This window comes from Lactuca saligna, chromosome 3 (genome assembly GCF_052625555.1).
Source record: "Lactuca saligna cultivar CGN05327 chromosome 3, ASM5262555v1, whole genome shotgun sequence".
In the NCBI taxonomy this organism is placed as follows: Eukaryota; Viridiplantae; Streptophyta; class Magnoliopsida; order Asterales; family Asteraceae; genus Lactuca; species Lactuca saligna.
The window spans coordinates 3,807,364-3,879,452 of NC_136419.1; the positions used below are offsets into that span (position 1 = coordinate 3,807,364).

At 35.8% G+C, this 72,089-nt stretch overlaps 5 protein-coding genes, 1 long non-coding RNA gene and 1 pseudogene across 7 annotated transcripts; 4 read left to right on the forward strand and 3 right to left on the reverse strand.

Moving 5' to 3' along the window:
- Positions 1 to 4,056: 4,056 nt before the first annotated feature.
- On the reverse strand, positions 4,057 to 6,846 carry LOC145034269 (uncharacterized). The gene is made up of 2 exons (XR_013677957.1): positions 6,480 to 6,846; positions 4,057 to 4,219 (listed from the first exon to the last, which is right to left on the reverse strand). It is a non-coding gene; the product is annotated as an uncharacterized LOC145034269 (long non-coding RNA).
- A 12,255-nt stretch (positions 6,847 to 19,101) lies between these two features.
- On the forward strand, positions 19,102 to 21,496 carry LOC145034270 (uncharacterized protein At4g22758-like). The gene is made up of 3 exons (XM_078982644.1): positions 19,102 to 19,590; positions 20,888 to 21,095; positions 21,207 to 21,496. The coding sequence occupies exons 1-3, from the start codon at positions 19,264 to 19,266 to the stop codon at positions 21,452 to 21,454; spliced, it is 783 nt and encodes a 260-aa protein (XP_078838770.1). The 5' UTR covers positions 19,102 to 19,263; the 3' UTR covers positions 21,455 to 21,496.
- Positions 21,497 to 23,299: 1,803 nt separating this feature from the next.
- Positions 23,300 to 25,563, forward strand: LOC145035129 (uncharacterized). The gene is made up of 2 exons (XM_078983721.1): positions 23,300 to 24,056; positions 24,845 to 25,563. The coding sequence occupies exons 1-2, from the start codon at positions 23,300 to 23,302 to the stop codon at positions 25,561 to 25,563; spliced, it is 1,476 nt and encodes a 491-aa protein (XP_078839847.1).
- Positions 25,564 to 25,836: 273 nt separating this feature from the next.
- LOC145035130 (secreted RxLR effector protein 161 pseudogene) lies at positions 25,837 to 26,580 on the forward strand (annotated as a pseudogene).
- A 2,456-nt stretch (positions 26,581 to 29,036) lies between these two features.
- LOC145034274 (Ribosomal L18p/L5e family protein) lies at positions 29,037 to 30,094 on the reverse strand. Of its 2 annotated transcripts, none has more exons than XM_078982647.1 (3): positions 29,997 to 30,094; positions 29,693 to 29,910; positions 29,037 to 29,619 (listed from the first exon to the last, which is right to left on the reverse strand). In XM_078982647.1, exons 2-3 carry the CDS (start codon positions 29,786 to 29,788, stop codon positions 29,167 to 29,169), a joined length of 549 nt encoding a protein of 182 aa, XP_078838773.1. In that variant the 5' UTR covers positions 29,789 to 29,910; positions 29,997 to 30,094; the 3' UTR covers positions 29,037 to 29,166. The 2 variants fall into 2 exon arrangements, with proteins under 2 accessions (XP_078838773.1, XP_078838774.1); XM_078982648.1 differs by having other exon boundaries at positions 29,693 to 29,824; positions 29,997 to 30,076.
- A 98-nt stretch (positions 30,095 to 30,192) lies between these two features.
- On the forward strand, positions 30,193 to 32,063 carry CLP2 (CLP protease proteolytic subunit 2). The gene is made up of 8 exons (XM_078982645.1): positions 30,193 to 30,324; positions 30,411 to 30,454; positions 30,547 to 30,619; positions 30,854 to 30,971; positions 31,062 to 31,199; positions 31,292 to 31,408; positions 31,499 to 31,663; positions 31,747 to 32,063. The coding sequence occupies exons 1-8, from the start codon at positions 30,260 to 30,262 to the stop codon at positions 31,882 to 31,884; spliced, it is 858 nt and encodes a 285-aa protein (XP_078838771.1). The 5' UTR covers positions 30,193 to 30,259; the 3' UTR covers positions 31,885 to 32,063.
- Positions 32,064 to 32,150: 87 nt separating this feature from the next.
- Positions 32,151 to 32,872, reverse strand: LOC145034273 (miraculin-like). Its single transcript, XM_078982646.1, has one exon. The coding sequence runs from the start codon at positions 32,832 to 32,834 to the stop codon at positions 32,238 to 32,240; it is 597 nt and encodes a 198-aa protein (XP_078838772.1). The 5' UTR covers positions 32,835 to 32,872; the 3' UTR covers positions 32,151 to 32,237.
- Positions 32,873 to 72,089: the final 39,217 nt, after the last annotated feature.

Consider the following 72,089-nt stretch of genomic DNA (forward strand, 5'->3'; position numbering starts at 1 on the left):
ATTAATTATACTCCCAACATCATTAGATCAACATCATCGATAATCAACAACAGTTCCACTTCATATCATTCATTCAACATCGATCATCAAACGAAACTTCGAAATTAAGGTTAGAAAAACATCAAATCATTTTTTTTGAAAAATTCCATATCATTCTCTATCAATCTTCTATTTTGTAAGTTTTAAATAGTCAAAGTATCATGTTTTTAGCATTTAAAAAAAACTAACATGTATGCACTCTAACTGTTTGATGAAATGCATAAACTAAATTACCACGTTATATTCACATATGAATATGTTTTCGCATGTGAATCATTATATGATTATTAAGACACAAAACAAATATGCAAGTTTGTATGTTATTCATATGAATAACATATAAAAATTATATATATATATATATATATATATATATATATATATATATATATATATATATATATATATATTTGTCAATACACCTTATAATACTCATAGGTGAATATAATGTGTAATATTCACATATGAGTAAACCATCTAATATTCATAAGTGAATATATCATCTAATATTTACAATTGAATATACTATGTAATATTCACATGTGATATATCATGTAATATTTTGTAATATTCATAAGTGAATATACTGTCTAATATTCACAAGTGAATATATTATGTAATATTCACAAGTGAATGCATCGTCTAATATTTAAATATGAATATACTGTATCATATTCACAAATGTATATACTATATAATATTCATATGTGAATATATTGTGTAAATCGCTATTATTATGAACCAACAATATATGTTTAATATTTTTTATGTGTATTCACATGTTTTTTCAGGTATGGTTATAACTCAATAAATGAATAACATTTCAATCAATGGTTGGTTCATATCTCAGTGGTTGATTATTGGTTGACGTAATTGAGAAGATATCATTGAAGAAGACAATATATTTTTATATTCATGTGTAAATATTATACAATTTAATATATTCTTCATTTTGATAGTGTTAAATTCAAATGCGAATGATATTCATTAACCAATACAATGTTATTTGTCTTAGTATAATATTGAATTTACATGTAAAATAATATTGTTACAATATACAAAAAAAAAAAAAAACTATTCACAAACCAATTGTTATAGAGTATCATTTACTTTTATATATAAAGGTTGAATGTACAAAATAAATAAATCAACATGTATAGTTCATTCACATAAATAAAAATAACATATTATAATTATATTTTTACTTGTGGGATTGAAGTTAGTAATATCATCAGTAAATATGTCGTAATAATTTGTAAACTTTATTCATATATGAATAAATAACATGTCATGATGATGTCATCACTAGTAGGAATGAAAATTTAGTGACATCATCAAAAAAGTTTGCCACAATGAAGTTTAGTCTTAGAATTTGATGTAAAACGGTGTGATTTACAAAACTCACAGCTTCGCAGTGAAGTACGGCGTTTTTCGGCCATTCGGGACTGTTTAGTGCCTCAAAATGATGTTTTTCTATTTTTATAATTTTCTGAAAAAAGTTATCAATTATTCACAAATGAATATAACATTAATAAAAAAAAATATGCTTATATGAATATTTTATTAACCTAAAAGATTAGTTGTATGTGAATAAATATATATTCTTATCAAATACTTTTTATTTTTAATTTTATATATTTTGTAGTTCTCGGTTTTATAGATAGTTTTATTCATTTATGAATAATATATATATATATATATATATATATATATATATATATATATATATATATATTCACACTTGATTATTACATATATAGTCATTTGTGAATATTATATATGTTCACATGTGGATATAATTATTATATGTTATTCACATATGAATTACAAATTTGTTTAGGATCTTAAAATGACGTTTTTTTATTTCTGAAAAAAATACATTATCAATTATGAATATTACATGTATTCATTTGTGAATATTACATGTATTCGTATGTGAATATAATTTTTATATGTTATTTACATATGAATTACATAGTTGCTCAATGTTTTTAAAAGTCATACATTGATTTTCGTGTAAAGACATATTCAATTGTGAATATTACCTGGTATATTTAGTTTATGCATTTTATCAAATAGTTGGTGCACAAATAAATTAACTTCTATAATTATGGTAAAAATTAACAATCGAAGCCAATAATTACAACACAAATCAAATCCTATCAATATTGATCAATAATTAGTAGATTTAGATCAAAAATTTTGAAAAAATGTATAAAAAATGAAGTTTTTCAAGCCTGAAAATCGATTTTTAGAAAATTCTTCAAATATATGGTTATGTTGATGCACTTTCGATTGCTATCAGTTGTTTAATATTAGTGAATGTTCGATTGATGAAGTTTTGATGATTGGTGATCACTAAATGATGTGACATCGATAAATATGGATTATGTTTAACAATTTTGCTTGATATCAACGAAACTAGACAAGATTAAATCACGACTTACATTTAATAGTACAAATAAATGTTTTTGATGATGAATCACAACATTTTGATGAAATAACGAAGATTTTTTTATGAAGAATTGATGTTTTTATGAAGGGTCGATGTTTTTTGTATGATGAACAGGTGACATTGATGTTTTTTATGAAGAACATATGATGTTGATGAAGAACAGATGATTTTGATAGAGAACATATGATGTTGATGAAGAACAGAGGAACGATCCAGATGAATGAATAACAGATGGTGTTGACGAAGAATAGATGAACGATTCAGAAGAATAGCGTATCCTTAATGACTTAATCTAAATGTGCTTTACATATATAAAAATGATTAGCTGAGAATGATTCCCCCATTTTCAAACTTTTATTTTTTCTTAATTGAACTTACCTCTCTCTCTCTCTCTCTCTCTATATATATATATATATATATATATATATATATATATATATATATATACCTTTCTTAATAAAAGAATAGTTTTTTTTGCCATGTGTCGATTTAATAGCCATTTCACCACATGACATCTTTCTACAACATGCTTCTGCCACGTGTCATCACTTAGTTTCATTTTCAATTTAATTCATTAACTACCTCCCTTAAAATCACCTGTTTATTTCAATTTATTTCCATTGATATTGAATAGATGATACCAAAAATAAGGAGTAAATGAAGGAGTGGGGTTTTAAAAGTCAAAATCAGCATCTTTTGATGATTTCAGTTACATTCTCCCTCGATGTTTAGGGCTTCCAGTTCATATATACCTACAACCCTTGTATGAATCGGCAACTAATACATGTTATTCTAAATCGCAATATATCGTAGAACAAGAGTAATGAAGCAACAACAATAATGAAGTAGTAGGTTTTTTTCACGCATCTTCTCTCCATCACTCGCCCGCCTGCTGCCACAGTACCGCCATAATCTTCACATCTGATTCTTGCACCGATCTATGTTTCTCTCTTATCTATCTTTTAATTGTAGTTTACTTCAAGTGAATATTCGTATTCCAATTAGAATTACAAATGATTTCTCAAAATTTCATGTTCAATTGCCCTGCATCAACTGTTCTTAAGTGGTTACAATGGTAAGTTTTGATTAAATTTATTATTTGTACAAAGATCATTTTCTGAATCAATTTTGTTTTTTCCTTTGTGCATCAAAGATATTATCCATATAAAGGCTATAGCCATCCACATAATGCTACTACATGGTAGTGGGTATTAAATTTTAAGAGTTAAATGGAAACTATGGGGAAGCTAGAGTTGCAGAGCAAGTGTTCGATGAAATGTTTGAAACGGATTACTTTAGTTTGACAAACAATGATGATAATGGAATTGGTGAAGAAGAAAGCATCCATCCCATAGTCTAATATATCCTTTCCAGGGACAAGGTCAGGTTCTAGTTTTATTTTCAGTGGCCTTTCCTACAAATACTCAGGTTTACCATTTACCCCTCTGATAGTCTAATGTATGTTTTTCATGGGCGGCAGGCGTATGTGTCTCACCCTTGGTTGCCGGCGGAAACGTCAAGGTTCGTGACGTAAATCAGTAATCACAGTTATTAAACATACATTGAACAGTACAAATATAATATTCTATTATTACCAAAATAGAAATTACATTGACAATGACTATTACTAAATCAAGACATACGCCTAACAATCCGATGTTTACAAAGAAATAATATAACTAACGGAGAGTCTTCTGAGCGAACACTTCCGACCTGCTAAATAACCTGAGAATACATGCATTAAAATACATCAACAAAATTGTTGGTGAGTTCTACAGGTTTTGACACAGAGTATATCTTATATCCAAAAGTGTTTAATAAAATTTAGTTGGTTGACCATCTTTTATAAATGTTTACTTTTCTATTAAAAGTATTAAATAATTGAGTTATAACAATGTGTGATGACTCATTCATAAATACCATTTGTTCAAATCGAAATGTACAAAAGTCGGAAAATACATATAAATAATTCTAACTTATATCAAAATGCATTTTTATATAAAGATTTTCAATATCATGTTATATAAAAATAGGAAACGGTTACCCTTTGTGAGAACATAAAATAACCAACTTTACTCTTGAAACATTATACAAGAATTTTTATTATTTATGTGAAAAATTCATAAGTATTGAATTTATGAACTTTGTAAAATCGTGTCGCGGCAATAATTACGTATTATCTGACTTAATTTGAAAACCGACACTTAGCCGGTGGGGCAAACTCCTCCCACATAAATATTGTGTTTTCTTATAAAAACAAATGATTTATATAAATAACTTATTTTATGTAAGTTAACAAATCTTATCGAGCCGTGTCATGATATTAATTAAGTGTTATCCGACTTAATTTTTGGTACTGACACTTATCACTTTGAGTCACAAGCTATCCCACTAAATACAATTTCTTTCAACTGGAATGAGTGAACATAAACCTCGTATAAATCCGATATCGATTTTATACGGTAACAAAACAAAACTGGGATTTTATAATGAAATCATAACCGAACTTGTGACAATGTACTTTATTAATGCACCGACACCATAATACGACACGTGTGCTAAAGTCATTCACCCAGTTGTAACACGTGGTAATGTTTAAATAATGCTAACGTCAGCGCCAAAATTCATCTCGTCAGATGTAGTTGTAGCTAGCAACTCCAGGCGGACGGGCGTACCGTATAAGATCAATAATATGACACTTACACCCGACGTTAGTCGTTCCCTCGAGGATTAACGGTTATATATTGGAGAGTTTCTACTAAGTATTTAGATCCTAGCTTTCGCGAAACCTGGAATAGTTTATAATGGAAACTCAAACGTATTGGATATGGTATTCAGAATAGGTATGATGAACCTACATAATTGGTATAATGAACCTATATGGAATATATGAAGTAGGTATGATGAACCTACATGGAGTAGACATGATGAACCTATACAGAAGACATGGAGTAGGTATGATGAACCTACATGGAATAGGTATGATGAACTTATACGGAATACATTGGGTAGGTATGATGAATCTATGTAGAATAGGTATGATGAACCTATACTGAATACATAAGGTAGGTATGATGAACCTATGTAGAATAAGTATAATGAACCTATATAATCTATTCTAAATTAACTGGATATGTAACATTATTCACAGTTTAGGAAAACGATAACTGAAATTCTTATAACTTCAAGAATTTATCATACTAGATACAGTGTCGATGTTGTATTAGCATAATAGCTAATTTTTGAATTTATCCAAGTTTGGATCGACCGTAAATCTACATTCCCCATATTTTATATAAATTATGCGAGAATATTTTTAATACATTTAATTTGGGATAAAGATAAAATCTTTAAATACAATACTCGACAATTATTTATTTCGTAAATAACGACTCTTAAGTCCTGCAGTCGATTATTTTATTTATTATAATAAAATCTGTAACTTAGTAAATTGAGTTATATTTTTATAATTATATAAAATATAGTAATACACTTTCCATTCGTTGTAACACAACCTTATATATTAAGTTAAATTTGATAATTTTAACTAATAATCATATAATTTCATAAACTTAGTCTTTCCAAATCTATGGCAATGTACCTTCATTTTATAATCGAATAATGATTTTGGTCATTTGTATATCGTTTCATACTTCTAGTCGATACTTTAACTTATACATATAACATCGTCATGGTTGTGATTTACAACACCAATCCGTGTTATTATAATAGTTTACATATAATCTTGTGGTTTTTATTAATATTAATTAATATATTCCAACAAGGTGTATTTATATATATTATAGCATCCCACTTTAGTTTATGTGATTTATACAATTAAATTACTAATTCATAAGCTTTCGACCAAATATAAAGTACGATGCTATTTTAACGTATAAAAGTTGAAAATCATCAAACTTTAATAGACATGTATTTATTCTCCCCCAAATATTAAAAACGTAAAAGAGGGGCCATAGAAACTCACTTTCGTTGCGTGATCTCGATCCCGGTTCGCTTTTTGGTGAAGCCTTTTCGTAAATAACCGCAAAATAAACATTCTTGAACTTTAAGACACTTTGGGGTTTGTTTTGTAATATTTAAAACTAAATGGATTGTTTTTAGAATGATTTAGGTCAAAAGGTTGATTTTTAAATCTTGTAAAATATGTGTAGGGCTGCTTTTGATTAAATAATCCAAAAGAAGGGCTGCTTTTGACCCATTGACAAAATTTAGGGCTGGGAAGGGAACTGATTTGATTAGTTGATACAAGTGAGGGGCTGTTTTTGGCCATTTGATAAACATGAGGGGCTGATACTGATAAGTAATTCAAAAAAATGGGAAAAGGGATCGGCTTCTTCCTTTTTGCGCCTGATTGGAACGAACGAGAATGAATGCAGCGACGAGGGGTAATCGCCCAATTCCGACGCCCCTCTGCAGTTCTTCTTTTATAGCCGACAGCATACAAACCGACGAAGTGCAGCAACAGTCGACGATCGAGGCAACCACCATCAGTACTCGATGTGACTGAGGAAGCAAGAAGAACGGCATCAAGAGAAGATGTAGGGCTGATGGGCAGTGATGAACCGTGAAAAGCACCACCGGTGCTCAATCCGATCGAAGAAGAAGAAGGGAGGAACGAACAGGGGCCGCAAAAACTGCTCCTTCTTCTGCCGACATCAACCACACAAGGAAGGTGGGTGTTTGGTTGTGTTTGACGGAAACAAGTGGAGAGGAGGAGGAAGAGGGCTGCCATGGCCGACAGCTTCACAGGTTTCTTCTTCCTTTTCTTTTTATTTTGACTATAAATCAATGGAGCTTGATCAACAGGTTTAGATGGGTGATTGGGTTTGATTATTTGACAGGGAAAGAAAGAGAATTCAGTGGGTGTTTGGGACCTGTTTTTCTCATCAAAACAAAAAAAGTAAAGAGAGATGGGGGTCGTTGGAGGCAGGAGCGAGCTGTGAGAGTGGCGATTGGAGGTCTCTTGGCTCCACCAGTTTCCTTTTCTGGTTCGATCATTGAAACTCAAAGAACATGGGACTGATCGATGGTGGTACCTCAGCATTAATACATACACATGGACATGGGTATTTATATAAATTAAATGCATTTAATCATATATGTATTTTAATATTTAAAATACACAACCAAAATAAATTTGGTTTTTATATATAAAAAGTATATATATAACATTCCCGTATTTCTATTTTGGTTTTATAAAAATACAAGGTGTATACATATTAGGTATTTATAAAATTTTGTCACACACAATCGTTCGTACAAACACATGTTCTATAATAATGTTATTATTTTCCCGTCGTCTTTATTAAAATCAACCGAATTCAGTTACTTAAGACGCTTCATACATGTCTGATGATCGTGTCAATTTTTCGGACTTCCAAAAAAAAAAATGTACATAGGTAGAGATTCTGAAACTCGAAATCATGTTTAAACGACAATTAGAGTTTCATGTTCTAATGAGTACAATTTGATAGTTTTCCACGAACCCAGTTTCACTTCGGGATGAAATATTTTGAAATGGAATCGAATGTTGAATATAAATCTTAGCTCAAAATGGATTAGTTCACAATCAATTAAGTACAATTCAACTTCACTTTATTATTTAAAATGTTGGATTATCGTAAAATAGTTCTGATTATCGTAACATCCACGGCGATTGACCGAAAATTGTTAACCTATTTTACCAATTCTTACAGTATGTGATGGAATGTATACTGCTAATACCATGGCTATTGCCATTGAAGCAATGGTAATGTCTCTTCCTTACACATAGGGTCATTTTTGTAATTTCACACTATTTTATTTGCATTTATAGACTCACGATCCATTAAATAATATATTTTTGTATTTCCAAAAGCTCATCAACACCTCCTGAAGATCCATTAAAGTTGGATTCATGAATGTCACTTAGCTGGAAAGTATATTCTTAGAGTTATTAAAACTGAACTTGAAACAAAAAGACATAATTACCCCTAGATTAATGCGTAATGCAATGGTTACTGTGATGGCACTTGGTGAATCTACTAATGTTTCCACTGACTTGACTTTCATTTTGAAGAAATCTACCCCCATTATAGTAATTCAATCCAAATAAGAAAAACAATTGTTACTGTTGTAATTGCAGATTAGTTGGCTTGAGCTTGACCCTTGATGATTTTCATAAGGTTACTGATTAAGTTCTGTTTCTTGCTGGTCTTAAACCAAGTGGAAAATACATTATGGAAGACTTACATAAGGTCAGATTCGTAAAAAAAAAGTTCTCAAAGTTCAACGGAGACAATTTTAGCTTTTTTAGGGTACCCTAAACTTTTTCTATATTCTATATTATGTATTCATTTCTTTATTTCTATTGAGTTGGTTTAAATAGGAGGAACGCCTGCAATCCTTCGTTACCTTTTTGGAGCTTGGGTATCTAGATGGAGATTGCATTATAGGTAGGCATAACAAAAACAAGTGTTTGACTGATTGACTATTGACCCTCCGGACAATTATACTTGACTTTTTATTGCAATATATAATCCTTGTGAAAACACTAAAAAACTCTGAAATTAACAAAAATTAAGAATTTGGGACAAGTTATGGTGATTTAATGGTTAAAAGAACCATCTTTTTGACACCATCCGTCCAAAATTGTGTGTTCTTGTAAAAATTAGTGCTTTTTATTTGTATTTTTTTTTTTTAAATAAAGTGGTTCGATATTTTTTATAGTTTAAGGAATTTAAGTTATTTTTCTGGTATTAGTCACAGTCACAGGGAAGACATTGGTTGAAAATGCAAAACTTTTCCCTTCTTAATCTGAATGGGAGATGATATCATAATCTTTTCGATTTATAGTTGAAATTTTCTTGAAAATTCATTTAATATAGCAAGAATTTGTCATTTTTACAGCAAATTATAAAAACACCAGAAAACTCGATGAAGAAAACATGTCACCTTCAAATATTATATGGAAATCTTGCACCTGAAGGTTCGGTAGCAAAGATCAGAGGAAAAGAAGTGTTATATTTCTATGGTAATTCTTCCGTTTTCACACGTATATACTGTTGGACACATATTCCTTGAAGCATAAGTTTCATCTTTTTTTCTTCTTCTAATCTAACCCCATGAAAAATTGCACCTTAACAACCGCCCAATGGGCAGTTAGGTAATTTTAGCCGCAAAATTTGCCATAAAAGCAAAAGCTGGTGATTTTGATATATAATCGCCAAGTGTCTAATTGAATAAAAAGATTCATTTAAAGGGCAAGAATATACTTTTGTTTACTTGAATGAATATTTTAGTTATTTCTAATATATATAACATTTGTTATCAAGGCATTAATTGTAGTTTGAAAATATAGAGATGTAGGATGGTGGTCCAATCATTGCCTATCTTGCTGAAAATATAACATTTGTTATCGATTCATTCATTTCCAAAATGTTCACCTAACTCTCTCTTTCTTTTTCTCTCTCTCTCTCTCTCTCTCTCTCTCTCTCTATATATATATATATATATATATATATATATATATATATATATATATATATATATATATATATATATATATGGAAAAGTTAATACACATTACAGCTCCACCTAAGCTTAGGTACTAAACCTCTTGAAAATAAATTGTTTTACTATATAAAGATTACGGTTAATGGATTCACGATTAATAGTTAAAGATGTAAATTCAAGATCGACACAGTAAGGTTTAGGGTTTAGGGTTTAGGGTTTAGGATTAGGTTTAGGGTTTAGGTTTAGAGTTTCGGGTTTAGGGTTTAAGGTTTAGGGTTTAGATTTTAGATTTAGGATTTAGGTTTAGGGTTTAGGGTTTAAATTTAGGGTTTAGGGTTTATGTTTAGGCTTTACTAATGTTCACTTGGGTGAATTAATAAACGATAATTGAAGAAAGAAAACAGAGATGGTAAAACAATAATGAAAGAAAGAAATGTTATTGAGGATGATATATTTACCAAGTGAAACCAAACCGGGTATATTTAGTATGATAAAACGACATATTTTAGAGGTTTAGTACCTAAGCTTAGGTGGGGCTGTAATGTATATTCCCTATCCCCATATATATATATATATATATATATATATATATATATATATATATATATATATATATATATATATATATATATATATATATATATAAATGAATGATCATTTGAGAACTTATAGCTTCTCGAGAACCAAACAGGGATCGTTAGATCAAAATAAACAATGGTTAAGATCTTTTCTGGCATTTTTGTAAATACATGGGAAAGAAAAAGCACGATGGCATGTTTTTTAAATTAATCAGGGGCATTTTAGGATAACAAAATTCATACCCTCTTATCAAATGAATCACGCCAACTTCTACGCTCTCTTCATCCCGCCTCGATGACATTCTTCACCGATGATGATATTATCTTCGACGGAATCGGTGGAGTTTTCGATGATGCTCGTCTCCTATACAAAGCATCTGTCACAGCTCTCCAACTATGATCGAAAAATAAATATCGACTTTGGAGCTGTCAATTGATTATCCATGTTTAGTTTTTACAACATTTCTATAGATCCTCTGGTGATTGGTTCTCTAGAGCTTATCCAAATCGATCCAAACTTGGTATGACCTCATTTTAGCTGGTAACTACTCTTTAATTCTCGTTAGTTGTGGTCGGTTGGCTTTTGAGTTGAACTATCTATTTCTATTGTTCATTGAATTTGATGATTAAGTAAGGGAAAACCTAACTTGTTGAAGCAAAAAAGGGTGAAGAACGAGCCATGCACATAAGGTGCTCGACGAAATGCTTGTAAGAAGGACTGACTTGTTGTTGCTGTTTTTCACATCAGTCTCAACCTCTCGTTTTCTTTTCTTCCCGATTCTATCTAATCAGTAATCAATCATAGTTATTGTAACATTTTCAGTCCTTAATTCATCTCCTTGTTCTATCTAATCAATAATCCATGACTGGATGTTTGAGTATCATCTGCTAATTACTAGTTTCATGATTATAAACAAATTAGTTCATATTGTTATGATTTATGATATTCCCATCTTCAGGACTTGAACTCTCTGCTACATAAGGTATGTATTGTTGCATTGATTCTTCCTTTTTTACCTTTATACTTATGCATCAAGCTGATTACTTATGTGTTCTCTACTTAATTATGGCAACTATCTTGTATGTTTTAGGTTTCTCAATATCTCCGTAACAAAAACTAGGAAACAAGAGTTGCAACTGCTCATGCCATTGGAGCAATTGCAGGATGTTTTAAACATTCATCTATGACAGAATTGTATAATCTTGTTGAGGCAAAGATGAAGGAAGGTAGCATAAGTTGTGCCACTGAGGATGAGGTTTTGTGGCCAAAGTCTAATCCCAAAATAAGTGCAAGCACTTCATTTCAGAGGTTGTTATTTCTCACCCACCTACTTCTTTCTTACACTCATTGATATTTACTTGGATGCCTTTTACTTTTGTCAATCAAACAACTTCGAACTCACTAAAGTGTTGGAATTTGGGGCTCTTTTGGCATCTGGGGGACAACTACTACCTTTTCCTTTTTCAAGAATCATTAGCTTAAACTTTCTTGTATCCAATCTTGATGTAGATCTCTTTTAGGAGTTTGAAGTTTCTAATGATTTCACCAATAACCCAAAAGAAAGATTGGCCAAACAAAAGCAAAATCTAAAAAGGTGGTTGGGTATGTCATGAATTTGTTATTATCTTTAGTTGTATTTGCATCTGTACTTACAACTATTTGTTTAAAGGAATGGATATATGTGAGCAGTTCATGGATGTAAATGATGTGATAAGAGATGAAGATTTTGTAATGCACAAACCGGATTCCATTGGAAGTGGCACGAATCCTCAATTTTACCTACAAAGACCTAATCGTAATGTGCAACAGTTTGTTGTAGATATGGTACCTGGTTATAGACCAAGGAGGCCAAGTGCGCGTGAAAGAAACCTCTTAAAATGCAAAGCCAAAATAAGTTCAAAAGATCAAATAAAGGATGTGTCAGGCGCTCAAGAGCTCATTTCACCCAAATCCATTTCTCAAGATTCACCCTCTACCAATTCGGTAATGATTGTCAATCATTTTTTATTAGGGTAAATGTAAAAATCAAATATTTTTTTTATCAATATTGAATTATGGATGCAAATGTTTTCGAATTTTATTCCTGATGAAGAGAGCTCTGAGCATGAAAAAGATGGTACATGAGATTTAATTCACAATATTGAATTGTGAATCTCATGTGATTCACATATGAATCACATATGATTCATATATTAATCATATTTGATTCACATGTAAATCACATGTGATTCACACGTGATTCATATGAAAATCAAATGTAATTCACATATGATGTCATATGTAAATGTTATTCATATGTGAATCGCATGTGATTCATATGTGAATTGCATGTGATTCATATGTTAATCACATATGTATTTTTGTGAGTATTTTTGCATCAATCTATTTTTTTAATTTTCTTGTAGATTTGGAAGAAATTGTGATGAATATTGAAGAGATGAAAAATGATAAATTGAAAAAAATATGGAAATATTGATACGAAAACATGAAACGCTTTGAAATTTGTAGCATTTTTTGTTTTTTATATTTTATTTTGTATCAAATAAAATATTTATTCTATTGTGTTTATAGATTAGTTAATAAAAATGTGTCTTTTGTATGATATACTTACGAATATTATAGTGTAAGAAATATGTATACATTCACTTGAAAAAAATATGCTTATATGCTTCTAAAATGTTGATTTTTTTTTTTTTTGGTTAAAAAAGTTATAGTTATTTTTAATCATTCAAGTTATTTATTTACGAAGTTTATAAAATTTACTGTTTTTTTTAAGTGCAGTTTTTGAAAAAAAAAATGTTTTTTTTCAAAAATTTTAAAAGTTTGATGTTTTCCGCAATTAAAAAAAACAAAAATTGTTATTTTTATAAAAAAAAAATCCAAAATTTTGATTTATAATATTAGTTTGAGAGTTTTTTTTATTAATACTTCTAATTGACAAAACTGCACAAATAATCCCTGTGGTTTACACAAAATTGCCACTTTGGTCCAAAAAAGTTTTGGCTAGCACCACAAGTCCAAAGTTTCCATTTTCTTGCATATTTGGTCCAATGGGTTAACTTCCGTCTATTTCCCTCTGTTAAGTTATGCTTGACTAGTCAAATCAGGGGTATTTTGGTAATTCTCTATTTATGCCCCTTATTTTATATTAATAAAGGAGAGCTATAAGAACGAATCTCAATCCCTCTTCTTTGTCGTCGTTCTCATTTTAGTCTTCTTCAACTTTGCGATCGATTTCTTCAAGAAATCAAAATAAAAAATGGTGCTTTGTTTTTGTGGTAAAATGGCCATAGTTCTCACAGCATGGACTGATAAAAATCCAGGTAGATGCTTTTGAGGATGCCCTACTGAGGTACGCAATTTCTTTTTTTTTTTGGATTTCAGCATAAATCTCCCATTACATGTTACGATCTTCTTTTGTTTCTTAAATTTTGAAGGGATCCAAATGTCGATTTATTGGGTGGTTTGATGGTTCAATTTGTGAACGTTCAAAAGCTATTATACCTGGGCTGCTGAGGTCAATCAACAAATTGAAGTCACAAAACACAAGACTCAAGTGTTACCTGTTATGCAGTTGGGTGTTATTCGTGTTTGTTCTGGTTTATAAGAAGTAGATTGAAGTGTAATGGTTTGGGTGGTTTGTAAGTGTAATGGTTTGGGTCGTTTCTAAACAGTATATTGAAATGTAATGGTTTGGGTAGTGTTTTAATGTTTTTGGTAGTATCTTGTTTAAGCAATGTAATCTTTTGGGCAATACTTTGTGGTAGTCTTTTGTGGTTATAATGTAAGCAATGTAAGACATGTTTTGCAGAAATTTGTCAATGGTGATTATATTTGGTATATACATTTTGACCAATTTATTTTGTTTGTGGTTTTGTTTAAAAGGGCATATTGATTAATTTATATTGGGCAATTTTGTGTAAACCATAGGACCATGTGTGCAGTTTTGTCTTGTGGTTTTGTTTAAAAGGGCATATTGGTCTATTTATTTTGTATATGGTTTACACATTATCAATGACAAATGTATGTTTTGATTAAAAGGGCATATTGGTCTATTTATTTTGTATGTGGTTTACACATTATCAATGACAAATGTATGTTTTGTTTAAAAGGGCATACTGGTCAATTTATTTTGTATGTGGTTTACACATTATCAATGACAAATGTATGTTTTGTTTAAAAGGGCATATTGGTCAACTTCTACAACAAAAAATTATACATGACAATAACATCAAGACATTAAACATAACATAATCCATTACATCAAATCCAGTGTAAATTGTTCCCATACATCATAGGGGTACACTAGCAAGTACCAAAAATAACATCCAAAATGGTTAAACCCCAAAACACAGAAAGTACTAAACATACAATACACATAAACATAACATTATCCCAAAAAGACACTTATACCCCTACAAACATCAAAATCCCTTGAAATCCAATCACTTACCCCCTTGGCCTTTGCAAGTTCTAGCATTGTGCCCTTTAATTTTACACTTGCTACAAGTTACTTGGATAAACTTTCTTGTAAGCTTTCCACTCCCACTAGCAATATTGCTTTGACTCCCACTACCACTAGCATCATTGTCTCCCTTCTTCTGGCTTTTCTCCTTCGCCAATTGCCTCATCTTTTTCTTTGGCCTTCCAGACTGATTTTTATGTAGAGGAGGGGTGATTTTAATTGGGCATTCACTTATAGGCCACATTGCTCGACCTTTAATAGGCTCTACCTTGTACACATAAGCTGTTTTCCATGTTTCTAGCTAGTGCACCCTGTGGGCATAAGTGTGCAGTTCTCCAACTTCCTCACCATTATCTGCTTTGTCATTTAGGACTGCAATGACATGCTTACAAGGGAGTCCTGTTAATTCCCACTTCCTACAACTGCATACTCTTTCAACCATGTCAACAACATGTTGATCCTGCCATGGCCCTTGCACTTGGTATTTATCTGACCCATTCCACCTAACTGTGTACTGAGATGCCCAATTCACATTCTTCTCCATGATCTTTGTTGTAGATGGGGTTAGTGGACCAACACACTTCTTTTGCACCTTTATGGCATTGCATATTCTTTTCATCATATACTCCCTAATGTACTCCAAGCAGGTTATCAGTGGCTTGTCCCTTCCCTCAATCAATTTGCTATTAAAAACTTCACAAAGATTATTCACAAGCATATCTGAAACTGCTCTGCCTGAAAACACCATAATATTGTCAGGACCAAACATATACTAATACAAAAGGATCAAACATATACCAACACAAAAGGGTAAATTTGGAAGCTGAAGTATATACCTGTGAAGTGGCTTCTTGCCCAATGTTGTGGGGGAATCTGCTTCAACCAATTATAAGCTTCTACATCATATGAGCTGAATTGTTGCATCCTATGATTGAACTCTGGTACTGTTGTTGTAGCACAATTCCACAAGTGTTCTTTGTACTCATTAGTTCTCCATGTTTTTCTCATATTGTCATGTATATGCCTGAGACAAAACATGTGCTCAGCACATGGGAACAACTGAGAAATGGCAGTCTGCAATCCCTGTAATGGAATTAAAACATAGTTAATATAGCACATCCAAATATGTCAAATATAAACAACAAATTACAAACCTTTTGTCTGTCACTTATAAATGTGAAGTTTGAGTTTGCATATAGGTCCAGATCATCTGCAATACACTCTAGAAACCACTTCCAACTGTCAGTGTTCTCAGTCTCAACAATGGCATAAGCTAGGGGGTATATTCCATTATTGGAGTCTACCCCAACTGCAGTTAAAATTTGTCCTGGGAAAGGGCCCTTCATAAATGCCCCATCAAAACCTAGAAAATCCCTCAGGCAAGCTCTAAAGCCCTTCTTCATTCCACCGAAACACACGTACATCCTTTTAAACCTTCTTAAGGTAGCACTTAGGTTGGGTTCTGAATCAAACTCTAACTTCACAGTGGTTTCTGGATTAGTAGACTGCAACTCCAGGATGTAATCTCTAAGAACATCATATTGCTTTTTGTAATCACCCTGGACAAGTTTTTTTGCAGTAGATTTGGTCCTGAATACCTTGTAAATAGAGAATCCAACTTGATAATCCTTTTAAAGTTGTTCTTGAAGAGCTCTGACTGGGATTGTTGGGTTGGATTCAATCTGGTCCATTATCTGCTTAAAGATAAACTTTGTTGTTGCAGATCTAACTTTTCTTGTCTGGAGGCATTTATGTTCGTGGTTGTAAGGTTTTATGAACCAATTACTATTTACATCTGGCCTAGAACCTTGTATCACCCAAGGACAAGGGGCAGGTTCACCCACATGACCATCATTAAAGGCTACAGTTCCTTTACAGATTTCCCTTAACCTTATTTTTTCGTTTTTCACAAAGAATATATTCCTTCTTGTTTCCAGTGCATGCAATTGTATCTTTTACTTTACATCCTTCTTATTTTTATATTTTTGTCCTATCCTAAAAGTTACCTTGTGTATCTCACCTTGAGAGCACCTAGTCTCCTTCCCCAATTCCTTTTTTACAACTCTTCTTTTCTTATCTATATCAGAACCCTCATCCAATGAATCCCATTGATCATTATCTATAACATCCAACTCTTCATTGACCTCATCACTGTCATTCTCTCTATGCTTTGATAATCTTTTTTCAAGAAATTCTGCTTCAAGATCTATATTCATGTAAAAATCCCTCATATCTACTTCTACATCAGGGATTATGTTGTCTTCATCCACCCAGAAATCACTATCATCACTGTCCTCACTCTCATCACTTCTTTCAGTATTGTCTTCATCAGTCTCTATGTTATCTTCACTTCCATCATCAACTGCAAAATTTCTCATCTCTACATTCTCATCATTCATTTCATTTCTGTCATGATTCTCTTCTTCAGTGACTTCCTTATTAACTGCATTTTCCTCACCTTCATGAACCTCATCATCTACATTTTGTTCATTAGACTGTAAAATCTGTTGGTACAACCCAATATCAAAGTCATTAGCTGCCTCATGAAATTCATTAAATCCCTGGTTAATATCATTACATGCCTCATGAAATTCATTAAAATCCTAGTTAATATCATTACATTCCTTATCAAATTCATTAAATCCGTGTTCAAGTTCATTATCTGCATCATCCTTATTCCCACCAATCCTATCAACACTAACATCATCCATCACCAATTTCTTAATACATGATGACAATGGTTTGTCCTTGATAAATTCCCTTTTCTTATTATATTCAGGGGATATCAACAAGGCTAAAGCAACTTCATTTGCTATCACAGGTGGTATGCATGTTTGTGGCATGCCACTAGGTTGGTTATAAGTTGGGGGGTTTGATGTTCATCGGTCTCCTCTAATTGCTCAATAATAACTTTTCTTACAGGTTTAGGAGCCATAAAGTAAGTAAGCAAGTTAGTAATACCATGCTCGGTGTAAACCCTTATCAGTTTATGCTCCTTCACATACTGGGAAAGATTGAGGACATCATCATCATTTCCTAGGGCCCGTAGCCCAAAATGCATGTCTCCCTTTGGCACTCGAAAATGATAGTAGATAATTGGAGGAATTGAGTATCCTAACCCTTTCATAATTGCATCCATCTCGTGAATAGAAAACTCTTCTATATCCACCATATCTACGTATGTCACAGTACCCTCAATGTAGTTGACATTTGGAAACTTTGTGAACTCACCTCCATGATGTAGCTTGATGGTAAACAATGTAGGGTGTCCATCTTCAACATAAGAGCAAAAAAAAAAAAAAAAACTTCAGAATGTATGATTTCTTGTAAGAAAATCAACAAAATGATCAAAAAAAAAATTACGTACCATAAACCACCCTTGGGTCGAATGACGTGCTTGACAACCTTAAGTGCCACATTGGTATATGTATTCACTACGAAACTCGCCTGATTGAAGCTATCAACCTTGGTAATCAGTTTAGGGTTCTTGATCCTCAATCAATGAGGAGGGAAATTGTATCGACTCACGATTTTTAAGGACTATAAATGTGAATTAGGCTCGATATTATCCGTATGGCAATGCATACATACGAACTCTCCTTTATTAATATAAAATAAGGGGCATAAATAGGGAATGACCAAAATACCCCTGATTTGACTAGTCAAACATAACTTAACAGAGGGAAATAGACGGAAGTTAACCCACTGGACCAAATATGCAAGAAAATGGAAACTTTGGACTTGTGGTGCTAGCCAAAACTTTTTTGGACCAAAGTGGCAATTTTGTGTAAACCACAGGGACCATTTGTGCAGTTTTGTCCTTCTAATTATACAAAAAGTTACATGAGATTGGTAAGAAGAAGATTATGTCCTTAAGGAGTTAATTTTGATCCGGCGTTCCACCTTTAGTTCTCGGGTTCTCGGAATATATATATATATATATATATATATATATATATATATATATATATATATAGAGAGAGAGAGAGAGAGAGAGAGAGAGAGAGAGATGTAAATGAAGAAAAAGGGGAAATGAATAATTTAAATTTAAATGCAGACATGCTTTACGGAGACCACCAAGGACCATTTACCTCTTCCTTAAGCAAACATATTCCTATCTCCCACTCTTAAAACTATACATTGATACATTCCACTCCACCACCCAATTTACACATCTTTCCACACGCTCGCAACAGCGTTCATTGAATACATGTCACAGATGCCTCTCCGTCGAAGAATTCCGGTCAGCCGGAGAATCAGACCACCTCGTCCGTCACCTTCTACTCACCGGAAAGTAGCAATTCATCGATCGTCAAATTGGAAGAAGCAATATTCGAAATCAATCAACAGATGCAACTCCGAGCCTACTCTGTTGATCGCTGGTATCTCTCTCGCCGATGCTGGTGTTGATGTCGGAGATGATCATCGGTATATGACTCCGCCAGGTGACAGTTGCTCGATTTTTCGAACTCGGATCTCTACAGATGTATTCTCGTCGTCTCCTGAGTTATTACCTAATTCGCCTGAAAAAAGTAAGGTAAACCAAATCAATTTCTTACTTTCTAATTGTTAGATGTCATGCATGTTCGTTTAGATTTATACACGACGCTCGCAATGATTTAATTCAGTATAATTTGATCCGAATTTGTTCTAAGCCTTAGGCTGTTGAATTAGTCGCAGATACTAATTTAACATGATGATCAACAGCGACTACTGTTTTTTATCGAGAAATTTAGACTTGAAATCAGATACTGCCGATCATAATAATAATTATGTCGTTTGTCAAAATTGAAGAGAATTCAAAATATTAGTATATTAATTATCGAATATTTTCCTTAATTATATATCTAAACAAATATTGGACAATGTAACATCACAATAACAATCACTTATTATCTCAAACTACGTGTTTAAACGAATATATATATATATATATATATATATATATATATATATATATATATATATATATATATATATATATATATATATATATATATATATATATATATATATATATATATATATATATATACACTTTGTTAGACCGATTAATACGGGGACATGTTAAACTAGTTACCCTTTTCCATACAAGAAAACATTAAATTCTTATTTTTGGATTTACTTCTTGATCTTAACCTAAATATGATATCAACAAATTCATTAGATGTTTCTGATTCAGCCTTATATACAATAATTTTCCACTAGACTAGTTGTGCTGATGTCGAGTTTTATGGTTGTAATTCTTAATAATAAGAATTATAGTTAGAGGTCTGTTATGATCTTATATTCAGATTTATAAAAATAATTTGATTATTTCTTAAATATTTTGATATAGACATATGCATGATGCCAAGCATCATGATGATGAGCAGTTAATACAAAATTTGTCAATTTCTTTTTACCGTCCAAAAATGCGACTTCATATCAGTCGATTCGGACATTCATGGCCGATTAAATAAATGAGATTTCTAGTCAACGTCCATGAAAATGACATACCAAGAACCAATTAATACTTTATTAAACTTTCTGTTTCTAGCTTTAAATGTGCATTACATATCGCATATATATATATATATATATATATATATATATATATATATATATATATATATATATATATATATATATATATATATATATATATATATATATATATATATATATATATATATATATATATATATATATATATTTTTTTTTTTTTTCTTTTTAAATCAACACTTTTTATAATGTAATGTTGAAAACTAGGAAGACAAAATATTAAATTTAATACTTTTGAACGTTTTAAAATAGTTTCAATTTAGCTAAAAAAAATTCTTAGCGTAACGCAGAGTTACAACAAAGATGCAAAAGTTGTGGTTAAGGTAATGGTTGAGGGAAGCCCGGGACCCATTCGAGCTTTGGTTAAATTGGGTTCGAGTGTTGACGAGACAATAAGACTTGTTATGAACAAATATAATGCCGAAGGAAGGAGTCCTCAAATTCATCAAGATGTCACCTCTTCCTATGAGTTGCATCACTCGTATTTCAGTCTTAAACGTAAGTGTCTTTTTTTTATTTTTTATATATAATGGACTTGATAGGAAGATTACTCTTTTTAAATATAGTATAATAGTTATATTCTAATTGAAACGTATACTGTGAGCATAGGTTTGGATAAATCAAACGTGATAGGAGAAATTGGGAGCAGAAGTTTCTATATGCGTAAGAGTGTGAATGACAAGGAAGATATGTGTTCTAATGGCTCTGTTGATTCGATAATTGTTGAGTCTACTACAAACGATTCTCCAACTTCAAGATTGAATATTTTCTTGAGAGGACTTGTATATCAAGAATTAAAGAAAATAATAACAATGACGAATAAGATTTGGAGATTCTTTGGTTGTTTTGATGGATGATTTTTGATCAAATATATGTACATATTGTTACTAAAATCTTCTTCACTTCTTCTTAACCTTGGGTATGTCATAATCGGAAACTTTGGATTTGATATTACACCAAAAAAAGGTTAGTGTCAGACCTATTATTTTATATACAATACAACAACAATAATATGTATAATACATGGAGCTCCATAAATATAAGGTTATGAGGAGGTTAGATGTAGGAGCCTTGGGGTAAAGAGTTTACTTCCATAAAAGATCTAGAGGATAAAGTAACAAGCAGATTAAAAACTCATTTACACAAAATGGATCAATAGAGTATAAGGTAACAAGGAGGCATATATATATATATATATATATATATATATATATATATATATATATATATATATATATATATATATATATATATATATATATATATATATATATATATATATATATATAGTACTAAGAAGCTCACATAAAACAAAAGGAGTATGAGATTTATGTTACTCTATTAGCCTGATTCTAAACCACCATTCACCTATGTTACTTCACTACCCTAATTTTAACTCTTCAATCCCGCATGTTGATTAACGTTGATTTTAATGTTGATGAGTTATTATGAATGGGTAACAGTCGACAATTATCCATGATACTAGGGTGGTGGACCAATTTTTCAGCATTTTATTTACTCTATTGTAAGAATAAATAGGCCTGTTACATCAGCCTTTCAAGTAGCTCCATTTTAGTTTCTGTTCTGTTTTTTTGTTCAAGTGTTTTTCCCTGTCAAGAAGTATTCAATAAAGCTTTGGTTGTGAAGCATTACAATAGTGACTCATCCTCTTTGTTATCACCATTTTAGTTTTAAGGCTTTGAATCCATCACTTGGTATCAGAGCCCAAGCCTGGTGTTTAATTGTACATGCCAAAAATCATTCGATCCTCAGAAATGTCTCTCGTAACAAACACCTCAAACCTTCCCAAAGAAAACCCAGTTACATTTCAGTGCCCGGTTCTCACTTCTACGAATTATACGACATGGGCCATTAAGATGGAAGCCATAATGGATGCACAAGGGTTATGGGAATCCATCGAGTCGGCAACAAATGTGGTTGTAGATGAGAAGAAAAGCAAATTGGCTCGTGCGTTCATCTTCCAAGCAATACCAGAAGATATTTTGATGTAGGTGGCTAAAAAGAAAACAGCTCGTGAAGTGTGGGAGTCACTAAAAACTTGGTGCGTTGGAGCAGAACGAGTTCAAAAGACTAGGTTACACACGTTAAAGAGTGAGTTTGAGGCACTTCGGATGAAGGACGGTGAGTCTATTGACGAGTATGCGGGGAAGTCATTCGGGATGATCTCAAAGTATAATAGTGTCGTTTCAACACTGGATGATGAAGAATTGGTTCGAAAACTCTTTGATACAGTACCAGAGAAATACATTCATCTTATTGCTTCCATGGAGCAATATTCATATGTAGAAGAAATGCCTTTTGAGGAAGCAATAGGTCGATTGAATGCCTACGAAGACAGGTTGAAGCTTCGACAAGGAGGATCGACAAGTGAAAGTTCATTGTTGCTTACAAAGACAGAGGGTCAAACAGTGAGCAAACAGAAGAACAAGGCACCTAGTGGTCGGGGTAGAGGCTGGAACAATGATAGAGGCAGTAGAGGGAGCACACGAGGGGGTCGTGGGGCAGGTCGTGGTCGGGGTGATCAACATGACAGGAAATCGTCTCAAGAAGCTGGAAGATCTAATCAAAATCCACATGAAAAAAGTCGTATAAGGTATTTTGAGTGTCAACAATACGGACACTACGCATTGGAATGACCGAACAACAAGAAACAAGAATAAGAAGTGAATCTAACGAAGGGAATGGAGGATGAACCAACTCTCTTATTGTATGTTAAAGGGGAGGACATACCATCAATGGTAATGTTGAATGAAGAAAAAGTGTTCCCTAAACTGCATGAAAGTCGAAACGATAACAATCGTGACATGTGGTATTTCGACAACGGAGCAAGTAATCAAATGACTGGGGAAAGAAATTTCTTTGCAAAATTAAACGAAAGCGTCACGGGTTGGTTTCGGTTCGGTGATGGCTCTACGGTTGAAATTAAAGGAAAAGGTACACTATTGTTCCAATGTAAAAATGGTGACCAGTTAGTAATGTCGGATGTGTATTTTATCTCGGCTTTGACTAGCAACATCCTTAGTCTGGTTCAGTTAACTAAAATGGGTTATGATGCCTGGTTACATAATGAACACATGTGGGTCTATAATGAGCAAGGGAAGCTTGTGTTGAAGGTCCAAAGACCGGTGAATAGGTTGTATAAAATCGCACTACAGGTTGTAAAACCAACGTGCTTAGCAGCTTCTTTGGTTGATGATGCATGGATTTGGCATGCCTGCTTGGGACATGCTAACTTCCACACTTTAGAAATAATGGGAAAAAAAGGAATGGTGACTGGAATGCCTTATGTGTCACACCCCAAACAGCTGTGCAGTAGGTGTGTTGTGGCAAAACAAACAAGGCAAAGCTTCCCTAATGAAGCTGGGTGGAGAGCCTCCAAACCGTTGGAACTCGTGCATGCTGATCTCTGTGGGCCAATAACACCACAATTAATGGGAGGTAACAAATATTTTTTATTGATTGTTGATGATTGGTGTAGATATATGTGGGTTTATCTACTCAGATCAAAAGCAGAAGCGTTAGTTCATGATCTTCAAAGCTTAAGTTGAGATGGAAATCGGGCATAAGGTGAAGATACTAAGGACAGATCGGGGAGGCGAGTTCAACTCACAAGCCTTCATCAATTTCTGCCAGGAAGGAGGAATCCAAAGGCAAACCACAACACCGTATACCCCGCAACAGAACGGTGTTGTGTAGCGGAGAAACAGAACAGTAGTCGAGATGACACAGACGTTGTTGAAAAGCATGAACATACCAGATCCAATGTGGGGGGAGGCAGTATGCCATGCAGTTTACTTTCTTATTAGAATTCCCACTAAGGCCATGAGAGACTTTATTCCGTACGAAGGCTTGAAGAAAAGAAAACCAAATATGCAATATTTAAAAATATTTGGCTGTTTGGCTTTTGTAAAAAAGACGGGAGGTCATCTCACTAAACTCGAAGATAGAAGCATACCTATGGTTCATTTAGGTATAGAACCTGGGAGCAAGGCTTACAGACTACACAATCCTAAAGCTAAAAAGATTGTTGTGGTACGTGATGTCTTATTTGATGAAGCAAAATCAGACTACACATGAAAGGTTGTCAGGAAGCACATGCATGGTACAACCCATATTCATGGGTAACATGGAAAATTCAAGGCCCACCAACGAAAATCATGGGGATGGACCACATACCCCATTAACCCCAAATTATAATAATATTTTATCTTCTTTAAATTCACTAGGTAATGTAGATACAGAAGGCTCAAGTAGTGGCTTGATCAATCAAACTATACCATCTGATGCTTTCGATGACACCCCTGTACGGGGTACTCGCTCCATTCATGAAGTAAGCCAACGGGCCCCTGTATTGACAGAAGCAGAGATGCGAGATTTGTATGAACAAGCTGATTTGTTGTTGTTAAATGAAGAACCTGCTTCATTTCTTGAAGCAACAAAGGAGACCCATTGGATGAAAGCTATGCGTGCAGAGATAGATTCGATAGAGAAAAACCAGATGTGGACTTTAACCCGATTACCGCCCAATCGAAAGGTGATAGGGTTAAAGTGGGTGTTTAAGTTGAAGAGAGACGCATCGGGTACAATTACAAAACACAAGGAACGTCTTGTGGCCAAGGGTTATGTACAACAGAAGGGTGTAGACTTCAAAGATGCGTTTGCCCCGGTGGCTCGGTTGGAATCAATACGGTTGCTATTGGCTCTAGCAACAAAAGAAAACTGGCTTGTACATCACTTAGATGTCAAGTCAGCCTTCTTAAATGGGGAACTCAATGAGGAGGTTTATGTAACTCAACCCTTCGATTTCGAAGTGAAAGGAAAAGAGGAAATGGTCTATAGGTTGCACAAAGCTCTTTACGGGTTGCGACAAGCACCTCGGTTATGGAATGTGAAACTCGACAAGGAATTAAAAGAATTGGGGTTCAAGAAATGTGCACAAGAATAAGACGTGTACAAGTTTTAGTGTAAGAACTCAATCTTAATTATTGGTGTGTATGTTGATGATATGATTGTGACGGGGTCGAGTGAGAAACAAATTCAATAATTCAAGGTTAGAATGAACACAATATTTGACATAAGTGACCTGGAGAAGTTGAATTACTATCTAGGGATAGAGGTGAATCAAGAGCAAGATAGTATCTCAAGTAAGCAGGAAACTTATGCTGAAAAGATTTTGGAAGAAGCAGGAATGTCATAGTGCAACCCAGCAAAATGGCGAATGGATCCTAAATTGCAACTGACCAAGGATGAAGGTGGGAAGGCAGTCAACCCAACCAAGTACAAACGTATAATTGGAAGTCTCCGATATTTGATTAATACTCATCTCGATCTCAGTTACTCGGTTGGGGTAGTAAGTAAATTCATGCAGTCACCTAAAGAGAATCACTACGCAGCTGTAAAGCAGATTTTACGTTATCTCATGGGTACAACTAGTTATGGTTTAAAGTATCGAAAGGGTGGAAATGGGATGATTTGGGGATATAGTGACAGCAGCTACAGATTTGATATTGAGGACCGGAGAGGAACGACCGGCATGGTGTTCTACTATTCAGAAACTCCGGTCACATGGGCATCTCAAAAACAGCAAACGATTGCATTAAGCTCATGTAAGGCTGAGTTTATGGTTGCGACAGCGACAACATGTCAAGCGTTGTGGCTAAGAAACATGGTTAGTTTTTTAACAGGAAAATAGGCTCAAAGGGTGCAACTTCTAGTCGACAATCAATCAGCTATAGCATTGATGAAAAATCCTATGTTTCATGGGCGAAGCAAGCACATCGACACTATATTTCACTTCATACGGGAGTGTGTGGAGCGAGATCAAATTCATGTCGAACATGTTAATGGCCATTTGCAGAAGGCGGATATCTTAACCAAAGCTTTACCTCAGATTAAGTTCACTGAGATGAGAAGATTGATTGGGATTGAAGATGTCAACATTAAAGGGGAGAATGTTGATTAATGTTGATGAGTTATTATGAATGGGTAAGAGTGGACAGTTATCCATGATACTAGGGTGACCAATTTTTTCAACATTTTATTCAATAAAGGTTTGGTTGTGAAGCATTACTATAGTGACTCATCCTCTTTGTTATCACCATTTTAGTTTTAAGGCTTTGAATCCATCACCGCATATCTAAGGTTTTTCTGGGAATTGGATGAAACAGGTGTGGTGATGACAAAATGAACGGATTTGAGTGGCTAATTATCATATAGTGATGTCACTTTCCTTGAAGACTATTTGCACTCTACGTATGGGATACTCAAATATTTTTTTAGGATACTCATATAGCAATACGCTTAGTTTGTTAGACACAAGAAAGAAATCACTAACTAAAATAACATTTAAATTGTTATAAAATCTATAAGTGTCAAATCTAGAGTATGAGAAGTATATATATTCATGATCATGAAATCCATAAATTGGACAAGGATGAAGAAGATAAACATTTATAAATGTTTACGATTCACTTAACAAACAAGCATTGGGACTAGAAGTTAAGGACTAAAAACTGTCGATCAGATAGTCAGAAGTAAAAGCTATGAGCCAAACTAAAGCCCCCCTTATAGCACCTTGTAACCAACTTCTTATATAAACATAGACATATTTAAATTAAGTTAAAATGTTAGTTATATTATATAAGTCACATTTTAACTTAATCTAAGTATCTCTAAGTTTATATAAGTTGTTTACAAGGTGCTATAAGGGGCCTCTAGTTTGACCGGTAGCCTTAGTTTCTAATTTTCCATAAGTAACATAATAGTATATAACTTATATACTATTATGTTACTTATGAATGTGTTTTTCCAAACCAAAGGCCACTTTCAACAAGCACACCATAATCATTTTCTGCAATAGGTGCGACACAATTACCACCACCTTTTTCTCATATAAATAACAAAACGAAACCCACCTTATACAAGTGTACATTCTATGACATGATGCCATCGAATCACAAAAAAACATATCTCACATGGTAACCACCTTTCATCAAAATATCAGAATATGACCATGAAGTCGGAAATAAGAATTGTCAAAATAGTCTTAGTTTTTGAAATCTGATTCATGAGGTAAAGGCATTTCGGAAATAAGAATTGTCAAAATAGTCTTAGTTTTTGAATTGTCATTAATTATGCACGCATTTACATTGACATGTTTGCATAGAACTTGTGGTTGGTTTTGGTGTGTTTTTTAAGAGGTATTGAATATTATAATATATCTAAACTTTTCGAAGCAAATTTTGAGTCATCTCATTCGGGATTTTCATCATTTGACCATTAATATAAACATTTGGTATTATTTGTTTCTATATTTACTATGAGTAGATTTTACATTCCAATATTGAGTTGGGTTTTACGCTGAGGGGTGTTTGGTTCGTAATTTTTTTTGAAATGAGTGAAATTTGTCAAAAGAATCAAAATATGTTATCAATTTATCGGCCTTTTATAACTTATTATTATTTAATAAAAATGATAAAACTTTCATTACTTAAACTCTAATCCGCTCAAAGCTATATAGGCTTGTTGGTGTAGACATGGGCGAGTGGGGTGGGGTGGGGTGGGTATCGGCGTGGATGTGTGTATGTGGGTGTGGGTATTTGATTTGGGGGTGTGAATGTGAGTGTGGAGTAAGGTGTGTATGTGTGGATGTGATGTTAAGATGAAGTAAGAGTGGGTTGGGTGGATGTGATGTTAAGATGGAGTGGATCGTGTATTTTTGGATGTGATGTTAAGGTGGGTTGGGTGTTGATAAAGTATGGGGATGATGTGAGTATGATGATATGTGAAAGGGATATAGTGTGTGGGTAGGTGATTAGGTATGAGTAGAGGTGGGTATGGATAGGCTGGGTGAATGTAAGGTAGGAAGTGGAGTGTGTAAGAGATTATGATAATTTGATTTGATACGATTAATCATAACTAAAATAAAAAAGAATGTGTGGGCACTTTTATATTTAAAATAAAACATAATAAATAAAATTTAAAATCTTTGCCTTTACTCTTTAGCAAAACCAAACAATGACCAATTCCTTTAGACACAAATTTAATTGAATTTTAAGAATTTCAATTGCTTTGATTTTATCAATCAAACATAATTTGTACTAGATATTTACATTCCAATTCCTCCAAATTCCTTTGAAATCTATGACAAAACACGCTGAGGATTTGGTTTAGTTTAATATGAGACGTTTGATGAATGTTTTCTACGTATACAATTTGTATAGATGTTGTATTGATTTGTCATGTTTAGAAATATACCTAAATGAGATGAGATTTTATATTAGGGCATGACATGAGATGAGATTGCGTTCTGAGTTACACTAAGCTTTTAATCAAGATCTCAATTACATGATGATTAATAACAAGTTAATGACTGCAACTTTGTAAAACAATGTTTTGTAAACTTTTACACCACATACATGGATGGATGGATGATCATTAAATAATAATAATAATATCTAAATATTTACCAAAGAAACACTATTTTACATTACAGAGCTTAGTTCAGCATAAGCATAATACTAATGGGAAATGAGGTTTGTTTTATTAATCAGTCAAGATAAATTTTAACATCAATACCATTATCAATAAGGGATTGAACAACAGCTCTAATTTTACCTTCAAACTTATCCCTTTCTCTGGGTGTATAAGAAGCTGTGTACACATCAGCTTCTCTAGCCCTTTCAGACAAAATCCTCCCAATCGCCAAACAAGCAGGAATATCCGATCGAGATTGAAGTGCTGCTTTGATGTCCTTTGAGTTTGTCCCTGCAACTGCCACTTGTCTGCTTGTCACCCTGTGTGTCAACGAGGCTGAAACAAATCGCTTTGAGATGAACACATCTAGAGTGAAGGGCTCCATGTAAGCTATTGTACGCTGTTTGAATGATATGTGCTTGTTTGGATTCTTGGATTTCTTTTCCTTCTGGTATGTGTATGGACGACTGTTGTCATCGTCTACAAAGTCCTCTACTCCAAAAAAGCTTCTTGCTGAACAACGAGCCTGCAACATCAAAACCAAATGTTTCAAGATTTCGATAACAGTAACATTTTGATCTTGCAAATTCACCACGTACCTCACCACTGTGAATTTGCCTCGTAATAGCCTGCAACAAGAATTTCGACTTCTCACCTCCATGTGTATATGGCACACAAAATATCCTTTTCAACATGACTCGTAGACAAATATAAGACAATTGATCGAACACCTGGTGTGCAAGAAAACAATCCTCAATCCTTAACAAATTCCAAGCAATGTTACACCATTCACAGATATATGTTTACGATTGGTACTCTGTCAATTAATCATGTAATAAAATAAACTTCAAATCAAGAAATTTTTTTAGTGAAATTGAAATTTCTGAAAACAAATGAACTTACGAAGCGACAGCAATCCAAGAGCAAGCTAGGGTTTTGTTTTTTATGTCCGACAGATATAACGCTTTCGTTGATGAAAAAAAAAAAAATTTGTAACTGGGCCTACATTTTTGTTTTAATGGATTCGGGTACGGCTGTTTAGTTAGTGATCCATTCCTATTCAGTTATAACAAAAAGATCCGACCCGTATTTATCTTCCAAGTTCCTAGCACAAAATGCGCCCCTTTTACATAATCTGGTTGGTTTGCTGTGTGTAACTTGCAACAATGGCGGTCTCTCTCAATTCCATCACCTGTTCCTCGTATTTACACCCGCCTCAGCCTTCTCTCAGGTCAGTTCTCGCATGAACACTCGGTTTCCTTTCGCTAATCGAAACAAAGACTTTCCATTAACCATATCATGCTGTTTATTCGACAGCTTCGGAGACAAGGTTTTCGTGGGATTACGGCTTCAATCTCCTAGTAAGATTTTTTCGTCAATTACCTCCTCTTATCTTTAATTTTCTTATCGACTAATTCGCTAAATTTGTATTTTCCCTTTCTACGCCAAACAGATTCTTATGGAATTTCGAGACCTAATCTGAGTGCCGAATTACACAAGAAAATTCATAAAAGTATTGAACCCAGGTATATACCAAATTCTATACTCTATTTTAAGTTTGAATCAATGTTCTATCTTAATGTGTTCCGATTGAAAGCCACATTCCTAATGAAATTGGTCCCATAAGGTGCGCTTACACTTGGAATTTAACATCAAAATTTGTAGAAAACGGCTAGATCTGCTAACCCTAGTATCAGTATTATGTATGAACAATTTCAAGCAAGTCTTCAATTTCCATAACAGTTTACCTCCATTTTCAGGATTGGCATAAAGCCAGCAAGGGGACGCATCACCATGATGCCAATAGGGACTCCAAGAGTACCCTACAGGGTTCCTGGTGAAGGAACCTGGCAATGGGTTGACTTGTGGAATGCTCTTGTAACTCCTTTAACTTTTCTTTCAAAATTTTATTTTGTAAAAATCCCCAAAAACTTAGCTGATAGATATTTTAATTCAATTTCATTGCAGTATCGTGAACGTGTCATCTTTATAGGTCAAAACATAGATGAAGAATTCAGTAACCAAATTCTTGCAACAATGTTGTACCTTGACAGTGTTGACAATTCCAAAAGAATGTACATGTACATCAATGGCCCTGGTGGAGACGTCAGTTTTTTATTTTCTCATTATAATCGAGTTTCATAAAAAATGTATGCTGTCGATATGCTTTGACCTTGACTTTCCATGTTTTTTTACAGCTTACTCCAAGCATGGCCATTTATGACACAATGCAAAGCTTGCAAAGCCCAATTGGCACCCACTGTGTTGGATATGCTTATAATCTTGCTGGCTTTCTTCTCGCAGCTGGTGAAAAGGTGATTTTACATTTTTTATTTTATTTTTTTGGTAAACAAATGTAAAAATGCAATGAAGTAGTATTGATATTTATTGTGATAACTGTAAAGGGTCAACGGTTTGCAATGCCACTTTCGAGAATCGCTTTAGAGTCGCCAGCTGGCGCTGCTCGTGGTCAGGCTGATGATATTCAAAATGAGGCGAACGAGCTTCTAAGGATCAGAGATTATCTTTTCAAGGAGTTAGCTCAAAAGACAGGCCAACCTGTGGAACAGGTATAGTATTAGTATCACATTACTACAAGGGCAAAATGGTCATTTGACTGATAAACCATAATAATAAGTAATAACATGCACAGGTTCACAAGGACTTAAGTAGGATTAAGAGGTTCAATGCTCAAGAAGCTTTGGATTACGGGCTGATTGACCGAATCGTTAGGCCTCCACGTATAAAAGCAGATGCACCAAGGCAAGAAGCTGGTACAGGTCTCGGTTAATCTTAGTTAGTTGTCATTGAAATGAAAAACTCTATTATAGTCCTTTTTCCTTTTTCCTTTTCCTTTTCCTTGTATTTTATTTATGTTTTATAATTAGGAGTGGATATAAAAGCAAACTGATTGTTTCATACATCTTAGAATATGATGTGATGCGATACCATAAGGCCTGTTTTGTTACATATGATGACAAATGTGTTTGGTGTGGCATTATACTTCACATAACATATGTCAAATGTGTATTTGCTTAATAAGTAGGACAAAAAAACTTTAAAGTGTATAATATATGTTGGGTATACGTATGTCATTAACTTTATTTGAGTAGAGTTAAGTACAACGTAATCATACATAATTTTTTAACGCATGAAAATCACGGAGAAAGGAACATCACTGAGTGCCAATCGTCTCGTTCCATTACCATCTGAAAATATTCCCACATCTTTGCAAATCACCTTACAGAAGTTACACACAGTGGGACAGAAAACAAACTTATAACCATTATCAGTTTTCTCAATCTTAAACCAGTTATCGAGTGTTTCGCGTCCCGGGTTCCCTTCCACGCCTCCCACCATCACAAAATACTGCTTTATGGATTCGTCGTATTTCAGCTTCCATACATTTGACTCGTTGCAACGGGTGGGAGTGGGACCCGTGAACTTGACGTTGACGTCTGTGGAAAGGCGTATTATGCCTTTCTTGGGGTTGACTGGAGAGAAAGTCAATGGCAATCCGTAGTTGTGGGTGAGGAATTGGGTAATGCCGGAAGGGCAGGTGTTGTTGGTAAGTGTGATTCCGCCGCCCTTTCCGTCTCTAGCTGCCGGCATGACATGGTAGTTGATTCCTGGTCGGAGGTTTTTTCCGGTGGTGTCGAGGACGGAATCAGGGGCGGAATTGGCTGAGGAGAGAAACAGGATCAGGATGAATGAAAGTGGAATCAAGATAGTTGACTTCATTTTTAAGTGGATTATGGGAATGGGAATGTGAGTGTTATTATTGGTATTTATAGATGGAAAGTTTGGTCGTATTAGACGTGGGTTTGGACTTTTGGAACCCAATTTGGATTTGGGTTTCTACATATAGCCTATATCCTATAGAAAGAAGAAGATGCATTTATGTAAGGTATATATTAATATGGTCAACGGTCAGCGCCTCTCTTATTCAGATCTGAAGGAGTCGGGTAACAAACGGCTGGCTCTCCTTGAGCCCACATAATATTATTGCTCACAGAACAATTTATTAAAAGATATATAGATTTTTTTAAGATTATCTAAAATGCATTTAACATATATTTTAAGAAAAATGAAATACGCTAATATGTATTTGCTTAACATATACCTTTACTTACTGAAGTTCATTTCTGTAGAATAATATTTTCTCTTTATTTATCAATCTAGCTAGTTTATTCAGTTTCTATTTCATTTTAAAGAACAAAATATGAAATTCTAACCATTTAAAAAGTTTAAATTTATAAGAAAAAATAGAAAAATATTAAATTATTAAAATTAAATTGTTTGTTTTTCTTTTGAATTAAACAAATAATTTCGATAAATAATCAAAGGAAACCAACTTTAATTTATAAAATTTAAAATTAGAAGGAAATTAATTAATTAAATTGATATGACATCAAAGCGCACAATAGCAGTTGTTCTCTGAGAAGCTGAAATCTTGGAAGCACATTAGGTTAATATATGGTTTCATGCTAAAAAGATGATATGTCAACAGAGAATTAGATGCTATACACTGAACTTTAGACATATTGCAAAGCCTTGAAGGATAGAGGAAGCCGGTAATCTTTAGCGACAACGGAACACCTGAAAGTCATTAGCCGGTAGTTGTCTTTCAAAATATCTTGATTAGAGGCGATTTTCTTTCACAGCTTCACCCGATAAAGTAAAATCAACAACAAAATTGCATAATATGTTAACTTTATAAAAGCAATTACTTCTAATTAGGTCAAAACATCCACAAAATGTATGAAAATGCGCCTGATTCTTTGCATCACTCAGCAACTTCAACTGAAGAGTATGAAAATCATCTGAAATTAGAGGAAAAAATTACAGAAAATACAAAGAGAAAACTCCATATGTTTTTGAGCCAATATCCTAACATTCACTCAAAATAACAAAAACCTCTAAGTATCAACAAAGAAATTAAAGATCGGGGTTTCTTTGACACTTGTTGTAGATGCGAGATCCACCAACCTAAAAACTGATTTTTAGAGGAGGGACGATTGTAGAATCAAAGCTGCAAATCCATGATGCTATTGAGCTCGATCCATGTAAGCAGGCTAATGATGAAAAACCCTAAGGTTGGAGCTGAAGGCAGTGACGGCAACAACGTTTTCGAGGGGGGTGATGTGTAGTGACGCATGGGCTGTATAACAGAAAAGTACGAAGAACAATAGAGGAGAATAGATGTGTGGTTATTTGATTATAAGACATATGGAGGAAAGAAGCGGTGGATTACACATGCATACATCCGATTAAGCCAAATGTGAGACATGCGGTGAGCCGGTGGGGGATTATAGAAAACAGATGAACACAGTAGAAAATGATTATAAAAGGAAGAGCAAGAAAATCCTCCGATCACCACGTCTACAAGAGGGTTCCAAACAGAGGACACGAAAGAGGAGCAGGGCAGAGGTGAAATCAAAGAATTGATCTAAAGGACTTCAAAATTAATCTATATACATAATTAGTGTTAGAAATTGCGGAAGAAAAGATTGATTGGATTCTTTCAAAGTCGTGGATTTATAGAACACTCAATTTGATAAAATTCAAAGATTTTAAATTGAGAGAATGCTAATGGAAAATGTTCTTAAAAAATATACCAAAAAATACCAAAAACAAATATATAGTTTTCTGTTTGAAAACTGTCACCAAACCTGTATTTCGTCTCTAAATAATGGTGTATTTTGAATCTTGAAAACATAAACAAGCCTGTATTTCGTACTATCCTAACTTTTTCAATATTCATCAAGATCATTTTTTTGTCAACTTTAATCTCTCTCTCTCTCTCTCACACACACGCGCGCGCACACACACACACACACACACATATATATATATATATATATATATATATATATATATATATATATATATATATATATATATATATATATATATAGACCAGTTCGAATGAGGACTCCAAAAATGTTGAGGACTACGAAAACAATTTCCCACCACTTATTTCATCAATGGTACAAATGTCAAACCCAAATACTTAATCGTGGTGCGTTCGCATGCGATTCACGTTCGTGGTAATTAATACGGACTCAAGAATTTAATCACATGCGGCGAACATCTATGAAACGTCATTTAAAGTAAGTTTTATTATATATATTCATCTATATCTACTTATTATTTTTTTCGTTTAAAAAATTTCAAATATATATATATATATATATATATATATATATATATATATATATATATATATATGTGTGTGTGTGTGTGTGTGTGTGTGTTCGGTTTTAACGTTATTAATTTTTTTCGTTTTTTTTTTCATTTTTTTCGTTTTTTTCTCATTTTTTTATTTATTCTTTTTTCTTTTTTTCATTTCTTTAAAAATAATTTTACTACATATTTGAAGGTACTAGTGTTTTCTTTTTTATTATTTTTTCTTTTATTATTTTTTTCATTTTTAAGCTAAATATCGTTTTAAGTTTACTATTTAATAATTATAAGATTTTAAATAAAAAAAATATTAATGATCATAATATTTTTTGCTTATGCTTTTTTTTAACCATATTATTTTTGATCATAAATTTTTTAATCAAATTATTTTGAATCGTACTATTTTGAATTAAATTATTTTTGAATCATATGATTTTGGATGTATAATATATTCAATTAAATATAATTTTTGTTCAAAAAAATATGGATCGTTAGATATTTTGAATCATTTAATTTTAAATCATAAAATATATAATTATGAGTTATAAAATATTTAAGTCTAAATATTTTTAGATCATAACAAATTAATGATCATAAACAAGTTGAATAAAAAAATCAATCATAAATATTTTAAATCATCACATTTTGGATCATATTATGTTTAATATTTTTTTAAAAAAATTAATATATCTTAAAATTAAAAATAAATATTTTATAAACTTACTTTCGAAAAAATCTTTTTACAAAGTCAATAGTATATTCATTAGAAGTATGAAAGTATCCCTTAAATTTTTATGATTTTTTGAAAAAAAAATTAGGTTTTTCATAAAAAAAAAAAAGAAAAATAAAAATATAATTTTTTATTAAATTTTTATAGTTATATTTATTTTGTAGATAATTAAATTTTAATAACATTGGTTTTTCTAGATTTTTTTTCAAAAAAAAAATTATGAAAAAAAAAGTTTGTTGAAAAATAAAAACTAAAAACGCAGCTTACATGGGGCGACACGTGTCGCTGGAGTGAAAGATAGGTGCGTGCAACGCGTTTTCTCGGTGGAGCTGTTATGTGTTTTGTATTTGCATTTACAAGTCTACCCTTAAATCTTACAAAACTAGGTGTTAAACCCGTGTATTACACGAGTTGATTAAAAAATATTAAATATTAAAGTGTAACATTAAATATTTTTCGAAATAAAATTTCGAAATAATAAATAAGGAAGAAACATATTCATTGTAATTTATTGTCACATTTATTACAATAAATACTTTACATATATAAGTATAAGTATTATATGGTTTTTTAATTTTAAAATTTGAAAAAATCCATAAAATGATATTTGGATATTATTTATTCTAAAAATACTACAAAATAGCAAGTGTCAAAATTAATAAGAGATTAGCAAGTGGTAAAATTGATTTTCATTTATTAGGAATGATGGGCCCTTTCCGTTTTCTAATAATTATACAAATTCGCCATCGTTTTTCTAACTTATTTAATTTTGGACAATTAAATCTCAACCATTAAATTCCAGCAATAAGCGGTTATGATTTGTCCTTACAATCTTCATCGAAATTTAAGTCCTCACCCGATCCAACTTCAATATATATATATATATATATATATATATATATATATATATATATATATATATATATATATATATATATATATATATATATATATATATATATATATAATAGTCCATGTGGTTTGGGGTAATTTACACACTTGATTCGTAATTCTTTTTTTAAACTCGAACGGTCCCTAAGATGTAATTTTGTTGCGCGTTTAGTCCCTTGTAACGTCCTAAAAATTAAGACAAAAAATTTTGATTTTTGTATTAAATAAATCATCAACCCAATCAATATAATAAAACCATAGTGAAAATCAGGGTGTGTCAAATAATATCCAAGTACATCAAGAGTTATTGAAAACGCAGAACAATGTGGTGTGTGCAATTCAGTCATTTCGAGCTCTTAACCAGAAGTACGTGAAACATAAATTGAAAAGCGTAAGAACAAAGCTTAGTGAGTTCCCCAAAATACCACATACCATAAATATCAAACATATGATAGTTCCCGCCTAGCATCGAACCCCGTTCGATGCAGATCTGTCAGTCATCAGGCCTTGCCTGGCATCGGGCCCTGCCCGGTAGACACATAAGCATATAAACATATAATCATATAAACAAATACAATAATCACAAACATAAATAGCATACAGGATAGTCATCAGGCCCCGCCCGGTATACATATCAATATTATACATTCAAGAGTCACGCAAACAACTAGCATCCTAATCATAATAAACCATGCGTTGGCATTGGTGCCTTCGACCCGCTAAACATAATGTGGAAACTCACCTCTAACTGCAGAATCTCTCAATAAATCAAATAATATCCAATTAATAATTGGATCTCAACCCATAATTAAGAATCTAAGCCTCTTGTCTAATATCCAAAGTAAAAGACCATTTTACGCTTTTTCTTACTTGGACCAAAACCAAGGCTCAACCCATTTGCTCAAAAATCCCAAATTCCTAAATGGAATCCCAAGGCCTAATAAATCCCAACTTCCCAAATTGGGCCCAAAAATCATTATGGACCTAATCCCAAAACCCCTAGTATATCCATGGCCCAAAGTCAAAAGTCTAATTATCTAACAAGGCCCAAACCCTTAAAGCCCAAAATATGGCCAAAACCGAGGAAGTCAACCCAAAAGTCAGACAGTTGAGGTATGTTGGGCGTACTCAGAGTTACGCTTGGTGTACTCTTTTCAGGGAAATTACGATCAACATACGAGCTAAGTACACCTTGCGTACTCCGTAGACAACCAACCCAACTCATTATGCACTTATTTAATTAAGCCAACATACCAAACTCTTAAATCTGATTCTAGAAGGTGACTTAACATGTAAAGTTGGCAACTTTACACCAATGCATGACTTAATGGCACCTAACACTCCAAAAGATGCTTAATAAGAATCTTAACACTTGCATGGACCAATAACACTCATAAAGATTTTTTATAGACAAAGGACCTCAATGGAGCTAAGATCTAACATCCCAAGTTGTTGAAGTAGCCTATACTCCCAAAAAAAGCTTAAAGGACCCAAAAGTGCATAAACAAGGACCTAAACTAGATCTATCATAACAAATCATCAAGTAGGGAACTTTATACCTCATATATCTTGCAAAGATGATGATGAATACGAATCTACAAACTCAAGCTACCTCAAAGCAATCTACAAGAGTACTTCCTTCAAAACACCACCAAAACTCACTTCCAGGCTCCAAAAATCACAAAAGGGCACTATGGTTTCGTTCTTAGGGTTTAGGGGAGTGGAGGCTGACCAAAAGATACCACTAATGAAACTTAAGTTGCTTAAATAGGGCACAAACCCTCAAAATTAGTTTTTCCCAAACCTTGTGTATGCCATGTGTACTCCCACATATGTCTAACATACGTGGTTGAACCCGTGATCAACTGGAGAGCTAACCGTACTCATAGAGTACGCCTCATGTGACATCCCCAAAATCATGGCCAGAAAAGACCGATTTTCATTTATGCTTTTAAAATAATTTCAGAGTAAATCCTTTTGATTTGAAAGAGTTGCGGAATTTGTTCCCAAAAACAAAGTATGATAAAATAAGATTTACCAAAGCATTTCTTAAAGAAATGTATTTTTCATTATATTACAATACTCGGGATGTCATGTTCCGATAAACAGACCAAAAGCATAAACATTTAAATATAGACCTTACAACAGTTATTTACAACAACAGGTCTATAATCCAAAAATAACTTGACAAGTCATCCAACTTATGCTCTGGCGCCACTACCTATAATACAAAGAAAATGAGTGGGTCAGGCTTGGGAGCCTGGTGAGCATATAGGGTTTTCAACCAACAATAAATAATTATATTTAATTCCACCAACCAACAATAACCCAATTACTCAGTCCCGTTATTCTCACTTTACATCCCTAAGAAAACTAACATAAGGGACCTAGTCTAAGAATATTTCATCAGGGCGACAACACATGCTTCGGGGGTTCCTCAACAATATAAGTCAAATAAGGCAACCATGAGGGGGATGGAGTACAGCAAATGAACACCCAAGTTCATTAACACCTACAGGTTGCGAGCCTGCTAGTGTTCCACAAGACTATCTAGAAAGTCTGTGGTCGTCATCTAAACTCCACTAGATGACTGAATCAAAACAACAACGAGGCCTCTCATCTGTTTATTACACACCAACTATCTACCCATGTTCTACCCAACATATTAGTAGATAAAAATATATATTTTTATACATAGTTTAAAAACCTGTATAGCATGCTTTAATCAATACATATTCCACATAACAGATGAGGCACACACACATAACACGTATTTCATAGAGAATAAATCAGATCTATGAGATAGAAGAGAGTGAATATACATTCACACATATAACAACAAAATATATACACATAGCACGTATTTTATATAAAATACTTCATAATATTGTATTGGTAGAAAATAACTATACACTCACTTGATCAGAAGATGATCGGATAGCACTACGGCTTACAGTAGTAGTAATCCTCAGCAGATCTGGAAGATTTTCACAAAAATCAAACTTCTCGCGGGCAGAGCTTCGGCTCAGGAATTGCACTTCTTGGGATCTTCGGGGCTTCGGGACTTGCTTCGGGATATTTTATTACACGTAAATCGAGGTAAAACTGGAGAGAGAGGAGAGAAAATAGCACCCCTAAACGGCTGGCCCTTCAAATCTATTTATAGGGCAAATTTGGCCCTTGCCACGTCGTGGGCTTGGTCGTCACTGCATACCTCATCGCAAGTTGCATCTGGGGGATTCCCGGAGGTGTCAGGAGACTTGCCACGTCGTGGTCTCTGACACAACTTTGGGGTTCGCGCCTCGAACGTCAGAAATTCATAACTTTCGCATACGAACTCCGTTTTCGACGATCTTTATATCGACGCGAAGGTGAGATTATGCTCTACAACTCTAGTTTAGACTCCATTGAATAATTTTGAATTGATTTTTAATATATTATAAGTATATTACTTATATAGTATTTTTAGTAGGTCGGGACAGGAAAACTCTGTTCGAAATTCATAACTCCTTCATCTGAACTCCGTTTTCGTCTGTCTTTTTATCGTTGGAATACTATAAATGAGATCTTCAATTCTCATTTAGAAATATTTGGCTAAATATCACTCGATCTCTATTTCGAGTATTCGGGCTGCATACCGCTAAGTCGAAACTTTGAAAAATGATAACTTCCTCATACGAAGTCAGATTTAGGCGTTCTTTTTATGCACGATCTCGGTTTAAAGAACTCTACAACATTCGCTTGGATCACTAAGGCTAAATATCGCACTAATGTAAATTTCACTTTTTACGTCATTCAGCGTTGTCGGTTCTGTCGCGAAACTTCGACAGGTCATAACTTCTTCGTTATAACTCGGATTTCGGCATTCTTTATATATTCGGAAACCTCGTTTCAACCATTACAACATTATCCGTAGATATCGGCTTTATCTAACATTTCATTTTGACTCTTATTTTTATTCTTAATTAAATTAAGTCACACAATTAAGCACATAACACATAATACTTAAATATTTCATCATTAATACTTCAAAAAGAATTACAAAGGTTAACCTAGACTATTACATCAATGATAATGCCTAGCCTGGAAACGCGGGCGTTACACCTCGCGTACTAGATAGGGAAGAAAATGTAATAAATTAAGCATTAAGGGTTAAAAGAGAAACATACTAGAAATCGAATGTTACAATTCTCTCCCACTTGAATCAGACTTTGTCCTCGAAGTCCGCTGCCCCAAACAACTCTGGGTAGTTCTCCCCCATCTCGTCATTCGGCTCCCACTCCCATTCTAAACCCTTACGGTGCTGCCACTACACTTTCACCAACTCAATAACCTGGTTCCTCAAGGTTTCCGTCTTCCTATCAACAATCGTCACCGGTCTCTCGATATAATTTAGGCGATCATCCACCTAAATATCCTCCAATAGAACCACTGCGGAATCATCCACTAAACATTTATGTAACCAAGAGACATGAAACGTGTTATGGATCTAACTAATGTCCTCGGAAAGATCCAAACGATAAGCAACCCGGCCCACCCGGGCCAAGACCGATGTACCTAGGTCCCAACTTGCCCCTCTTCTTGAAGCAGATGACACCTTTCCAAGGTGAAACCTTTAGGAGAACCATATCCCCAACCTGGAACTCTAGATCTGATTGACGCTTGTCAGCATAGCTCTTCTATCGACTATGAGCTATCTGGAGTCTACCCCAAACCTACTGAATCAACTCAATAGTCTTGAGTACCACTTTGGTACTCCTCATGACTCGCTGACCAACCTCACCCAACATATCAGGGTCCTGTATTTCCTCCCATAAATCATATCAAACAGAGGTTGATCGATGTTGGCGTGATAACTGTTGTTATACGAAAACTCCGCCAAAAGGAGATACGTATCCCAACTCCCACTGAAATCCAAAACATACACTCGGAGCATATCCTTCAAGGTCTAGATAGTCTGCTCACTTTGTCCGTCAGTAGGCAGGTGGAAACATGTGCTTAAATGCATATGAGTACCCAACTCCTCATGGAACCTCTTCCAAAGTCTGGAAGTAAATCGGACATCCTTGTCGGAAACCATAGAAACCAGCACCCCGTGCCGTGCCACAACCTCCTTGATGTATATGTCGGCCAACTTCTCCGTAGAGCTACTCTCATGAATCGGAATAAAATGCATGCTCTTGGTCAATCGATCCACGATGACCCAAGTTGAATCCACTATGCACGCTGTTCGAGGCATCTTCGTAATGAAATCCATGGTGATCTCTTCCCATTTCCAAACGGAAATGTCTAACGGCTGCATCTTGTCGTGAGGCCACTGATACTCGGCCTTGGCTTTCCTACAAGTCAAGCACCTCTCCACATATCAAGTTGCATCTCTCTTCGTATAAGGCCACTAATAATTAGGATGAAGATCTCTATGCATCTTCGTCGCCCCAGGGTGAATGGAAAATCTCGATTTGTGTGCCTCCTCCATGAGAACCTGACGTGCACCACCCCAATAAGGAATCCACACCCTCTAATGGAGAGTCAAAAAACCCCAGTTATAATAATCAAAGGAAGCCACCTGACCCACTATGCTCTCACTCTTCTGTCTTTCTTCTTTCATAGCCTCAACGTGATCCTCTCGACTCCGCTCGAATATTGGAGTAACCACTATCATCCTCATACAAATATCCTAGAATGGAGTCGGGACCATCTTATAGCTGAGAGCATCTATCATCATTTTGGGCTTCCTCATATGGTAAAGGATCTCACAATCATAATCCTTCACCACATCCAACCAACGGCGTTGCCTAATGTTCAGATTCGGTTGATCCATCAAATACCTCAGGCTCTTATGATCTGTGTAAATAGTATAGCGGACCTAATAGAGGTAATGTCGCCAAATCTTGAGGGCAAAAACTGATGGGTTTTATGCATAAGAACAATCCTATGTGCTCATACAAACCCTAATGCTTAGATCTAGGGTTCTCTATTGTACATGCTTTGAATCTAAGACTTTCAACCCTAGATCTATCATATATAATTCGAAATTAACATCTTGAAAACAAATCTACGTGTTTTACCTCTTTCAAGTAGCTTGAAATCCTTGTAGTCTTCTTGATCTTGAGCTTCGAGTCACAATTGTAACTCCTCTAATGGTTCACAAACCCCACAAGCAAGAAGGCAATATGAGAGAGGGTGAGAGATGCTAATATCATCCCTAGGGTTTTCTTGGAATCAAGTGTAGCCGGTTTTCATAGCCTAGGGGTCGTATTTATACTACAAACTGCTAGGGTTTCAGTCTAAACCCTAATGGACAACTTAGCCACCAAGCAGCCCAAGGAACCTTCTGGAAAAAGACCTTGGACGAAAATATGATGGATCCCCCATCATAATTTTGTTCCCCTATAGTCCATTAGGTTTCCCTAGCCCAAAACTCAACTATCATACATTTGACAGTTTATACCCCTTTATTTAATTAATTTCTTTTAGTCACCAAATTAATTCCTAATTAATTTATGACCAACACTAATCAAACTATCTATTACATGTTTCATATCTATCTAATCCAAACTTATATCATCCTTTAGCCCAATGCTCCTAGCGTGCTGCAAATGTTTGACCCTACTCAGTCCCTTTGTAAGGGGATATGTTGGGTTTTCTTCTGACTATATCCTCTTCACAACGAGGAGTCCCTCTTCTACCCAATGTCTGATAAAATGGTATTTTCTGACGATATGTCGAGATCTACCATGATCTCTTGGTTCCTTGGTTAAGGCAACTGCTCCTTCATTATCACAAAAAAATTTCATCGGCTCCTTTATGGATGGCATAACTCTAAGGTCTCCAATGAAGTTTTTCAACCATATATCCTCCTTCGACGCTTCACTTGCCGCAATGTACTCTGATTCACACGTTGAATCAGCTACGGTCTCCTGCTTGGAACTTTTCCAAGTCACTGCTCCTTCATTTAGGGTCAAAACCCAGCCCGACTGTGATCGGTAACTATCCCGATCCGTCTGAAAACTAGCGTCACTATACCCTTGTACCCTTAAGTCATCACTCCCACCGAGGACTAGGAACCATTCCTTGGTCCTTCATAGGTAGTTAAGAATATTCTTAACTGCAATCCAATGAGCTCTACCAGGATTCCCTTGATATCTACTGACCATGCTCAAAGCGAAGGCCACATCAGGGCGAGTACAAGTCGTAGCGTACATGATAGAGCCTACTGCGGAAGCGTAAGGTACTCGGCTCAAATCAGCTATCTCTGCCTCTGTACTCGGGCTTTGAGTCTTACTCCACTTGGTATTGCTTTGAATTGGCAACTCCCCTTTCTTGGAAATTTCCATACTAAAACGCTTTAGTATCTTATCCAAGTATGTATCCTGAGTGAGTCCTATCAGTCTCTTTTCCCTGTTTCTTACTATCCTTATTCCCAGAATATAGGCAACCGCTCTGAGGTCCTTCATAGCGAAACATTTCCCAAGCCAGGACTTGTCTTCCTGCAAGGTTGGGACATCGTTTCCTATGAGCATGTCATCAACATACAATACGGGGAAGCTCACTATACTCCCACTGGCTTTGACATATACACAAGATTCATCTTTGTTTTGCAAAAAGCCAAACTCTTTAACTTTCTCATCAAAACAAAGATTCCATCTGCGAGATGCTTGTTTCAATCCATAAGTGGATTTCTCAAGCTTACACACTCTATTTGGATGCTTCGCATCGACAAAACCCTCTGGCTGATTCATGTACACATCCTCCGCCAACTTCCCATTAAGGAAAGCGGTTTTCACGTCCATCTGCCAGATTTCATAATCATGAAACGCAACTATTGCAAGCGTTAACCTAATAGACTTTATTTTCGCAACTAGTGAGAAGGTCTCATCATAATCAACTCCAGGAGTTTGAGTAAATCCTTTCGCAACCAATCACGCTTTATAAGTGTGCACATTCCCATCCATGTTCGTCTTCTTCTTGAGGATCCACTTGCACCCGACTGTCTTACGACCCGGTACATTATCAACCAAGTTCCAAACTTGGTTGTCGTACATGGACTGAATCTCGCTATCCATCGCCTCTTTCCATTTAGCAGACTCCGAGGCTGCCATGGCTTCTTTGTAGCTGCTAGGTTCGTCCAAATTCATTAGTGTTTCATCACTAATAAACGTATCCCCTTCAGTAGCAATATGAAAACCATAAAACTGGGGTTTGACACTAACCCTACTAGAGCGTCTAAGAGGTAAGGACTCGTCAACGGGTTCAACAGGAGTTTACTCCTCGGGTTGAGTGCCAGTGTTATAAGTTACTTCATCGCTTTGCTCTTGAATATCTTCAAGAGCAATTTGCCTCCCACTGTCTTCTTGGCTTATCTATTCCCTTTCTCGGAAAACTCCTCTTCTTGCAATGAAGACAACATTGCCATTCGGTCTATAGAAAAGATAGCCAAAACACTTATGTGGATAGCCGATGAAATAACACTTCTTATTACAAGGTTCGAGCTTGTCATGAGTCTCTCTTCTTACGAAAGCCTCGCAACCCCAAACCTTAATATGTGCCAATGAGGAAACTTTCCCTGTCCACATCTCGTGAGGAGTCTTAGTAACCTTCTTGGTGGGAACTAAGTTAAGGATGTGGGTGGCAGTCTCTAAGGCATACCCCCAGAAAGCTATTGGCAACGAAGTCCGACTCATCATAGAACGAACCATGTCCAACAAGGTCCGATTACGTATATCAGCCACACCATTCAATTGTGGCGTTCTCAGAGGCGTCCATTGCGAAACAATTTCGCATTCTTTTAGATAGTCGTGAAACTCAAGACTTTGGTACTCTCCTCCTCGGTCTAACCGAAGCATCTTGATTTTCTTGCCCAACTGATTCTCCACTTCATTCTTAAACTCTTTGAAATTTTCAAAGGTTTCCGACTTTTTCTTGATTAAGTAGATATATCCATATCTACTATAATCATCCGTAAACGTCACGTAGACTCGGCAAGCATCCCTTGTGGTGGATCTGAAGGGCCCACACACATCGGTGTGTATGAGATCCACTAGACCCTCACCCCTTTCACAAGTGCCAGTAAAGGGTGACTTGGTCATCTTCCCAAGTAAACAAGATTCACACGTGTCATCGTCCCTAAGGTCAAATGACTCCAACATTCCATCCTTTTGGAGTTGGGCTATGCGTTTCTTGTTGACATGGGCAAGGCGACAATGCCACAAGCATGCTTTGTTTAGGCTAGTAGACGAATCAATATTCAATACATCATTTCCGAAATTATCAACAACAATCACATATTCATAAATCCCATTACAAGGTAATGCATTTAAATAAAAGACACCATTCAAATAAATATTAATAGAACCATTACTATTATCAAAAGAATATCTGAAACCTTGTCTAAACAATCCATGAACTGAAATAATGTTTCTTGCCATATCTGGTGAATAATAACAATTTTCTAAATCTAACCCTAACCCATTACTCAACACTAATGAATAAACTCCGATTCTGGTCACAGGCGACGATCTTCTATTTCCCATAATCAAGTTTATCTTCCCATGTTCCATCTCCCTACTTCTTCTTAGGCCCTGCAAATCAGAACAAATATGGTAACCACACCCTATATCAAGAACCCATGAAGTAGCAAATGATGATTTATTAGATTTAATAGAATACATACCTGCGAAGGTGGGTTTAATCTTCCCATCCTTTATGTCTTGCAAATACTTAGGGCAACTTCGTTTCCAGTGGCCCTTCTGGTGGAAATAATAGCACTCTGCTTCTTTGGGGTCGGAAGAGGGTTTGACCGAACTAGCTTTGGTTCCACTAGAAGAGGAACCATCTTGGGTCTTACCCTTATGGTGGCACTTACATGGAGCCTTCCTCTTCTTTCCTTTTCCTTGACCAATTGCCAACACGGGAGCAGCCACAGCAGGAGATGGTGCGATAGATTTGTCTTTGAGGTTGCTCTGAGCAGTCCTCAGCAATCCTTAGAGCTTGCTCAAGGAGACCTCTTCCATATTCATGTGGTAGGTCATTCTAAACTGGTTGTAGCATGAAGGCAAGAAGTGGAGGATTATGTCAATAACCAAATCCTCATCAAACTTAACATTAAGTTTCAGAAGACGATCAACATACCTCTGCATTTTCTGCAAATGAGAGGTTAGGGATTCTCCACTCCCCATCTTAGCGGTGATCATATTAGTAATGATCTCATAGCGCTCTTGCCTGGCGCTTTGGTGGTACCTGTCCAGCAAATCCTTATGCATTTCATACGGATACATGTCCTCATAGGACTTTTGGAGTTCGAGGTTCATGGTGGCCAGCATGATGCAATGAAATTTCGTAGCATCACGCTCGTGGGCGTCAAAGGCGCCCAACTCTTCAGGAGTAGCAACATTTGGGATGATCTTATCAAGTTTTTCATCGGGGACATACTCTTTGTCCTCGTAGCGAGTGATCATGTGAATATACCTCATCCACTCGTTGAAGTTTAACCCATCAAATGTCACCTTTTGACATAGGTTCATCAATGAGAATGACCCAGAAGCGTTGTTGTTGTTGTTTGCAAACATCTGAAAGATAAAAGGAACAAAGCTTGATTAGAAACGAGTCCCTAATTAAACACCCAAATGAGAAATTAGGGCTAGGACCCAACAACATTATATACAACTTAGAAAGGGATGTCGAACTCTAAAAGTAAATAATTTGAAGGTAAGTGAATGACGATTCACTAATTGTCACCATGAAAAAACGAAAAAAAAAAGTTTTAAATTTTAAATGTATTGAAAACTCCTAGATCTTTGAGATTCATTGAACTTCTCAATGGCATGTTTAAATCTCGATATGCACTTCAAATTTGCGACTGGGATACCGAGGATCGCAAACAAGTTTTGAATAACCATGCGAACCAACAAGGTGCACTGAATGTCTCTATCACCTAATCAATGTGCCAGTAAACCACACACGCTCCATTGATCTCTGATAAAAAAAACGAGTCACCCTTCGCCACCAATGTCAATCCAAAATTAGTGTGCCGGTTAACCACGCACGCTCCACTAACGTTTGACAAGGGTACAAACTGTAATTCCATGGAATAACATCATTTTTCACATTTTGCCCTAAAGTAACTAAGATTGGGAATTTGTAAAAACATTGTAGTTACTTTGTATCTTACATTATACTTTTAATGAGGAGAGGATTGCCCTATCTATAACGCCCGTAGATCAGGGCTAGTCAATTAGAGACGATAAACATCAAAAATGACTTTTTGATGTAAGATTATTTAAAAGGATTAATCTTAACTAAGTTTTAGTATATGTCACAAGCTTTCCGCGCATATAAAGAACGCCGAAATCCGAGTTATAACGAAGAAGTTATGACATGTCGAAGTTTTGCGACAGAACCGGCACGACACAACACAACGTAAATAGTGAATTTACGTTAGAGCGATATTTGGCCTTAGTGATCTAGATGAAAGTTGTATAATACGTTAAAACGAAAGCCTACATAAATAGAACGCCCAAATCTAACTTCGTATGAGGAAGTTATGATTTTTCTAAGTTTCGACTTAGCGGTATGCAGTCCGAATACTCGATCTGAGATCGAGCGGTTTTTAGTCGAAACAATCTAAACGAGAATCGAAGATCTCGTAAATGGTAGTGCACCGATAAAAGTACAGACGAAAACAGAGTTCAAATAAAGAAGTTATGAATTTTGAACGGAGTTTTCCTATCCTGACCTACTAAAAATAATATAATAAAAATATAGTCAAAATTAGCCAACGGAGTCGAAATGAAAGTTATAGAGCATAATCTCACCTATGCGTGAATATAAAGAACGTTGAAAATGGAGCTCGTATGCAAAAGTTATGAACTTTTGAAGATCGTGACACGCATACCAAAGATTATCCGAAGCGTACGCCCAACGTAATCCTAGACCCAACAACCTATAAATAGAAACCGAGATTAGCCATTTTCTTTGCTCATTTTCTTTCTTCTCTCTAAGTTTTTGCCTCAATTTGCGTGCCAATTATATCCCGAAGCCCCAGTATCATTCCCGAGCCCCAAAGCGAGTCCCGAAGCTCCAAAGATCCCGAGAAGTGCAATTCCCGAGCCGAAGCTCTACCCACGAGAAGCCAATTTTTGTGAAGATCTTCTAGATCTACCAAAGAATACTACTTCTACAAGCCGTAGTGTTGTCCGATCATCTTCTGATCAAGTGAGTGTGTAGTTACTTTCTTCTACATCATAGATTTGAAGTATTTGCTATGAAATACATGTTATGTATTTATATGTTGTTTGTTTACTTGAGATGGTTGTTGGATGAATGTTTTATATAGATTTTAAATGATTTAAACTGTATATGTAATTTATATGTACAAATATGTTGGGTAGAACATGGGTAGATGAAATAGTTGATGTGTGTTGAAATAACATGATAAGAGATATGTGAGGATATAATTGTGATGATAATTAGGTGATGATAGATAGGTGATGAATTACGAGTCCAGGCGATGTTGTGGTTGCGTATTCATGCGATGATAGTCTAACCCTTATTATGAATTACGAGTCCAAGCGATGTTATGGCTGCGTATTCATGCGATGATAGTCTAACCCTTATTATGATTTTCGAGTCCAGGCGATGTTGTGGCTGTGTAATCATGCGATGATACCCTAACCCTTACTAGACACATATTGAGGGAGTGATCCCCGAATTAGTATTGTCTATGCGATGCAGGCGATGATCCTTAGGAAAAGTTCTTAGGAACAAACATATAAGGAAATATGATGTAAGGAGATGACCCTTAGGATAATATCTTTAGGGAAGATTAAACGAAGATGATGGGGATGGGTAATTGGGTTGATTGTTTGATGATTAAATATAATAATTATATTATTGTGGGTTGAAAACCTTATATGCTCACCAAGCTCCCAAGCCTGACCCACTAAGATTTCTTTGCATTACAGGTAATGGCACAAGAGTATAAGTTGGTGGACTTGACGAGAGATTTTGGATTATAGATCAGTAGTTATAAATAACTGTTGTTAGGTCTATTTTATACTGTTTATGCTTTTGGTCTGTATCGGAACATGACATCCCGAGATTTTGTTATTTAATAAAAATACATTTCTTTAAAGAAATGTTTTGATAAATGGTTATCATATTTTTTTAAAACAAATTCCGCAACAGTTTTCTTTAAATGATTACGCTGATTTTAAAAAAAGTATAAACAAATCGGTCTTTTCTGGCCGTGAAATTGGGAATGTCACAGTTGGTATCAGAGCATTAGTTTAAACGAACTAGGAAGTTGTAGGATTTCTAGACTTAAACTTAGAATGCTAAGCGATGATTGTGAGATGAGTGTCTACCATATTTTAGACACGAGCACTATGTTATTTTAGGAGAGTTGCCAAAAAAAAATCTTTTATGTGCTAGATGTTATATGTTGCCATATATGATATTGTTTGTTCGGATCTATGGTCTGATACCGACTGGATCTGGAAACCTTATGTGTTTAGGATTCTAAGTGTACGATTACGGTATTAGAACTAGCATGTAAACGTTTCAGAGTGATAAGGATGATATATGTACCTATCGTGAATAAGGATCTAAATTCACCTTATTCGGTGTACAGATCAAGAATGGGAAGAACTAGAAGTGGAGTTGGAAACACAAATGAGAGCAGGAATCAACCACCAGTGATTGAACAAATACATGTTGTAGTTGTAGCACCTGAGCCAATGACAATGGTCGGTGTACAAGCAATGATGCAGGTGATGTTGGATCGTCAAAAGGAGGAGACCAGAAGGTTGCTTCGACATAATCGTGAAGAACTGTCAATTCAATTGGAAGAGCCCAAAGTAAATGGAGGGCATTCAGAAGGAGGGGACTACAGTGGGACCGTTGGTCAATCCAACCCACCAATAGTTCGCCAAAACAACCAGGGTGGAGGAAATGATGAACGTGGATGCAAGTACAAGGATTTCATGGCATCCAAACCACCGTGTCTTTCTAGGAACCCGACACCGGTGCAAGTCTTGGACGGGATCTCTGAGATGGAGATAATGTTTGAAAGTTGCGAGTGTAGCAACAGACAGAAGACCGCTCTTGTAATTCCTCTGTTAAAATCTGGAGTACTGAGCTGGTGGAAGCTTCTGGCTGGTTCGATGCTCAAGGGGGAAGCTAGCAAGATGTCTTGGGAAGAGTTCATGGTGCAACTGAAAATGCAATACTGCTCTGAACAGGATCTTCTGGAAATCAACAATGACTTCCAGAATCTGAAGAAGGGAAAATTGAGCATCACTGAATACGCTACAAGCTTTACGGAGAAGATGAAGCTTATTCCATACCTAATTCCAACTGAACTTTCCAAGGTCAACAAGTTTTCCAATGCATTACCAACAAACTTTGGTCCGATAGTCAAGCAAGCAACTACTCTGAAAACCGCCATCTGGGCAGCCAAAAATGTTGAGACCCAAATAAAACAAAGGAGTCTGGAGAGAGCTGAAGTTGGAGGGAAAAGGAAACATGAGGGATCTTCAATGATCGATAAAGAAACCAAACTCTCGAAATCGGGAGGAAGAGATGAAACCAAGTGGTGTGAAAAGTGCAAGAGGAAGCACTTCGGAAGATGCGATGGAGAAGTGACCTGCTATAAGTGTGGTAGGATCGGTCACTATGCCAGAGATTGTACGTTCGACAATAGGAAGTGTTATGAATGTGGAGATGGTGGTCATATTTCGAAGAACTGCCCAAAGAAGGACAAAGCTGCAACGAGAAACGTACTGCCACAGCCAAGGGCATTCCACATGATCCTCGACGAAGCAAATCAAGGATGAGGATTTTATATCCAAGGATCAATTTATGAAGTAGCAGTGTGAATAGTAACTTATGATGTAGCCTATTATAGGCATAGTATATATGGTGAACTTGAACTTTCGTGTAATTGTTTCAAGATTTAATATAAACCCTGGTTTTGTTATCTGATGTGATTGTGTGATTTTGTATGGTGACTTGGTTGATAGAGGGACAATACTTGGGACGAGTATGAGTAGGTTTGAAAGGTAGTAGACTCATATACTACTGGAAGCACAAGACTCACACTTGGATCAGGTAAAGTCACAAGGTTACCAAGAAGCTAGTGATTGATTTCGTTTTATCCGAGTATGTCATTACCCTTGTTTCGGTAGTGACTAGTAAGATGGTTGTTATTCCGACCCTAGTGGTCATATCAAATTGAGTCCGACTACAATGAGTATGTTACGTGGTTCAGAGAACCAATTTCGAGGTAACATCTGACGTAAGTCAGAAGGTTGAAATTAATACGATCGATTGTATCACGCTCGTTGTTAATGAAGTTTTTAACTATAAATGCTACATGCTAAAATGTGATTATAACACATTAGAATGTGAAGGAAGGTATATTCCATTCTGGAATTTAACTCTAAAAGACCTGAGTCTAAGCATTGCATCATGCGATGAGAGGTCATTAGAACACTACGCATCGGTCAGTTACATTAGATAAAGGAAAGTACTTATCCTAAGAAGAAAAAGGAGTCCTTAACAAGGATTTATTTTGTAACTCTAAGGTTACAGTTGAAAGTACAACATAGTACGAAGAGCAGATGCAAGATTGAGCACTACCTGCAATCGAGAAGTCCAAGAGTTAGATACTCTTTCGAGGAAACATAGAACTTACAGTTATTACCTAGGATGAAGAGATAACCTATGGAATCATTATACAAGTCCTATTTCGTTGACGATTCTGGGACGTAATCATCCTAAGGGGGGAATAATTGTAACGCATGTAGATCAGGGCTAGTCAATTAGAGACGATAAACATCAAAAATGACTTTTTGATGGAAGATTATTTACAAGGATTAATCTTAACTAAGTTTTAGTATATGTCACAAGGTTTCCGCGCATATAAAGAATGCCGAAATCCGAGTTATAACGAAGAAGTTATTGATGGGTTTTGGTCATAAGACATCCTATGTGCTCATATAAACCTTAATGCTTGGATCTAGGTTTCTCTATTGTACATGCTTTGAATCCAAGACTATAAACCCTAATTCTAGCATTCAAATAATCATCTTAACATGAGAATAGGTTTATAATGTTACCTTGATTGTTATGTAGCAATAACAATCCTAATTCCTCCTTGAATTAGCTTTGGAATGCTTAGAGTCACAAGTGTCACTCCTCTAATGGCTTACAAACACCAAGAGCAAATGGAGAAGGTATAAAGAGAGAGGGGAGGTATCAAATTCGTCCCTAGAACCCTTAGGGAAGGTCTTACACGAAATCATGTGCCAAGGGGCCTTTATATAGGTGCAGAGATAGGGTTTCAGTCATTATCCTTATCTAGTTGCTTATCCACAAAGCAAACCATAAGATAATCCTTGAATCCTTATCATAGTCGAATTCTAAGGCATTATCTCCTTAAATTCGTTCACCCTATATATGAGATAATCCTTACCTTATTTTGTAACTATCACATAATTACAAATCAGCCCCTCTAGTTTAATTAATTACACTTGATCACAAAATTAATTCCTAATTAATTATTGACCAATATTAATTAAACAAATATGATTTCTCCTTTAATATATTATTCTTATAACATATTAATAAATCATATTATCCTCTCTATATATATATTTCTCCAATCAAGTTGCTTTGGTGAAGGCAACCCAAAAGGACCATGCACCATCGGGTCAAGTACATACCAAAATAGTTATGGACTTAGACACTAATCCAACAGTCTCCCACTTGGATAAGTCTAATAACTATTATGCGTACGACTTCAGATCCTGATCTACAATCGTAGCTTTCCAAAGCCGCTGTCAACTCTGATCCTATCAGATACGCGTGTCCTTAAGATAAGGGATCATATATTCCTCCATTCTAGATATCGTATGAGATATGATTTCAAATCATTCTCTTTGTACTACTTCTTGATTTCTGATTTATGACGACAGACTAATTGAACAAATCAAATTAGCCCTAGCCCGGCCGAGCATTTACGTTTGTCATCACTAAACCATCGAGGGGCCCAAAGATATCGCTTTTATCCTACCTTGGATAAAAGGAACGGATAAACTTTGATACAATGCTTGCTTGCACTCACTAACCAAATCACACACAATAATATTTTTTATAACACCAAGTTACTAGTGCGTGTACATATTATCAATGTGCAACCGATTAGCAAGATACAACTCACACATCTCGGTTTCAAGAATATAAGATGTTATCATCTCACCAATCACTCGTGATACAATTCATGGAGTGATCCAAGTGAGCGTGGTTTTAATCCAATGCTCAAATCACATTCGTAAGCACTCATGAACATTGCAGCAAACATTTGCTTATGTCTAATACTCTTTTAGACAATCCACACACCAATTCACGATAATCTTTATTCATATCTACTTCCAACATATGAACTACTGTGGCCCGTTTGAATAATTTGATTATTCTTAATAAACTCAATTATTCTGGAAGTCAAAACATGCAAAGTGAAACACAAGAATAATACTAATCCCGTATGGCCTCAACCCTTTGAGCATAAATAAAACACGTTTTATTTATCACCATATCGATTACTCATTATTTGTCATTTTGGATAATCAACTTCTTACTTGAATTATTACACTTGTCCCATGCTCCTAGCATGCACACAATGTTTACCTATGGTTTTTACTTTGTGAAATAGATCAAATTGAATACATTTCCAATCATTCTCATTTCACAACTCCAAATCCTTTTCCATAAGTGAAAGAATATCAAATTCTTACTACGTATAGAATATGCTAGATTCTAACATTTTATGCAATGATTCTTTCGTAATGTCATTGCACCAAAGTCACAAAGACTATTGCCAATGATATTACAAAACCTTCTATCGGAAATTGTTACAAGACAATTCCTTAGATATGATGTCTCTCACTCAAAGTACATTCCTTTGAACATCCTTTTGCATAAAAGTTTCTAATCTAGTCATAGATTTTCAATATTTACTTCCCAATATAGATACATTTCCATACTTTCCATATGACAACTCATTTCTCAATAGAATCTTTTCTATCCATCATAATGTCAATATGGTCCATTAATACCATGCTTCCAACTACTTACAAGCAACCAATCCTCGTTGAACTTTGGATTGTTCTTTGATAGTTGTTTAATTATTTTAGTCAAAAACGATTCTAGTCCCTTTTCTCTCTAAATGCGCTAGACATTTGGAAAATTTTAGAATGGTCAAACATTAAAGCATTTGCAATCGATCCTATACCCGAAGCGTATGGGACACGATGCACAATGTTTTATTTGCTATGTTCTTAAAATTCGAATTGTGAAAAGGAATGCCGTAATCATAATTGAAATTTTAAGAACACACTATGCACCTTTGACTAAATTTATTAACATTTCACAACCTAATCCTTTAGATTTTAAATGAAGCGTAATATTCTCTCCCTTAATTATAGCAAAACAACTATTCCATCCTTACGACTTTGCAAGGAATGACTCTTGTTTTCTATAATTAATATTGCCAATTTGCAATACTTTCCATAATAATCATACAATCATAACTTTTATGATCCCACTATCATGATGATTACTATAAAACATAACACTTATGTATTCAAAACATAATAATCATACAATCATAACTTCGACATGTATTCAAAACATCTTAACTTCCAGAAAAACAATACTTATTGAATTTCTTAAGTCTATGTTTCTAATACTTGGTGCTTTGATAATCTTTTATCAAGGCTTCTTGAACTTATACACCTTTGCCTTAGATAGTTTATATGTGAGTCTAAACATTTAAGACTAATTTCCAAACCTCACAATTCAAATCATGGAAAGGGATACCGTAACCATAATTGAATTCGAGAATGCAATTTTACAATCACTATCTTCTTAAAATCTTTCTTAGTGAAAGCATTTCCTCACAATCATTTTCATGAAGGAGGAAATCTTATGACACTTAGATTTAAACGGTGTATGTGTTCCTATCCATGTGAATTTGTTAAAACCAAAGTTTAAGACAAATTCAAACTTATATGGACCAAATTTTCTTAATCTTGATTTCTTGCCTTATGGTAGCACAGCTGCCCACCACGTCTTCCAAGTAGTTAAGAAGCTCACCCTTCCCTATCAATGTACCTTTCATTGATTAAGGTGCCTTGCCTTTTATGCATTCAAAATGAGAACTCATAGGACTCATATGCATAATTAACTCAATTGGAATGGCATAGAAAAAAATAATGTCAACACGATAGGTTGTAATCCTCAACTCGTGTGCTAGTGATGATTGATAAGGTTTATTTGATTTGTTCTTGAAACCTTTCAAGACCATTAAGACTCCCACTGACTCCTTGACATATAAGATTCTCTTGTCAATAAACATTTGTTGACAACCAAATATTCAAGAGTTAGTGTAGCTTTTATCAAAACACTTCATAAATTGGTCCTAGTTGGCCTTTGTCTTATCCAAGACATCACAACTTTCCACATTTGATGAATGTTATAAACCTTTAATACTTTTCACTCATTGTCACAATCTTAACTTTAAGACTTGTTATTGGAACGAAGTATGATAGACCATTTCTTCAATCCTTGATTCCTCTTCTTAAACATACAATTGTACTAAGACTCACTTAGAGGATCAATTGAGATATGGTTCTTAATCATTAAGACCTATCATAAAGCATAAACGGTACTCTCCCTTCTTCTTAGAATGGAGAAACTTTTATTTTTCTGCCTACTCGATTCTTCTTATTCGTTCTACTATTGATCTAAACCCTTTAATCAATTCAGAATTACACATAATCTTGTAAGTATAATCATATTTACTAAACCTTTAGTAAATCATGACGAATATCTTTGTTACTCTTATGGTGAACTTGATCAACACACAACTTTGTGTACCCGATCTCCTAGTCCTTCACTTGACACTTTGTCAATGAATTTGTCTAATTTCCAAATATGAAATTTCTCATTCATCATGCAACCAAGTTGCGTGATTCCAAATTTCAGTCCAATTGAAACTTTGGGCGATGAGAAACTCTCCCTATTTGGTAAATTCTCGACACTTCCATAAATAACATAACTAAGAATCATATCCATTCGTTGTAGAAATATGCAAACATCAATTTTCATAACGATTTCATTGCAAGGAAGTAAACAAATAAATAAATAAGTCAAAATTTATTTTATTTATAAAAGCAGCGGAAAAACATTTGTCCTTACAATGCAAAATCTATTGAAAAACTATGTAAAAGGAAAATTTCTAACAACTCTATCATAACTATCTAAGCTCAAAATCCAATCTTCAAGTCCATGCGATCAAGATCCATCTCTTGTAATTAGATTCATCTTGCTCTCTTATCAAGCTTCCTTTCTTTTCACCGATCCTTCAAAACATTCAAATGCAATCTTATCACATCATGTATTAAGAATCAATGAATAGGAACTTAACGGAGTTAGATAGTGGATTTTACTTGAAGCGTGGTCATACTTTTGACTCTCCCATCTTTTAGATCTCTTAGGTAAATAGGGTAACTTCGTCTCCAATGCCACTTTTCTTGGCAATAAAAGCAAATTGACTCTTTTGGAACAACACATGGAACTACTTCAGACATCGCCTTTCTCTTGTGATCAAACTTTTCGATCATTGCATGTCTTTCATTGCCATTGTCTATATCCATAGAGGTCTTGAAGGCAGATTCACCAATCAACTTTGCTTTTCTATTGCGCCAAACCATTGCTAATTCAGCAGAAATAAGCATATAGGTGAGATCAATAAGGGTCACGTCGTGGTTCATCGTATAGTACTCTCTTACGAACTCACTATACGAGTTAGGAAGTGACTGAAGAACCCAATCAACAGCCATCTCTTCACCGACAACGGATCCCATCATTCTTAACCTATCAATGTGTGACTCCATCCCTAAGATGTGTGCACACACCGACTTTCCTTCTTTGTGTTTACTTGCCAAAAGGGCTTGAGTGATATTGAACCTTTCAATTCTTCGATCTTGTGGGTTAGGGAGAACAATTGGAGGAGGAGGAGGAAGTGAAGCATGATTTCTTGTTCCTCGATCGAATCATGGAATATCATCTTCATGTGGAATGCTTGTTCCACGGGATTTGGGAAGACCATAGTTGTCGAACTTTGACATATACAAAACGGGAGAAAAACGAATTCAAGTTAGTTGATAGATTGAGTCCTTAGTAAATCACCCAAATGAAATACTAAGGCTAGGACCCAACACAATATTCTACAACTCAAGAGAGGGATGCCGTAACCCTAATTGCAGAATATTTGAAGGTAAGTGAATGATGATTCACTAATTTCCACCACAAAAAACGAAAAAGAAATTGAAGTTTTAAATCTATGAAAACTCCTAGATCCTTTGAGATTCATAGAACTTTCAATGGCATGTTTAAATCTCGATATGCCCCTCTTGTTTGTGACTGGGATACCGAGGATCACAAAGCGGGTGTGAATAACCATGCAAAATTACATGGTGCCCTCACATGTTACAGTCACCTATTCGATGTGCCGGTAAACCACACACGCTCCACCGAACTATGATAAACATTGAGTCACCCTTTGCTACCTTTGCTTAGAACCATTTAGTGTGTCGGTAAACCACACACGCTCCACTAATGTCTTCGCAAGGGCACAAAGTGTAATTTCATGGAATTGCATCAATTCACTTTTGCCTAAGTAACTAAGATTGGGAATTTGAAAAACATTTAGTTACTTTGTATTACATTATACTTATAATGGAAGGTTTCGTCCTATCCTACCCGTTCGGCTAACGACCCTCCACTAGTCAAGAGTGGGGTGGGTAAGAGTGGATACCCATTCAATCGCCATATTATAGGCAATTTCCATAAACACCCCTTATAGACCAGCTTCGTGAATGAGGCCTACTAACGGTAAGACTGACTTTTACTCATACATATATATAATGTTAGACTTTTAATGTTATATATAGTATAGGGTGCATTTTACACTTTTAAAATATTAGGTGATCAAATTTAACAATTATACTTTTAATTCAATTAAATTGTAAACCTAATTTTTTATGGATTTATTAAACTTCTTTTAATTATACACCTTAATTGATTAATAAAACCATAAGGGTGTGATTTGAACTTTTCAAAACATTACTAGGGTTTTAGAATTTAACATTCCTAATTAAACTTTTAATCAACTTTTAAATTCCAAAACTTGAGGGCAAGTTTTGAACCATTTCAAAACAATTTAGTTTTAATCTATCTTAAAATTTCGAATTTATGACATTTAAATTAAAATTTTAAATATTAAAACTCTTGATTTAATAATTATCTTGAATTAGACTATTAATTTAATTATTAAATCATAAGGGATTATCTAAATAATGAGGATAATTACCATTTAGACATTTAAGTTATCCTAATCCCTTAAATATCTATATAGATTTCGAAAATATGGATGGATAATGTAAGATCTTGAATTACCATATATAACAATTAAAGGATAATTACAAGATATGGGATAATCCAAATCCCTAAAAATTAGGACCTTATCTTGGGGAGGAGGCAAATTTCGAAAATCAAGGGATTATAACAAACCCTAGATTTCGAAATTTAAGGGTTTAAGGAAAGAATTTGAAGATCTTATTCAAACTCTTGCAAATTAGGGTTTGCAAACCCTAATCTCGAAAAACCCTAGCCTCTTAGGGTTTATTGGCAATAAACCCTAATATATCAAGTTCATACAATTGAAACCAAACCAATGGCTTTGATACCACTGATAGGTTTTGGTCATAAGACATCCTATGTGCTCATATAAACCCTAATGCTTGGATCTAGGTTTCTCTATTGTACATGCTTTGAATCCAAGACTATAAACCCTAATTCTAGCATTCAAATAATCATCTTAACATGAGAATAGGTTTATTATGTTACCTTGATTGTTATGTAGCAATAACAATCCTAATTCCTCCTTGAATTAGCTTTGGAATGCTTAGAGTCACAAGTGTCACTCCTCTAATGGCTTACAAACACCAAGAGCAAATGGAGAAGGTATAAAGAGAGAGGGGAGGTATCAAATTCGTCCCTAGAACCCTTAGGGAAGGTCTTACACAAAATCATGTGCCAAGGGGCCTTTATATAGGTGCAGAGATATGGTTTCAGTCATTATCCTTATCTAGTTGCTTATCCACAAAGCAACCCATAAGATAATCCTATAATCCTTATCATAGTCGAATTCTAAGGCATTATCTCCTTAAATTCGTTCACCCTATATATAAGATAATCCTTACCTTATTTTGTAACTATCACATAATTACAAATCAGCCCCTCTAGTTTAATTAATTACACTTGATCACAAAATTAATTCCTAATTAATTATTGACCAATATTAATTAAACAAATATGATTTGTCCTTTAATATATTATTCTTATAACATATTAATAAATCATATTATCCTCTCTCTATATATATTTCTCCAATCAAGTTGCTTTGGTGAAGGCAACCTAAAAGGACCATGCACCATCGGGTCAAGTACATACCAAAATAGTTATGGACTTAGACACTAATCCAACAGTTATGACATGTCGAAGTTTCGCGACAAAACCGGCACGACACAACGCAACGTAAATAGTGAATTTACGTTAGATCGATATTTAGCCTTAGAGATCTAAATGAAAGTCGTATAATACGTTAAAACAAAATCCTACATAAATAGAACGCCCAAATCTTACTTCGTATGAGGAAGTTATGATTTTTCTAAGTTTCGACTTAGCGGTATGCAAACCGAATACTCGATTTGAGAACGAGCGGTTTTTAGCCGAAACAATCTAAATGAGAATCGAATATCTCGTCAATGGTAGTGCAACGATAAAAGGACAGACGAAAACGGAGGTCAGATGAAGGGGTTATGAATTTGAACGGAGTTTTCCTGTCCCGGCTTACTAAAAATAATATATAAAAATAAATTTAGAATTAGCCAACGGAGTCTAAATGAAAGTTATAGAGCATAATCTCACCTACGTGTGGATATAAAGAACGTCGAAAACGGAGCTCGTATGCGAAAGTTATGAATTTTTGAAGATCGTGACATGCATACCAAAGCTTATCTGAAGCGTACGCCCAGCGTAACCAAGATTACGCCTAACGTACTGAGTACGCCCAGTGTACTTGGAAATTATGCCCAGCGTAATCCCAGACCTAGCAGCCTATAAATAGAAACCGAGATCAACCATTTTCTTTGCTCATTTTCTTTCTTCTCTCTAATTTTTTGCCTTGATTTTGCGTGCCAATTATATCTCGAAGCCCCGGTATCATTCCCGAGCCCCGAAGTGAGTCCCGAAGCCCCAAAGATCCCAAGAAGTGCAATTCCCAAGCCAAAGCTCTACCTGCGATAAGCCAATTTTTGTGAAGATCTTTTAGATCTACCGAAAAATACTACTTCTACAACCCGTAGTGTTGTCCGATCATCTTCTGATCAAGTGTGTGTGTGTAGTTACTTTCTTCTACCGCATAGATATGAAGTATTTGCAATGAAATACATGTTATGTGTTTATATGTTGTTTGTTTACTTGAGATGGTTATTGGATGAATGTTTTATACAAATTTTTAAATGATTTAAACTGTATTTGTAATTTATATCTACAAATATGTTGGGTAGAACATGGGTAGATGAAATAGTTGATGTGTGTTGAAATAACGTGATAAGAGATAGGTGAGGATATAATGGTGATGATAGATAGGTGATGAATTATGAGTCCAGGCGATGTGGTTGCGTATTCATGCGATGATAGTCTAACCCTTATTATGAATTACGAGTCCAGGCAATGGTGTGGCTGCGTATTCATGCGATGATAATCTAACCCTTATTATGATTTACGAGTCCAGGCGATGTTGTGGCTGCGTAATCATGCGATGATTTCCTAACCCTTACTAGACACATATTGAGGGAGTGATCCCCGAATTAGTATTGTCTATGCGATGCAGGCGATGATCCTTAGGAAAAGTTCTTAGGAACAAACATATAAGGAAATAAGATGTAAGGAGATGAGAGGTAAATATGATATAGGAGATGACCCTGAGGATAATATCTTTAGGGAAGATTAAACGAAGATAATAGGGATGGGTAATTGGGTTGATTGTTTGATGATTAAATATAATAATTATATTATTGTGGGTTGAAAACCCTATATGCTCACCAGGCTCCCAAGCCTAACCCACTCAGTTTTCTTTGCATTACAGGTAATGGCACAAGAGTATAAGTTGGTGGACTTGACGAGAGATTTTGGATTATAGATCAATAGTTATAAATAACTGTTGTAAGGTCTATCTTTGACCTAAACCTATTTTAGTCATAAGATAATTACCAAACAACTTTAAATAATCCATATTTATCATATAAACAACTAATATTCAAAAGATTTGAAATTATCTATTGTTTTGGCAGGGATAATCATTTAAATACAATAAAATTCGGATTTTATCTTCAAAAAATGATTTAGGCATTTATTCCATGACAAAACAACAACAAAATCTCAAAATATCCTCTGCCTGACGCACAGACTCGCCGAGTCAGACCTGGACTCGCCGAGTAGGGCCAACTCGCCGAGTCCAGATACTGACTCGCCGAGTTGAGTCGGGCAGAGAAAAGAAAAACGATTTTCAGTAAGCAAATAGTTAAAGCATCACATACAATTGAAACCAATCATGGCTTTGATACCACTGATGGGTTTTATGCATAAGAACAATCCTATGTGCTCATACAAACCCTAATGCTTGGATCTAGGTTTCTCTATTGTACATTCTTTGAATCCAAGACTTGCAACCCTAGATCTATCATATATAATTCGAAATTAACATCATGAAAACAGATCTAAGTGTTTTACCTCTTTCAAGTAGCTTGAAATCCTTGTAGTCTTCTTGATCTTGAGCTTAGAGTCACAATTGTAACTCCTCTAATGGTTCACAAACCCCACAAGCAACAAGGCAATATGAGAGAGGGTGGGAGATGCTAAAATCGGCCCTAGGGTTCTCTTGGAATCAAGTGTAGCCGATTGTCATAGCCTAGGGGTCTTATTTATACGGCAGGCTACTAGGGTTTCAGCCTAAACCCTAATGGACAGCTTAGCCACCAAGCAACACAAGGAATAATCTGGAAAAAGGCCTTGGACGAAAATATGATGGATCCCCATCATAATTTTGTCTCCCCTATAGTCCATTAGGTTTCCCAGCCTAAAACTCAACTATCATACATTTGACAGTTTATACCCCTTTATTTAATTAATCTCTTTTAGTCACCAAATTAATTCCTAATTAATTTATGACCAATAATAATAAAAAAATATGATTTCCTCTTTAATATATTATTCTTATAATATATCAATAAACCATAATATTTTCTCTTTCTCCTTAAATTACCTTGTCAAGTTGCTTTGGTGAAGGCAACCCAAAAGGACCATGCACAACCGGGTCAAGTACATACCAAATATAATTATAGGCTTAAACACTAATCCAACAAAAACCACAACCCCTATCTCTAAATCATGCGTCAGATAATTCGCCTCATGAAGCTTTAGCTGTCTTAAAGCGTAAGCAATCATGCGACCCCTCTGCATCATAACTGCACCCACACCCATGATCGATGCATCACAACAAAACCACAAAATACTCGACACCCTATAGCAAGGTCAAAATCAAAGCCTCATATAATCTTTGTCTCAGAGTCTTAAAAGTTGAATGATGCTCAGGCCCCTAGCGAAAAGTGACTGTCTTCTTCGTCAATCGAGTTAGAGAAATCACTATCTTGGAGAAATTCTAAATGAATATCTGATAGTAACCTGCCAATCCAATGAAACTTTGAATCTCAGATGTAGATCTCGGAACCTCCCACCTTATCACAACATCGACCTTGGCTGGATCGACCATAATATTGTTCTGTTTGACTAGGTGTCCCAGAAATTGCACCTCACTCAACCAGAACTCATACGTGGAGAACTTCACATACAACCTCTCCCTCCTTAGAGTCTCTAATATCTCCCTCAAATGATCCTTATGCAGCTCCTGGGTCTTGGAGTAGACCAGGATGTCATCAGTGAATACAATCACGGACAAATCCAGCATCAACCTTCATACACAGTTCATGAGGTCCATGAATGTGATCGAAGCATTGGTGAGCCCAAAGGGCATCACCATGAACTTATAATGACCATAACAAGTCTGGAAAGTCGTCTTCTGCGCATCCTCCTCTCTAAACCTCATCTGATGGTAACCTGAATGAAGATCAATCTTGGAAACCAATATGCACCTTGAAGCTGGTCAAACAAATCATCAATCCTCGAAAAGGGATAACAGTTCTTCACTGTTAACTTATTTAGCTCCCAGTAATCAACACACATCTGATGAGACCCATCCTTCTTCACAAACAAGATCAGTGATCCTCATGGCGAACTGCTCGGTTGAATGAACCCCTTTTCTAACAGCTCCTACAATTATATAGACAAATCATGCATCTCTGGAGGAGCTACCCAAATAGTGCTATGACTATCGGAGTCGCACCAAGAATCAGATCAATCCTCAACTCCACCCGCCTCTAAGGAGGCACTCCAGGTAATTCCTCCAGAAACACATACGGGTACTCCCATACAACCGACACATCATCTAGAGTTGCCTTACCCTTATCTTGGATATCCATAACATAGGCGACATATCCAGAACAACCCTGATGAAGATATCGTCTGGCCCTAGCTGCTAAACATAGATTCGACCCATGTTGAGTACTCTCTCCGTGAACTACTAACTCTCCCCCACTTGGGGTCCGAATACATATCATCTGATGCTCGCAATTAATAGCCGCCCCACTGGGGCCCAATCAGCCCATGCTACAATAAACTTGTTCTCATGCAAAGGAATAGGAAAAAATCGATCGGAAACTGCTCGCGCTGGACATCTACATAACACAATCCTAATGAACCCCCGATGCCCGAATGGATCGATCATCCACAATCTTAACCTATAATAGACAATCTAGCTCCCCTAAAGCCCCAAAAACCTCTTGTTGAGCACAAGAGAAATAAAAGATCGGGTCTCCCCCGAATCAAACAATATCAATGCAGAGATACCCTTCACAAGGAATGATCCTACAACAAAAACACAATCATAAGCAAAATAAACATAAATAAATAGATAAGGAAAAGATACATACCAATCACCACATCAGGTGTTGTGTGTGCCTCCACAATCGCCAGATGAAATGACCTGCTCCTCACCACACACGCATCCGCCTTCTCCTAGCGGCCATCAGTAATCCATAGAGTCGTTGAGCTAGTGCTACCACTGGACCTGCTGCTGCCAAACTCGGACAATGGGCCTTCTTGTGGCCCTTATGATTACAATGGAAGCAAATCATATCGGATATTGGGGTGGCAGTGGCAGTATCAGTGCAATCCTTGCTAATATGACCCGTCTGGCCGCACTTGAAGCAACTAGAACCACCCACCCTACACATCCCATCGTGCATCTTGTCGCACTTGCTACAACAACTCCGACCCTGTTGGCCCCTTGATCTCGAATCAAATACCTTGGGCCTTTTTCCCGAACCAATGGAAACATGAGCCTAATCCGGCTTCCTCTTCCTCTCGCTCTTTAGATCAATCTCTCTCTCTCTGGCTCTCACAAGCATATCCTCTAGTGTCTTGAAACTGGATCAGCTCACAAACTGTTGAATATCGCTCTTCAATATCTCGTGGTATCTTTCCTTCTTCATCTCCTCATCCGCCACATACTACGTAAAAAACAAATCCCTCTTGCAGAACATATCGGTGTTCTCAGCCACCGTCTCAGTAGTCTGGCAAAGGCCCTGAAACTCCCTCGCCAACTGTTTCACCTCAATCATCGTTGCAAACTCAGCTCTAAACCTCGACACAAAATTATCCCATGTCATCATATCAACTACCACATTACCAAGAGAGCCCAACTTCCTCCCACCAATCCCGTGCTCTGTCTTTCAGAAGAAAGGAAGCAACTCTAGCCTTTGCCCCATCGGGAAAACTACAAGTGCGGAAGGCATTAGCGGCATCCACTAACCAACGTCTTCTCACTATCGGATACTTCTTCCCGAAGTAATATGGAGGTCCACATTCCTGGAACTCCCCAAATGTCAACGTGCAAGATCCCATCAATGCCACCATCTCAGGCCAAAAAGCGCTCAGGCGCTCATCCAAAATCTCCAAAATACCCTCCTTGACCGTACCAAAGATCATAGGAGTTTGCTTGAGTATGCTGCAGGCAATCTCAAATGAAATGAACTGATATGTGCATATTTGATCATATATTTCATATAATATCTTAATACTTTTTGGCTATTTTGTCTCCATTTATGAACAAAAGGTACTTAATTATGTTAAAATTATATTATCAGCCTTAAAGACATGCTCGAGTGAAAAAAGAAGCAGGACTAGCAATTGAAAGCTTGGGAATTAAAGTTTGAAGAAATAGAGCTTAAAATAGGAGGAAATTGTCGAGTTAGCCATCAACTCGACGAGTAGGTTGGAACATTCGCGAACCAGCAATGCCTTACCATACACGATGTACGCGCGTTTTAAGTAAAGAACTCGTCGAGTCGAGTTTAATAACTCGACGAGATGGTGCGTAATTTTGAAAAATACTTATATATATATATATATATATATATATATATATATATATATATATCAGCTATTCCCGAAACCAGAAGGTGGTTAGATACTTTTAGCGACTCATTGGCGATTAGAAGTGTAACATCCCAAGATTTGTCATTTATAGTCCATGGGGATGGAAGGATAAAGCCATGAAAAGCCTAATGGATAAGTTGTAATTGTGGGACTAGGAGGAGTAACGATGCGCGTACATAAGGGTACGCTGAGCGTACTAGGAACGCCCTAGTATGTTGGGCGTACACTTGTGTTCAATGGGTGTACTCATGTCAGAAGGAAACCCTAATATTTAGGGTTGGGGGCTATATAAATATCCTAATGGCTAATTTCCCCCCACCACTTTCAGCCTCCATACCCTAGAAACATCCCAAACCCTAGTTTTGTGGTGTGTATTTTGAGCTCTTGAAGGTGAAGACATTGCATCAAATAGTTGGAGAAGGAAGGCAAGCTTGTAGATCTGAAGTTGTGTTGTGCCCTAGAAGCTCCAGAAGGTAAAAAGCTTCAAACTTTATGCTTGTATTACATAGATCTAGCCATTCTAGCTTTATGGAACCATTTCTCGTCCTTAAAATCCCAATATGGTGCATGATGCATTTGGACAAGATAAGCTATCCTTTCAAACCCTTGAAGAGGTCTTAAGTGGTAAAAATGAGGTCCCAATGGCTTAAGACGTCCCATGCATGTAGTAGAAAGGTCTTAATGGATTAAGAGATTTATGGACGACCAACAGGATAAAGTTCGAGACTTTATGGTTCCCGGACACTTTTGGTCGATGGATCTGAAATATGGGCTTAAGTGCTTAAGCCATTAAGCACTTAGGAGAGTATTGGTACAGACGCACGTATGCCCTACGTAAATCCAGTACGCCCAGCGTACTAGGTCAACCACCCCGATGGTGGTCAACATCAGGAAGAGTACGCCCATCGTACCAGAGGAGTACGCCCCGCGTACTTCTTCTGTTGGGATTTTGTCATTTGGGCTTTGTGATTTGGGCTATTTATGGACTAGATGAACTTGGGCCTTTGTTGGACTCTCTGAATAATTGGATTTGGGCCAAGTTTTGATAATGGATCTTGGATTTAGGCCGAATTAGGGAGTGGGACCAATTTGGTAAATTAGGCCATTAATAGGCTTTACACATGTGGACTTTTGGATCATGGATTTGGTTTTGGGCCTTGGCCTAAATTAGAGAAAAGACAAAATAGACTATATGGACCCTTAGTCAGGATTGATAGCTCATATGTTGACTCAGCATTCGTCATTTTGGATAGATCAGGATTTTCGGCGTGACAGCACTTTAGGAGTTGGCACTTCAGTTCAAACTGAAATTTCGAGGTGAGTTATCCTCACTATATCAACATGGTCTAAGTCACCAAGGTCGGCCCTTTATCAGATTTATATCCGGGTATTTGCTTGATATGTTTATTGATCTGCTAGATCTGGATCTTGGTAGTTAGGATGGTATTATGTTAGTGACCTGGTTTAGGTTGGTATCCTGGTATATAGGATGATGCTATGCTAGTGACCGATTAGGTCGATATCCTGGTTATAGGATGGTTGTTGTGTTAGTGATATGTTAGATCAATATGATTATCTGTTATATACATGTTAGCGTATGATATTTATGTAAACATGATTGATTGATTGATTGGTATGGGGGTTAGGTTGAGGCGGGTCCTGCTTCGTGTTGTAGGCCAACATATCCAGGGCGGATTGGATAGACTGTAGGCCCATGAGGGCACATAGTCGGTCCGAAGGCCCGACGAGTGGTCCGAATAGACAGAAGGCCCCAAGAGGGCGGTCCAGACGTGCCGAGGCTTGAAGAGTGGGCCAGATAGACTAAAGGTCCGATGCGTGTGGCTCAGTCATAGTGTAGACTCAGAGAGTGGACCAGGTGGACTGAAGGCCCGGTGTGGGCGAACCAATCACACTGTAGACTCGAGATGCATTGTTTTTCTGTGTTTGTTTATATGATATGATTATGGTTATATGAGGTTGGTATTTTAGGGGTAACTCACTAAGCCTTCGAGCTTATATTTATCGATTTTTGTTTTAGGTATAACGGATGACCATGGGAAGGCGAAGATGTGACCATACACTTCCTCATATTTTGATTTGGATTTCTGGGATACTCTGATATGAAACTATTTTATAAACCTTTGTGTGTTAACAATTGGTATTTGAATTGTATTTAAAAGTTTAAATTTGGAATGAATTTTATGGGTGTTACAAGTTGGTATTAGAGCCTAGCGGCCCTGATCTGACATATTTGTCTAAGGATGACAGTGATTACTCCATTGTTGGAGCGGATCCGAGAGGCGCAGGTCAAAGGCCTAAAGGAGGAGTGTCGTAAGTGCGAGCGGATCACATGCCAGGTAGCCTCCTTTGATTATGACAATCGTGGATTGTTGACCCTATATGGAAGGGTCTGGGTGTCGTATTGGGGTGGATACGGCAGATATTGATGGACGAGGCCCACAAGTCCAGGTTTTCCATCCATGATGTCGGCGACGAAGATGTACATTGATCTTCGACCCGATTACTGGTAGCCCTGCATGAAGCGGGATGTAGATTGGTATGTGGAGAGATGCCTGACCTGCAGGAAGGTCAAGGCAGAGCCCTAGAGGCCTCATGGCAAGATGAAATCGTTAGACATCCCCGTGTGGAAGTGGGAGGACATTACTATGGATTTTATCACTAAGCTTCCCAAGACCGCACATGGGATCGATTCGATAAGGGTCATCGTGGATCGGTTGATCAAGAGCGCTCACTTTATCCCAATCTAGGAGAGCATATCGGCCAAGAAGTTAGTCGAGGTTTATGTGTGAGAGGTGGTGGCACGTGATGGAGTGCCTGTCTCAGTGGTGTCAGACCCAGATATTCGTTTTACTTCCATATTTTGGAAGCTATGGGTACTCGTCTCCACTTCAGCACCACTTTCCACCGCCAGATAGACGGATAGAGCGAGAGGACGATTCAGACTATTGAGGACATGCTTCGTGCATGTGTTTTGGTTTTCGGTGTCAGTTGGGATACGTATTATCCGTTAGCAGAATTTTCGTATAACAACAGTTACCACGCCAGTATAGACCAGCCTCCCTTCGAGATTCTCTACGGGAGGAAGTGTAGGACCCTAATTTATTAGGGTGAGGTCGGTCAGAGGGTCATGGGGAGTATGGAGGTAGTACTCAAGACTATAGAGTGGATTCAGCAGGCCCGGAGCAGGCTCCAGACTGCATAGAGTCGGCAGAAGAGTTACGCCGACAAGCAACGTTTAGACTTGGAGTTTTAGGTGGGCAATATGGTCCTCCTGAAGGTTTCACCCTATAAGGGTGTTATTAGGTTCCAAAAGCAGGGCAAGCTGAGCCCCATGTATATTAGCCCTTTTAGAGTTATTACCCGGGTGGGAAGGGTAGCGTATCGATTGGATCTTCCCGCTAAGCTCAGCCAGATTCACAACACTTTCCATGTTTCCCAGCTACAGAAGTGCTTATTGGATGACATGACAGTTATACCTTTAGAGGATATTCAGGTTGATGACAGCCTGAATTACGTTGAGAGACCGGTGGTGATTCTGGATCACAAAACGAGGTAGTTGAGGAACAAGATGGTTGAGATAGTGAAGGTGCAGTGGCAGCACCATAAGGGTTCAGAGTGGACATGGGAGCCCGAGGAGGAGATGAGGGAGCACTACCTGGAGTTGTTTCTAGATGCAACAGACTTCGAGGACGAAGTCTAAGACAAGTGGGCGAGAATTGTAACGCATGGTTCCCAGGTACGCATTTAATTTAATTATTTAATTATTTTAAGAGAAGGACTCGGCAAGTTGGTTGCCCTAACTCGTCAAGTAGAGGGCAGTCTATGCGCGGGGTTTAAGTTATCGACTCGGTGAGTTGAGTCCCTGACTTGGCGAGTAGCCCGGGTAGGGTGAAACCCTAATTTCGGGGTTTTGCACCTTATTTAAGCATCCTAATCCCCACCCCTTGGCCTCATTTACAGCTTCCTTGTCCTAAACCCTAATCCAAGAAACCCTAGAGCATTTTAGGAGCGTGTGAGCTGTTTTTGAGTGGTTTTGTGTGTTTTGAAGCCTAGAAGAAGAAGAAATTTGAAGGCTCAAGGAGAAGTTTATAGATCCAGGGATTTCGTTCCATCCTCTTCACTTTCTGGTAATCAAGCTCTCAACTTGCCTTATAGTTCATTAGATCTCTTTGTGGTCACTTTTATGGGGTTTTTGTCCAAGTCGTACGATTTATGAGACATGGATGTCCCAAGTGGATTATATTTTCAGATATGGAGTCATTAAGGGTTGTATGTTTTGGTTTGAGATGCAAGGGATTTTTGGACAAGATCTATGTCCTAAAGTTGGAAACTTTGCCCTTGGAAAGATCATTTCAGTGAATAGACAAGCTATGGACCTGGAATCTAGAAAATAAGGGCTTAATCTGTTAAGATGGCCAATTCAGACAGAAGGACTCATCGAGTCCATGAGGAAACTCGATGAGTCGGGTCGTGTTGTCCCATTTCAGTTTATGGTGGAACTCGACGAGTCTGTAGAGGGACTCGACGAGCTGATTCGCTAAGTCACGAATATGAGCAGCTCGATAGGACTCGACGAGTTGGAGGACGACTCGGCGAGTTGGGTCGCGATTCCAGGATTTCGGAGTTATAGAACTCGGCAAGTTGAAGGGTTGACTCGTTGAGTTGGTCAACCCAGAATGTTGATTTTGACGAAAGCATTGACTTTGACCATGGGTAAAATGGTCGTTTTACCCTTAGATGGATTTTCAGTTTTCTAACTAAGTATTATTGTATAGAGTTAGTCAGGGAGTCGTGGGAGCAGCCAACAGAGATTCCTCACGCACGGGATCAGCATCCAGTTTGAGAGGTGAGTATTCCTTCAGTAGGTACGGGTCGAAGGCACAAATGTCGGCCCATGTATGTATGTTAGTATGTGTTGGACTTCGGTCCGATGTCGGGGGGGGGGGGGGGGGGGGGTCCCGAAAAGTAGTTATGTATGCTTGATGTCTTTTTGATTCATGCATGTTATGTGTTATGTGTTCCAGGCCTAGGTCTTAATGTCGGGGTGAGCCCGATGCCGGACAAGAGTCCAATGTCGGGTTTGTCCCGATGCAGCTGGGAGTAGACCCAAAGTTATGTTATATGTTATGTGTATGGTATGTGGTAGTTTAGGGTAGCTCACTAAGCTTCGTGCTTGCAGATTTTAGTTCTGGTGTCAGGTACTTCTGCTAGCAAAGGGAATAACTCGGGATGATCGCATGGCACACACTATAGTTTTATAGTGTGGGATATTTTACTCTGATATTTGAGATGATATTTTGATATTTTGACATTTGATGTGATGTTTTGGAGACATATGTTTTATGATGATTACATGATGATGGTATTTATGGTTTATTTAATAGATTAAAAACGAAATTTGTGAACCGTTGTTTTGGGATGTTATA

Bases quoted from the DNA above. Each gene is read 5' to 3' on its own strand.
- LOC145035129 (XM_078983721.1), top strand. From the start codon at position 23,300: ATGGAGGATGAACCAACTCTCTTATTGTATGTTAAAGGGGAGGACATA. The intron at 24,057-24,844 runs GTAACAAATATT...TAAATTCACTAG, and splicing joins AACACCACAATTAATGGGAG to GTAATGTAGATACAGAAGGC.
- LOC145034270 (XM_078982644.1), top strand. From the start codon at position 19,264: ATGTCACAGATGCCTCTCCGTCGAAGAATTCCGGTCAGCCGGAGAATC. The intron at 19,591-20,887 runs GTAAACCAAATC...AGCGTAACGCAG, and splicing joins ATTCGCCTGAAAAAAGTAAG to AGTTACAACAAAGATGCAAA. The intron at 21,096-21,206 runs GTAAGTGTCTTT...CTGTGAGCATAG, and splicing joins CTCGTATTTCAGTCTTAAAC to GTTTGGATAAATCAAACGTG.
- LOC145034274 (XM_078982647.1), bottom strand. From the start codon at position 29,788: ATGTTGAAAAGGATATTTTGTGTGCCATATACACATGGAGGTGAGAAG. The intron at 29,620-29,692 runs GTACGTGGTGAA...TTGATGTTGCAG, and splicing joins GGCAAATTCACAGTGGTGAG to GCTCGTTGTTCAGCAAGAAG.
- LOC145034273 (XM_078982646.1), bottom strand. From the start codon at position 32,834: ATGAAGTCAACTATCTTGATTCCACTTTCATTCATCCTGATCCTGTTT.
- CLP2 (XM_078982645.1), top strand. From the start codon at position 30,260: ATGGCGGTCTCTCTCAATTCCATCACCTGTTCCTCGTATTTACACCCG. The intron at 30,620-30,853 runs GTATATACCAAA...CTCCATTTTCAG, and splicing joins CATAAAAGTATTGAACCCAG to GATTGGCATAAAGCCAGCAA. The intron at 31,200-31,291 runs GTCAGTTTTTTA...GTTTTTTTACAG, and splicing joins TCAATGGCCCTGGTGGAGAC to CTTACTCCAAGCATGGCCAT.